Raw genomic sequence first — 72,089 nt, forward strand, 5'->3', positions numbered from 1 at the left:
TGTACATAATATGTTATACCTGGATGACTAGTCTCTTAATAGATCACTTTAATTTGTTTTGTATGCATTTTTAACTAGACTCTCTCTTGTGGTTAGTTAGGACTGGGCAGAAAAACAAAAACAAAACTTATGAAGTTGTTTTTGTTTTTTAAATATTTAGATGGAATTGTTCTGACCAGCTATAGTAATGGTTAAAAGTCAGCATCAATCCAATAAGTAAAAACTCCCAAAATAAATGCTGTGAGCTCGATTATGCTCTGATACATCAGAGTAAAGCCAGTGTAATGCTGTTACAGACTGTTGACTTCAATGTACTTATGTGGATTTACACCTGGGTAACAGAGCAAAATCTGGCTTCATTGTATTGATCAATTTATACTAATAATCTCTGTAAATACTCTGCAATAACTCTGTTGATCTCTCTTCTACTATTTATTGAAGTTCCCTTAACAGTATCGCTTTCATCAACATCAAAGCTATTGGGGACAATGTACATTTTAAAAGAGTATATTGTTTGTTAGAGGCAACTTGTATTGCACAGTGCAGAATAACAAAGCCTGGAAGTAGAGCTGACTGAAAACTTTTCTATAGATTGTTTTTCCATTGGAAAATGCTGTATTGTTGAAACTGAATTTATTCATGGAAATGTGTCAATTTCAATGAAATTTCACTTTGGAAAAAAAATGAAAAAAGCATTTTGATAACATCTTAATGTTTTCATTTGACATTTTTAGAATGGAACATTTTGATTTTTTTGTTTCAAAATAAATTTTTAGTTTTGAATGACCCAAAATATTTTCTGAAAAAAATTTCATTTTGTGGGAATTTTCCAAATTCTTTCTAGTTGTCCCAATTCAGAACAAAAACAAATGTTGAAATCACTGAATATCCTGAAAAAATGGAAATTCCAGTTCCTGTCCAGCTCTATTTTGGAGCCACTTAGCCACACCAACCCTGTTAACAACAACAGTTTTAACATTTTTTTGCCACCGTATAGCTTAACTTTAGTTTCAGACACTGCCTAGTCACTTTAATGTGGCAAGCTGACACGAAAGCCTGATAGTGCAGCATTTTTATGGACATATCCCTTTTAAAATAACATGACTGTACAATGCCAAATTCACTAGGTATATAAAGAGAGGTATCAATAACAGTTATAGATAGCCCACAAAGATTGATCATATGACTGGTTTTATACGGCAGCTGTATTTATCTGTCAGTTTTCAAGCAGGCTAAACCAAATACCTTGGACAAGCAGTATTTCACCAAGCTGCTCCACTGCCCGGAAAGTAGGAAAGAGAACAGGCTTTTATATTGACACCACTTCCAGAAAGGTGAGGTAGTGTTTGTGAAGAACTGTTTGAGCAAAATATTGTAATTACTACTACAATTTGTATTATGTAAAGTACCTACGGGGCCATTAGAAATCAGGGACTCACTGTGCTTGGTGCTGTACAAACACTGAGAGAGACAGTCCCTGACCTAATGAATTTACAATCTAAACACACAAAAACTTGGAGGGGAAACCAAGGCACAGAGCAGTAAAGTGAATTGCCCAAGATCACACAAGCAAGTCAGTGGCAGAGCCAGAAATAAAACACATCTCCTGTCTCCTAGTCTCAAACTCTATCCACCAGACCACAGGTGGGCAACCTTTTGGCCTGAGGGCCACATCGGGGTATGGAAATTGTATGGTGAGCCAGGAATGCTCAGGAAATTGGGGGTAGGAGTGCAGGAGGGGGTGAGGGCTCTCACTTGGGGTGTGGGCTCTGGGGTGGGGCCAGAAATGAGGAGTTCAAGGTGCAGGAGGGGGCTCCAGGTTGGGGTGCAGGGGGTGAAGGCTCTGGGGTGGGGCTGGGGATGAGGGGTTTGGGGTGCAGTAGTGGGTTCCAGGCTGGGGCCAAGAGATTCAGAGGATTGGAGGGGGAAAACACGGCTGGGGCAGGGGGTTGGGTCATGGGGAGGGGTGAGGGCTCTGGCTGGGGGTGTGGGCTCTGGGGTGAGACTGAGGATGAGGGGCTTGGGGTACAGAGGGGACTCTGGACTGGGACTGAGGAGTTTGGAGGGCAGGAGGGGGATCAGGACTGTGACAGGAGATTGGGGCACTGGGAGGCTCATGGTGCAGGCTCTGGGCAGCACCTACCACAAGCAGCTCCCAGAAGCATGTCCCCTTTCCAGCTCTGAGGTGCAGCCAGGCGCCAATCCTGAAGTTCCCATTGGCTGTGAACCACGGCCAATGGGAGCTGTGGGGTGCACCTGCGGACAGGGCAGTGCACAGAGCCGCCTGGCCAAGCCTCCATGTACTACGAAGGAGCCGGGGTGGGGAAGGGTGTCAAGCTGGGGACAGAATGCCAAATGCTTGACTTCCAGTGTGTTTAATCTCCTGAGGTATGATATGTCCACCTACTTGAAAAATGTAATGACACAGAAAGTTTGTGGCCATTATTTAATGTCTATACTTTTAAGATAGAAATAGAGACAATCATAGTGGCTGTTAGACCCAAAGAATTAGTATTTTCCTAGCATTTTTCATCCGCCAATCTCATGGATATTATATGTATGTTCCTGTGAGATAGACAAAGGATACATACAAATAATGATCACTTCACCCTGCACTAAAATATATCCACCCTGAAGTGGAGCCTTTTAGCTGTTTAACATCAACACAAGGAAAAGGTTTAAACAGGAAACAAAGAAAACAATATCCATTTGAAACAGCAAGGGGAATTTAGGTTGGTAAGATGTAATAATACCAGAAGCAGAATTTAACAGAGGCCTGGTCTACACTACGATTTTAGGTCGAATTTAGCAGTGTTACCTCGATTTAAGCCTGGACCCATCCACACGACAAAGCCCTTTTTTTCGATTTAAAGGGTTCTTCAAATTGATTTCTTTACTCCACTTCTAACGAAGGGATTAGTGCCGAAATCGGCTTCCCTGGGTTAAATTTGGGGTAGCGTGGATGCAATTCGACAGTATTGGCCTCCGGGAGCTATCCCAGAGTGCTCCATTGTGACTGCTCTGGACAGCGCTCTCAACTCAGATGCACTGGCCAGGTAGACAGGAAAAGGCCCGCGAAATTTTGAAACTCATTTCTTGTTTAGCCAGCATGGAAAGGTGCAGGTGAGTGCAGATCTCATCAACAGAGGTGACCATGATGGAGTCCCAGGATCTCAAAAGAGCTCCAGCATGGACTGAACGGGAAGTATGGGATCTGCTCACCATATGGGGAGACGAATCCATGCTAGCTGAACTCCATTGCAGTAGACGAAATGCCAAAACATTAGAAAAAGTCTCAAGGGGCATGAAGGACAGAGGCCATAACAGGGACGCACAGCAGTGCCGCGTGAAAATTAAGGACCTAAGGCAAGCCTACCACAAAACCAGAGAGGCAAACGGAAATCCACGGCAGAGCCACAGACATGCTGCTTCTACGCTGAGCTGCATGCCATGCTAGGGGGTGCAGCCACCACTATCCCAACTCTGTGCTTTGACTCCGTCAATGGAGAATCACGTAACAAGGAAGCGGATTTTGGGGATGATGAAGAGATTGAAGATAGCTCACAGCAAGGAAGCAGAGAAACCGGTTTCCCCAACAGCCAAGATATGTTTTTCACCCTGGACCTGGAACCAGTACCCACCGAACCCACTCAAGGCATGCTCATGGACCCTGTAGGCAGAGAAGGGACCTCTAGTGAGTGTACCTTTGTAAATATTACACAAGGTTTAAAAGCAAGCATGTTTAATGATTAATCTGACCTGGCCTCCGGCCACCCAGCCCCTCCACCTCAGAGGATTGCCCAAGGTGCAGAAGGCTGGCCTTCAATAAAGTTTTTAAGTTTAAGTTTTAAAGTGGTGCGGTGTGGCCTTGTCCTTCCCTCTGCCCTGACCCCTGCCAGGCTACCTTGGCAGTTATCCCCCTATTTGTGTGATTAATTAATAAAGAATGCATAAATGTGAAGCAACAATGACTTTATTGCCTCTGCAAGCGGTGATCGAAGGGGGGAGGGGAGGGAAGTAGAGTGAACCGGGGGGGAGGGTCATCAAGGACAAACAAACAGAACTTTCATACCATAGCCTGGCCAGTCATGAAACTGGTTTTCAAAGCTTTTCTGATGCACAGCGCGCCGTGCTGTGCTCTTCTAACCGCCCTGGTGTCTGGCTGTGCGTAATCAGTGGCCAGGTGATTTGCCTCAACCTCCCCACCCCGCCATAAATGTCTCCTCCTTACTCTCACAGATATTGTGGAGCACACAGCAAGCAGTAATAACAATGGGAATATTGCTTTCGCTGAGGTCTATCCAAGTCAGTAAACTGCGTCAGCGTGCTTTTAAATGTCCAAAGGCACATTCTACCACCATTCTGCACTTGCTCAGCCTATAGTTGAACAGCTCTTGACTACTGTCCAGGCTGCCTCCGTATGGCTTCATGAGCCATGGCATTAAGGGGTAGGCTGAGTCCCCAAGGATAACTATAGGCATTTCAACATCCCCAATGGTTATTTTCTGGTCTGGGAAGAAAGTCCCTTCATGCAGCTTTTGAAACAGACCAGAGTTCCTGAAGACACAAGCGTCATATAACTTTCCCGGCCATCCCACATTGATGTTTCAAGTTCAGCAGCTGCATATCACCAGAGCACCAAGCCAGCGAGTACATAAACTGAAAGGGGTACTTTTCAATGCTGCAGATGATGCATTACGATTGGTAGCCATCATCGTCATATTCCTGGGTGCTCTTTTAACCGACCTCGGTGAGAACGGTCAGGGGCACCTGGGCAGACATGGGAGTGACTCAGCCAGGTCATTCCCATCTTCTGCCAAGCACCCAGGAGACGATGACAGCTAGCAGTTATAATGCAGCATCTTCTGCCAAGCACTCAGGAGTTGACGAAACTAGCAGTCAAAAGTACACCGTCTGCTACCACCTTAAAGATGTAAAAGATAGATGGAGTGGATCAAAATAAGAAATAGACTCGATTTATTTTGTATTCATTTGCTTCCTCCCTCCGTGAAATCAACGGCCTACTAAACCCAGGGTTTTGAGTTCGATCCTTGAGGGGGCCATTCTGTGTGTGACAGGTTTCTCATTGATGCAAAGCCACCCCCTTTGTGGACCGTAATTCCCTGTAAGCCATGTCGTCAGTCGCCCCTCCCTCCGTCACAGCAGACAATTGTTTCACACCTTTTTTCAGCCCAGACGCCATAGCACTGGGATCATGGAGCCCACTCAGATCACTGCAGCAATTATGAGCACTGTAAACACCATGCACAGTATCTTGGAGTATATGCAGAACCAGAACCTGCCAAAGCAAAACCAGGCGAGGAGGCGACGGCAGCACAGTGACAAGAGTGATGAGGACATAGACATGGACATAGACTTCTCGCAAAGTACAGGCCCTGACAATGTGCACATCATGGTGTTAATGGGGCAGGTTCATGCTGTGGAATGCTGATTCTTGGCCCAGGAAACAAACACAGACTGGTGGGACCGCATAGTGTTGCAGGTCTGGGACAATTCCCAGTGGCTGTGAAACTTTGGCATGCGTAAGGGAACTTTCATGGAACTTTGTGACTTGTTTTCCCCTGCCCTGAAGCACCAGGATACCAACATAAGGGCAGCACTCACAGTTGAGAAGCGAGTGGTGACAGCCCTGTGGCAGTTTGCAACACCAGACAGCTACCCATCTGTCGGGCATCAATTTGGAGTGGGCAAATCTACTGTGGGGGCTGCTGTGATCCAAGTAGCCCACGCAATAAAAGGTCTGCTGGTATCAAGAGTAGTGACTCTGGGAAATGGGCAGGTCATAGTGGATGGCTTTGCTGCAATGGGATTCCCTAACTGTGGTGGAGCGATAGATGGAACCCATGTCCCTATCTTGGCACAAGAGCACTGATATGCAACTGATATGCAAATTAGATACAATTAATTTAGGTTTGAACAAAGACTGGGAATGGTTGGTCCATTACGCTAATTGAATCTATTTTCCCATGTTAAGTATCCTCACACCTTCTACTGGTCATCTCAATTATCACTTCAAAAGTCTTTTTTTCTCCTTCTGATGATAGCTCATCTCAATTTATTGGCCTCTTACAGTTGGTATGGCTACTTTCACTTTTTCATGTTCTCTGTATGTATAAACATCTTCTTGCTGTATGTTCCAGTCTATGCATCCGATGAAGTGGGCTGTAGCCCACAAAAGCTTATGCTCAAATAAATTTGTTAGTCTCTAAGGTGCCACAAGTACTCCTGTTCTTTTTACATATAAAAATGAAATCCACCACAATATAACCTTGCTGGCAGGCTCTGCGAAGACATCAAAGCCCAAAGAGGCCTTAGAAACTGAACTACCCTCTCGACCCCAGAGGTCATTCCTATGGGTCAGAACTGAGGTACATTTTTGGGGGCAGTATGAAAGATCCTAAGGCTTCTCTCTCACACACGCACAAATATAGATATACAATTAAAGAGCTCTGTTATTCTAGATTCTTTGGGATGACAAGCACCATAATACACATACATTACGGTCCAGATTCTAACCAAGCCTGCCTCGTCATATCACCTTTGCAGTCAGTGGAGCTATGCCAATGTATGCCAGATTAAAAATGAAAAACGAAGTATTTTAAATCAATAAACCGTGTCTGTGTGTAATCTGCTAATCGAGATCCTTGCATCTCCCTCCAGAGGGCGCTGTGTCCTGATCCTCTCCCACCCCAGAGATGACTTTCTCCTTGATCGCAGCTTGCAATCTGACCATGCCCAGCCACTGCAGCAAATCCTGAGCAGGAGCAAAGCCGGCTCCTCCTCCAAACATGGTGCTTCCCTGCTCAGCCTCACCCTGCCCGCGAGAACGGCCAGACCGTGCCAGGAGCTGATGACTTCCGTCGCTCGTCAATTTCCTGAAAGGCTGGCATTTAAACCCCAGCTGCGGTACCAGGGGAGGATGCTGTTGTGATTCAGCCACCTCTTCTCCAGAGCTGCAGCATGCACCCTCCGGGAGCAAATCAGCGCCTTAGTCCCACCTCTACGATCTGAAAGGAGAGAGTGAATGAAGTTTAGCTTTTAACTGTCTCGCAAACCGGGCTGGGGGTGGGGGGCTTTTTCATTTTGCATTATAATTGCAATTCAAGATGAGTTTTTATGCAAATGCTTAAAAAAGCCTACCTATTGCAGATTTAAAACAACAAAACAATCAAAACTCCAGTTGTGGATAACAAGAGATCCTGGAGGAAATCAAGGGGAGTCATCTCATCTTCCGTTGATGCAAGAAAAAGGACGTTGTTTTGCAGCCACTACGGGTATTTCATCCCCCCTCTCCGCTGCATCCTGCCCTAGTGTCTTGCTTTGCATTACAGAGAATGCTCTTTCCTAGAGGATAACCAGTAACCTCTGGAGATAAACAGAAATTTGCTGCTTTAACATAAACAAATATACAGAGACTAAATTTATCAATTGCTGCCTGGAACCCTCCCCAGACAGAGCTCCGGCTGAGCTATCTACCTCTTCTGCTCTGTGCTTTGAAGACCAAGCTTCACTGAAAAGGGGAGAGCACTGAAAGGAGTCCCCTCTCCAGCCATTCCATCATGTTCAGCTGGTTGAGTACCGATGACAGGAGGAGGAAAGACCCTGAAGTGTTCCAGACGGTGAGTGAGGGTCTCAAAAAGCTCTACAAAACCAAGCTGCTCCCTTTGGAAGACTATTACAAATTCCATGAATTTCATTCGCCAGCCCTGGAAGATGCTGACTTTGATAATAAGCCAATGGTGCTGCTGGTGGGGCAGTATTCCACTGGGAAGACCACCTTTATAAGGTAATAACTTGGCCTATTTATTTGAGGGGTGGAAAGTTTTGCTGGGCTGGAAGAAGCCAGTTTTGCTGTCTGATACAAACATACAATTCCCATCACGGTCAATGGGGCTGGTACGTGTCTCTCCCAGGGCAGGTTTTGGCCAATTGTATTCTTTTGCTTATGTTTGAGGGAGAGGGCAGCCCTGGTTCTCTTTCATTCATCTCCTGTGGTGCCAGCCACCAATGACTTACAAAAAGGCTGCTTCACAGGAAATTATCAGAGCTGTTTCTTTAAAATAATGGGTAAGTCAAATTCTAACATGGCAGGAATGTACAATACTCAGATCAGGACCAAATGACCCACAGCAAAAGTGCTGGAGAGTTAGGGCATCACCCACAAGAAATAAGTTACACTGACACCTTTTTATTAGGTATGCGAAACATTTACGCTTTGGTGCATGGTAAGCGTGACCCCTAATGTGGCCTTTCTATTGAATATCCCCCTGGCTTTTGGAAGGTGGTGGAATGGTGGACATTTCTCTCTCAAGGAATTCATTGATTTCCCAACAGACAAGTCCTGAATAAAATTTATTGTGGGTTCTTTGGGATTTATACTTTTTTAAGTTAGTTTACGATTGTTTTTTCTTCTTATAGTGCCCTGGGGTGCCCCTATGAAGAAGGGTGGATGTGAAAAAGGAGGGTTAAACTTCAAGGCTCTAAAAGCAGCCCCTCCTACTTGTTTCAGATCCATCTAGCACCTATGTACTGACTGTGCTGCTGCAGGTGTCAGGTACATCCTAAAGGTGAACTGATTTCAGTGGAAGGTTAATGGCAGATAGCAGCTCTGGTGGAAGACCAGCAGGGGGTGGGTTAAACATATTCACAATCTCAGGATGAGCTGGTCTTGAGTGCAGGTCAATTCAGATGCACCACTTATATACCTCAGCAGTGATACTAACCCCAGGTCAGCTCCAGTATCCTCTCTCCTCAGATCATACTTGGGCTGCACCTTCTCCATTTCCTCTCTGGATTCACAAGATGAATATCTTGGGTCAGATTCACCACTGAGTATCTCTGGTGTGATGCTGGGGTAACTGCATTGAAATCAAAGGAGTAACACGGGCATAAAACCACAGTAAGCCAGAGGTGAGGCCAGCCCTTTATCTACCTGGGAGGAAGCTCTACTTTGTACCAACATTTGAACAGGAGTGTGGGGAGAATAGGAGAGGCCCAGTGAAACTGGCTGTGCCTGAACAACCTTGTGGGATGCTGGCATTTTTACCTGTTCTAATATTCCTGCAATCTAATGCAGTAACCAAGAGCGAGACACAGAATGAATTTGCAATGCCCAGCCAGCCACCTGGCTGGTGCATGGCCCCTGTGTGCTAGAAAGCAGACAGTGCAGGGGTCTTGCTTGGTCTCGTGAAGTTATTTTTAAAGGTGGTTTGGGTGTGGGGAGGGAATTGCCCTGCATAAAGTGAAGCCGGACTGGCGGAGCTGCCCTCCTCTCCTCCACACACCTGACCTGAATCTTTGTTCTTAAACTCTGCTTTGGACTTCTTGGAAGACTTGAAAGGTGTGGTGGGGGTCACATGCTGGATCCCTCCTCATTTTCATCCTCAGCCACACTTCAAAGCGTAGCTGACTCCAGATTTGGGGAGGTCATTAATTCTTCCCTTCTAAGCTCGCTGCCTGCACATCCACTCCCTCTTTGCCTCTCAGCCCCCATATACACCCAGTGCTTCCTCCCTGGTCTCTGCAGCCTCCACTGGCTTCCCTCCACACTCTTCCCTATTTCCATCACTAGCCCCAGCAGCACAAGACTCACCACCACCTACCTGCCTTCCCTCCTAGATCCCCTCTCCCACTCAATCCCTCTCTTCTCTCCAGGCCTGAGAGCTGGGCTGCTCACTAGGTGAGTACACCCAGGTGACACAAGTGAGACTCCACAACCGCTATGGTGTAATTAGTTGCCTGGGGAGGTAGCATCCCCTCACCTTTTGGACTGATGCACTTGTTTGGTGAGTCAGCTTTCTCTCCTGAAGCAGCAAGTTCTCATTAGTTACCCCAGGCCTGGCTAGTCTGCTTTCCACTCCTGTTGTGGACACAGATGTGATGAACATACTTGGAAATCCTGGGCAGAGCAGAAGAGGCCAGTCTGTTTCTTCCCGGCAGCAGCTCCACCAGGATGGATGAGTGGGCCTTTCGAAGTGTGTCTGTCCCTCTGCATGTGCCAATGGGTGGTGGGTGTAATTCGGGGGATCAGAGCCGGCTTTAGGAAGTACGGGGCCAAATTCGAACAGTTTCGACGGGGCCCCGGCAGGGATGACTTTAAAAAAAACACATGTAAAAAAACACGTGGGGCTTGTACTCACTGGGCAGCGCTCCAAGTCTTCGGCGGCACTTCGGCAGCGGGTCCTTCACTCGCTCCAGGTCTTCTGCTGCACTGAAAGACCCACCGCCGAAGTGCTGCCAAAGACCCAAAGCGCCACCAGGTGAGTAAAAATTAAAAAGGCGCCTCTAGCCAGGGAAGGGATTCTCACTGGGCGCGGGGCCCTCTTAGGCGTGGGGCCCTATTTGGGAGAATTGGTGGAATAGGCCTAAAGCTGGTCCTGCGGGGGATGTAGGGGTGCTGGGACTGGATACAAAAACATAAAATAACGTAAGAGGCTGGTCTCCAGGTAGTTCCAGTCTGTTGGATGCAGGAAATGCCAGGAAGCTTTTGAGAGGTTTCCAGCCCAAGCTTGCAGACCCCGTGGGTCCAGATAGTCTGGATAAAAGCATCAGAAGCTAACCACAACAGCAGAGAAGTAAGAGACTCCTCCTCTGCCTCACCATTAGGATGAAGCTAGCAATGGCTCTGACCCATCCTGGGGACATTCCCCTCCAGATTTTTGAGCGCGACTCTGGAACAGTGAAAGGACAGGCTGCCCCCAGAGAATCCTTCTTATCTTTACATTGAGCTCTGTGTGCTTCAGGGCAGGGCTTGGAGAGATTACTCAGTCCTGTTGTGCTGTGCAAATATGATCAATAAAACTCAGATACCTGACCATTAAGTCTCAGAGCACTGATTTAAGGAGCTCCCAGCGACACACAGGACCTAAGCTACAAAATTTGGGTTTGGACCCCAAGCCTCCTCCCTGAAAGCTGAAGGGGGCCATCTATAGCCCAGGTTTAGATCCAGATGAAATGTTAAGGGGGGTATCTCTCTCTCGAGGGCTAAGCGGCAGCATCTTGTGATCAGACTCCTGCTGTATCTGGAGGTGGGGGTAGAAACAAGCCAATCAAGGTCACCTGTGAAATATTTCCAGCGGCCCGGCAGGGGGGAGGCTTGCTGCATGTTTGGAAGTCGGTGAAGTGAGACTGAAATGCTCCCTTTGGTTTTGGTGGAACCAGACTGTTCTCTTGTCTGCCTTTGGAGACGCAGGGGACTGAGCCTTGTTTTGCTAGGTGAAAGATGTACTGTCCTGAATTTCAGCTTGTACATTTCAACCCTCCCATCACTCACTCCTCCCATTCCCTCCCAAGGTTGCCTTGGCAGATTTCCAGATCCACAGAAAGGGCATACGTGCCCGAAGAGACGCCGTGAGCTGGCACTTTTACCTGGGAAGTTAAAAATGCTTCCTTTAACCACTAGCAGCCCAGTCTGATGTTAGCAGTGAGGGCAGGATCCCATCAGAGTCTGGCTCTGCAACATTATTACCTTTTATGTTTCCTGCTTGGGGAAGGGACGGCAGGACAGGATGTTACTATTTTAATTAATTAGTGAGCTGTAGTCTCTGCTAAAAATAGCTCTGGCCTGGGTCCAGCCTCCCTGTTAATAAAATAAACAAGGGGCTAGAGCCCTGCTGTCGGTCAGCACAGGTTGTCTTTGGTGCAGCCATCTCCTCACTCCAAACAAAGATTCTCATGCTCTGCTCCCCAGGCCAGTTCCAAGCTGCCCCTCCAGCCACTGCTCCCTGCCTCCCCTCTACAACCACTACATCATCTCTGCCTTTCCACAGCATCCTGCCTGACTCATCGCTAAAGCAACCCTCCCCTCCCCATACACATCCTGCAGCATCCTTGCATAGAGTGACCAGATGTCCCAATTTTACAGGGACAGTCCCAATTTTTGGGTCTTTTTCTTATATAGGTTCCTATTACCCCCCACTCCCTGTCCCAATTTTTCACACTTGCTGTCTGGTCACCCTATCCTTGCATGAAGATCAGCATTTCTGTCCTTTCTAGCAGGAGGCAGCAGTGTCTTGGGGTTAGAACAGAGGAGCCTGCAAGCATGCCTTGGAGAGACTGCCAAGACAGTCTGGACCTGATAGACCACTGGGCAGTGGAGATTTGTCTTCCCTTTTGTCCCTAGCAGGGGCCTCACAGCTGAGGGTTAAGGCACAGTGGCTGCTGGTTGAAGCTTGCACTGCAGCTGTCTAGTCTCAAGGGGTAGAGAACACTGGTGCTGTCACTCAGCACCTTTTACAAGCCATTACATTCACTGTGCCTGTGTATTTATAAGATTCCCACCACCACCCCCACAAGCGTGCTTTGGTTTTCTTCTTTCAGCGCAGGCCGCTTGCTTCACTGACCATCAGACGAGCGTACGCAGCACTTCAATAGATCACCTTGTGTTTGCCTACAGCATAGAAGAACCCTTGTTCAGTAGTTGTCCTGCTGTATAATGCGCCCAGATCTCCCGGAGAGTTCTCCCTGTGCAGTGTAAATTCTTAAGTATCTTAGACTCCACTTCATCAGTTTGATTTCGTACCACTTGTTGCACATCAATTAGCTTTAACTTGTAACTTCTTTTGTATCTGTTTGAGTTCTTGGGGGTTTTTTTTAAGTGTTTTATATAATAAACAAAAACAGTTGGGGGGGATTACTAGATGAGTGGGGATGTGATAAAATTCATCCATTCCAGGTGACTAGAAGAGGATCATTATTTGCTTCTTCTTTCTTAGAGGCCTTGTCTATAACAAAGGTGAAACCACAGGCTTTTTTAAAGTCTGTATTCACACAATAGTTGCATGTTGTCATGGTGCTTGTGCATCACAGAAAGAAGTGTAAAAATGCTTTTATTACAAAGTTAAAGGTCAGAGTGGAGGTCTTCAAAAGGCGCCTAACTCTTCTTTATGCCTTTATCTCTTCAGACTATAATATCTATTTTCCTATCGCATTTTAAAGTAGGAATTCTAAGATATCTAACTCTGTGGATTCAATCTAAGTCTGTGTGGGGAGAACTTCTGTGTATATTGGCTCAGATAAAAAACATTGTAAAAAGATCAGAGGAAAGCCAATAGAAACAAAAATATCTTAAGGCTATGCTATTGGTCTAGGGCAGGGGTCGGCAACCTTTCAGAAGTGGTGTGCCGAGTATTCATTTGTTCACTCTAATTTAAGGTTTCACATCCCAGTAATACATTTTAACATTTTTAGAAGGTCTCTTTCTATAAGTCTATACTATACATACAACAAGAGTTTAGTTATAAAGTAAATAAGGTTTTTTAAATGTTTAAGAAGCTTCATTTAAAATTAAATTAAAATGCAGAGCCCTGCGGACTGGCGGCCAGGACGTGGGCAGTGTGAGTGCCACTGAAAATCAGCTTGCCTGCCGCCTTTGGCACATGTGCCATAGGTTGCCTACATCTGGTCTAGGGGCTAGAGTTCTGCACTGCCACACAGGAAGTCTATGTTCAGTTTCTAGAATCCATCAGTACAGCTTCCAAAAATGAGCTTTCCAGGAAGTGAGCTAGCCCTTCCTAACGCAGAAAGATAGGCCCAAGGAATTGAATCCAGGTCCATGAGGCACTTGGGGTAGAAAGTTGGCTGGTCATCTAGTGCTGCTAAATCCCAGTAGAGACAGTAAAACATACATCCATGTTTTCCTAATATGCTTGTACGTAAAGAGCTGCTGTAACTGCCACAGAACCTCTGTGATCATGATCAGGAAGGGAGGTAGCTTATACAATCATGAATGAGAGGGGAGCTGAGCCCATGAGATAATCTCTCTGTTAAGATGTGGCCCATCTACAGTAGAACCTCAGAGTTACGACTTGACCGGTCAACCACACACCTTATTTGGAACTGGAAGTATGCAATCAGGCAGCAGCGGAGATCAAAAAACAAAAGGCAAATACAAGTACATTGTGTTAAGTAAATTGCTAAAAAATAAAGGGAAAGTTTCATTATTTTTGACAAGATAAGGAAACTTTCTGTGCTTGTTTCATTTAAATTGGTTAAAAGCAGCATTTTTCTTCTGCAGAGTAAAGTTTCAAAGCTGTATTAAGGCAACGTTCAGTTGTAAACTTTTGAAAGAGCAACCTTAACATTTTGTTCAGAGTTATGAACAACCTCCATTCCCAAGGTGTTCATAACTCTGAGGTTCTACTGTTCTAGAGAAGTTTGAGAACCTCTACAATAGTCAACTGCTCAGGAATTTCAGGTAGCCTCGTCTAGGAGCTATTGGGCTGTTGTATTTTCTTCTCTTTCTGTCCTAAATTATTTAGTGTTGCTGGGAACTGTTAAGCAGTTTCTACATTTCACCCCAAAGCTCCTTATATTTCAGTGGTAGGTGAATCTTTCTAGTCCATACAGAGCTTTGAAAGCACTGGGATGAAAGGCATGCAAGACAAAATGATTGTGACAGGAGAAGCAGGGCAAGACCTGCTCCTTCTGGAAACTGGAGGCTCACCGCTAGAATTAATGCTGCTGTAGCTGCACTGTTTGTTAATTAATCCCTTACAGGATCAATAGCCATCAATCTTGCATGCTTCCTTGCCACATGGCCTTTCAATTGGTTTTTAAATCTTATATTCGTCTGTAGCATTGTTCCTCCTTGGCTCAGCGAGAGTGGAGAATGCAGCTCCAGCCCAGGTCCCAGGAGTACAGTGTATCCGGATGAGCATAAAGGTTGCCATTCTTAATATGTCTCTATGATTTTGCTGGATGAGATGACATTCATTAAGGTGATGAGAAGATCAGAATTCACCCAAACGATTGGCCCATAGACCCTCACATGGAGGATGGATTATGGTGGCATGCCCAGTATCACCCTCCTTCATAAAACTCATCCCATATTAAAACAACATAGCTGTGAAAAGCTATAACCTCCCCCTCCTTGTCTCTCCACTAGCTGTTAAAGACTAATCTCAAAATGCAGCCTATTTTTTCCCTGTATTGACTTGCAAAGTCCAAACAACATGTATTTTGCCTACCTCATGGCAAGGTTCAATGGTGTGCTTTAAGCAATGGGGAAAAACAAAGTACCAGCTACCCGGCTTTGATGATCAATACAATATTAAACTAAACGTGCACAGTCCAGCACTCTATCTCCTGTAGCAATCCAGTACTCACAAACTAGGCAATGCCAAGTCAGTATGTGCAGCCCTGTATTCACCAGCAGCCTTATAATCAATCAGTGCCCCATATACTGTGACAAACTTGCCCTAATTTTTGCAGCATTCCAGCTTTGTCTATGTTAAAAAAAAACCTGAGAGTTTTATTGAGGAATGTTCTGTAGCACAGAATTGGTAAGTAAACTGACTTACCTCCCCTCTACATAGGTTTTGTAACAGTACCCCCTATCCTTTTAATGTTCGGTGTGCTATTGTAACAAGAACTGTATTGTAGAAGCTGTCATGGAGGAAGGGAAGAGAGATTTTGACAGCAAAGTATGGGATAGTTGTGGCTTTCAGCATCTGAGAAGCAGTTCTGGATTGTGGGCTGAGCCCATTAGCTGAACACTTCTGCTAAAATGATTAGCAGTGAAGTAATGTTAATATTGAATGTTAGGTTTCGGAGTTAACAGCCCCACTTGCAATGAATGGGGGCAGTTTGCGCTTTTCTTGGATAAAGAAACAGATCGGTTCTAAACTTCTAAGGGGTTGTGACACAGACTTACAGAATGACTAATAATGATGAGAATCTGTTCACAGTATCTGACATTCGCTCAGTTTCTTCATCTGATTATGCTGAGGCAGCTGTAGCTCTGAGATCCCAAGTGAAAACTTACCATTGCATTTTCAGATTTCCAGTGCTAAAACTAGTCTCAAGAGGCTGCACTGTGCACCTCAGCAGCAGCTCTGATAGGAATTCAACAGCTCAGATCTCACGCATCATTATGCTCTGTTTTCTCTCTCAAGATACCTGCTGGAACAGGATTTCCCAGGGATGAGAATTGGACCAGAGCCTACGACTGACTCCTTCATCGCAGTGATGCAGGGGGACGTGGAGGGGATCATTCCTGGTAATGCACTGGTGGTGGATCCAAAAAAACCCTTCAGGAAACTCAATGCTTTTGGCAATGCTTTTTTGAACAGGTCAGTGTATTGCTCTTGTACATCAAGGTAGAGCTGCTCTGCAGTGTCATAATGAGTCCCCGGCGAACAGTACGATGAGTGTCATGGGGGTAAGACATCACCCAAGCTTCTCCCCACATTGCATTGGTGTGAAGCCACCCCAGTCAGACTGGGCAGCACTCCTGCCCTACAATTCCTTGTCATGGGCCAGACCAACAAGCATAATGGCCTGGGCTGAGCTGTTTTGTAACACAGACAAGCATTCACTAGAGAGACCTGAGGACACCAAACTTGCTGTGTGTCATATACTGCCTTGAAACTAACAGGGTTGAAGGATCACTACATACCACTCTGCTCTCCCCTGATTTTATATTCCTAGATTTCTCTACTATGCAATCACTTCAGTTCCTTGGCCAAATTAGACTCTGGTGTAACTCCACTGAAGCCAGCGGAAAAATATCAGAAGTGAAAGATGATAAAGTCATTGCAGAGAAACTAAATGAATTCTTTGCTTCAGTCTTAATGGCTGAGGATGTTAGGGAGATTCCCAAATCTTAGCTGGCTTTTGTAGGTGACAAGTCTGAGGAATTGTCACAAATTGAGGTGTCATGAGAGGTGGTTTTGGAATTAATTGATAAACTTAACAGTAACAAGTCACTGGGACCAGATGGCATTCACCCAAGAGTTCTGAAGAAACTCAAATGTGAAATTGCAGAACTACTAACTACGGTTTGTAACCTGTCCTTTAAATCAGCTTCTGTACCCAATGACTGGAAGATAGCTAATGTAACGCCAATATTTAAAAATGGCTCTAAAGGTGATCCCGGCAATTACAGACAGGTAAGTCTAATGTCAATACCGGGCAAATTAGTTGAAACAATCATAAAGAACAAAATTGTCAGACACATAGGAGAAAACTTGTTGGGCAAAAGTCAACATGGTTTCTGTAAAGGGAAATCATGTCTTATTCATCTATTAGAGTTCTTTGAAAGGGTCAAACATGTGGACAAGGGGGATCCTGTGGACATAGTTTACTTAGATTTCCAGAATGCCTTTGACAAGGTCCCTCTTCAAAGGCTCTTACATAAATTAAATTGTCATGGGATAAGACTGAGGGAAGATCTTTTCATGGATTGAGAACTGGTTAAAAGGGAACAAAGGGTAGGAATAAATGGTAAACTTTCAGAATGGAGAGGGGTAACTAGTGCTGTTCCCCAAGGGTCAGTCCTAGGACTAATCCTATTCACCTTATTCATAAATGATCCGGAGAAAGGGGTAAAAAGTGAGGTGACAAAGTTTACAGATGATACTAAACTGCTCAAGATAGTTAAGACCAAAGGAGACTGTGAAGAACTTCAAAAAGATCTCACAAAACTACATGATTGGGCAACAAAATGGCAAATGAAATTTAATGTGGATAAATGTAAAGTAATGCACATTGAGAAGAACAACCCCAACTATACATACAATATGATGGGGACTAATTTAGCTACAACTAATCAGGAAAAATATCTTGGAGTCATCGTGGATAGTTCTCTGAAGACGTCCATGCAGTGTGCAATGGCAGTGAAAAAAGATGTTCGGAATCGTTAAAAAGGGGATAGAGAATAAGATGGAGAATATCTTATTGCCCTTATATAAATCCATGGTACGCCCACATCTTGAATACTGAGTACAGATGTGGTCTCCTCATCAAAAAAAAAAAATACTGGAATTAGAAAAGGTTCACAGAAGGGCAACTAAAATGATTAGGGGTTTGGAATGGGTCCCATATGAGGAGAGATTAAAGAGGCTAGGACTTTTCAGCTTGGAAAAGAGGAGACTAAGGGGGAATATGATAGAGTTATATAAAATCATGAGTGACGTGGAAAAAGTGAATAAGGAAAAGTTATTTACTTGTTCCCATAATATAAGAACAATGGGCCACCAGATGAAATTAATAGGCAGTAGGTTTAAAACAAATAAAAGGAAGTTCTTCTTCATGCGATGCACAGTCAACTTGTGGAACTCCTTGCCTGAGGAGATTGTGAAGGCTAGGGCTATAATAGGGTTTAAAAGAGAACTGGATAAATTCATGGAAGTCAAGTCCATTAATGCCTATTAGCCAGGATGGGTAAGGAATGGTGTCCCTAGCCTCTGTTTGTCAGAGGGTGGTGATGGACAAGCAAGAGAGAGATCACTTGATCATTACCTATTAGGTTCACTCCCTCTGGGGCACCTGGCATTGGCCACTGTCGGTAGACAGGATACTGGGCTGGATGGACCTTTGGTCTTACCCAGTATGGCCATTCTTATGAAACTGGCCCAATGTGTTCATGTTTCATCTCTGGATTTCAGCATTGCTTGAGCATGACTTGAAACAGTATATGGATCTCTCCCTTCTGTTGCACTGGTTACAAATACAAACTGATTAGGGTTCCAACTTCCCCCAGGACATCCTCTGCAAGGCGGGATCTTTGCTGTGTCACAGCTAGACAGGGGCCCTAAGCTGTGCTGTTCAGATCTTAACTTCTCCAAAATTCAAGGTCGTTGGTTTGGGCTCATTTCTCCAGGCCCAAGACAGCCAGCGTGAGCATTAGGTCTAGGCAGCCACACAGACCTTCCACACCCCAGGGGCTCAGCAACACACAAACCCGAATCCAGACAGAGCACAGTCCCAGCCTTTCCTATGGCCTTGACTGACTCCAGTGCTAGCATTAGCAGCAGAAACTGAGTTTTCTAACTGCCCTTCCTCACTTTCCCTGATGGTTCCTGGTACGCAGACACTCTGCCACATGTTCTGCAGCATTGCACTTTGGCTCCACTCCTGGCTCCCAGGCTGTGAAGGTAATCAAAAAGCAGCAGTGTTGCCACTAGGAGAGAAACATGGGGGTATTGCTATAGCCGGGCAGGAGATAGTGTGGGCATACAGGGCAGGGGGGAGAGGTGTCCTGTGACACAGAGAGTTAGATGGATTCCTATAGGTGTCAGTTTGCAAAGAGCCTCGCTGTGCCTTTGGTTGACTGTGAAAGTGACATTTGATCACAGCACTCTGACAATGCCAATGTGATGTGGCACTTGTTCCAGAGAGATTTCCAGCTATTTTCAGTGTCCCACAGGGCCCAGAACATCTGCATACAGCCAATGACCAGGACTTATATCAACCCACACTTTCCTCCAGGATAGGGGGTGGTTTGCACTGTGGAAATAACAGATCCCCTGCTTAGGGCTCAGAGGCATTGGATCAAAAAAGCACCATTAAGAGCAGCTCAGAAAGGAGTTGCAGAAGTTTCCTCACCACAGAAAGACAACGCAGGAGAGCCCTTGCTGCCAGAAACATCAGGGTAGAGGACAGGAGCAGTAATAAGGAGGCTACACAAAGTATGAAATACAAATGGCACCTTACTTTGGCTGCTTGACTTATGCTGATGATCTAGTACAAACCATGAATCTTCATATTGTTGCTAAGCTTCCAGTGGACTAGCTAATCTCATTACACTGTGCTCTGTTCTCTATCATCCTTCTGTGCTGAAGGAGCTGGATGGGTGCATTTGTCTGTATTAGTGATTCAGTGGCAATAGGAGAAGCACAGGTCCTCCTGTTATTTCAGGGAGTAGCCAAGAAATCTGATTAACCCCTCTTTGCCAACACCATGCAATAAATAGAAAGGGACAGTGTTTTCTGAACTGCTGGCTGTAGAGACTTGAAAGAGGGAAGCCTGGTACAGTGCACATGGCAGAGTTGGAGGTGCATTTTGCCTAGTGCATACAACTACATAAAGTAACAGCCAACTGCTTCAGAAGATAAGTACGTACCCAAAAGAATTGTCCTGTTGCTTTATCCACAAGAAGCCGTGGGCCAGATCCTCAGTGAAGTGAACAGTTATACCAATATACACCAGCTGAGGATCTGGCCCACAGGCCAGAGGGAGGCAGGGTCCCCAAAAGAAGTAGGAAGCTAATTTTCCAAGTGCGGCAAGTGCTACAGTTGGGGAATATCCAGCTCTTGGTACATATCTCTCTGACAGTGAACACCTGCAGGATCTGCATATGCAGGGGAGATGGGGCTGTCATCATCCAGGGAGGCATTGGCTGCGCCATCCCTTTGCACTGTGTTTCATGGGTCTTTCCAGAGAATGAACCTGCTGCTCAGTTCATTAGCCTTTCAGGATTTCAGTAAACACACTTCTGGAAAGAACATACCTTACATTCTGACAATCAGGCCATGAATAGTGAAAGCCAGGGAACAGAGAGCCAAATAACACCCTGCTTGGCTAATTCTGCCAACCTAGTAACACCAAGGTGAATTTGGCTCAGTATGTTCAATCTGAGGAGAATGGTATGCAGATACAGAGCTTCTTGGAGTTCAAATCCAACCCAGGCAAGTAGTGGCTACCATCGGCTGGCTGAGATTGTTTAGCCATCATATTGCAGCGGCACCCAAAAGTCCCAGTCAAGATTGGGAAAGATTATATTCTGTCCTGTATGTATTTCTATTGTTGAACCAAATTTCATAGTGCATCCCTGGCAATTCCCTGTATTTGTAGTGAACTGGGGCTGGTTATTTTAAGCCATCATTCTAGCACACATGATCAGTTGCCTGTAGAACTCTTGCCCAGTGATACTATTTTTTTCCCCTTTTTCCCATGGTAACATTCCTTAAGCAAATTAAGAAAATCAACCTATGTGTGAAGTGGGTGGAATTTCTAACTAAGACAACAATTTCACCAGCCTGTTAAAGAAGGTAGCAAATATAACTTGGTCTAGTGAATGAGTCATCTGAGTAATCAATCATAATTGTCAGCCAATCACCATGAAGATCAGACTACCTCTCCTTTGCCCTTGCATTTCAGGGCTATAGCTGCGTAATGTGCTTGGAATTTTTCCTGGATGAAGATCCTGGTGCCATTTCATTTCACCTTATAGTGAAGTTCGATTCTGAAAAGCGGTATCAGCATGACAGCATAGGGCAGAGGTCCCCAAGCTGTGGGAAGCACAGAGAAATGCTTTGGGGGGGGGGCCCATAGCTGGCCAGGCCAGCCCCCAAAAGGAAGTGTCCAGGCCAAATTCAGCCCCCTTACCACATCCGTTTCCCCCCTTCCCCTAAGCCAGAGCCATGACAGGGGCAAGGGGGTACATAAGGTAAAAAGTTTGGGGACCACTGTCATAAGAGTTCATTTTTATTGTTGTATTGGGCCAGGTTTCTGCTGCATTGAGCTCCCACAGCAGAGATGCTCTCAGTTTCTACAGAGCACCAGCTGCAGAACTCTCCACCAACTGGGAATCACTGAGGCAACATCATGCTCTGGCCCCTCCTTGAGGATGACATGCCATAGGGGCTGAAGTGAGGGACAGACACACATGCACTTTGTATCAGCTAGGGCTCCCAGACTCTTGGAAGTATCCCCAGCAGAGAAGGTATAGGCAGTGCCCACACCTAGAGCACTTGAATGGCACAAAGTGCATGGAGCAGGACCAAAAATCTGGCCTATCGCTTTCACACGATTGGCCAAACAGGGTCTCCTTGTTTGTGTATTGTCAGCAGTAAGAGAGACTCTGGAAGCTTGTCTGCCCCCTACTTATGATACAGTTATGCAATCCCTACCATCTTCACCTGGGTTTGGCCCTGCAGCTGGAATTTAGCTAACAATGCCTGGGCCAGAAGAGAATCCAGCCCTCCCTTTCTTCCTCCACTATCAGAGGGGTGTTCTTACTCTCTGAATAGAGAGGGGGTGGCAGACAGAGTCACAGTCACACCCCCTGAAAGGCAGATCAAAACCCAGCAGAGAAACAGCAAGGAACCAAAAGAAACATTGCAGACTCAGTCCTGAGAAAACAGCCCAGCCCAGGCATGGTTCCTCCTAACCTTAGGTCCCAAGGCATGAGCTAATTGCAGGACAGCTGCCTTCCACCTCACCACTGTGTCCAAACAAAACAGAAATAGTCTTGCCATGATAATCTGAGCCTCCTGGATCCTAGCAGGCCTTAACTTCCACAGTTACTCTCCCCTCAGCCTAGGACTATGACAGCCACTGCCTGAGAAGAAACTCTTTTCTCCTCCTCACACCCCACTGCTTCCCTTTTATGGGCTGCTTCACACCCACCCTAGCACAGCTGTCAGTTGCTCCTCTTGGTCTCAAAGTCTGACAAGCCACACCTGCCAGCCCTTTCCCCGCCAGATCTAGCAACCCTTCTTACCCAGAGAAAGTGTTTAACCCCATCCTGGTTTCCACAGTGATGGGTATTAGATTGTATACTCTGGGGGACTGGGGCTATGTCTCATTAAGCATGTGAAGTGCTTAGCACAACTAATCAAGCATAATCTGTGGAGTAAGAAGGTGTCACTTGTATGTAGTTCCTTTCTCTGGTATAACCACATTTTAAACTCTAGTTTCATTTATCACTTTAGCAGTGGAATCATAGCAACTACACTGGGGAAAATACATTGCGTCTGCCTCCAAGTGATGCAGAAAACCCATAATATTTAACAGACAGGCCTGCTTTTTTTTTTTTTTTTGAGAAAGCGGTACCTGAGGTGAGTGTGCTAGTAAGTAAAATTCAGCTCAACCCCTCCCTCCCAGCTACATAACTACTGAGACACAACCATCTCTGCAGTGGAACATATTGCTGGCACAGAACAACTGCCCACACAACGTTTTAGTGAGGCATAACTTACTCCACTGGACACAACGACAGGATTGCAAGAGCAGCCAGGGTGCAATTACATGTACTGGCATTCTATTAAATCCCCTTCTTCTGGCCTCAGATCCGATCTCCTCTGTGGAATAGCTTCCCCAAGGAAAGTGCTGAAAGTCCCATTACATGGGTCTTTTAAAACTAACCCTGACAGAGTTCTCGGACATATACTACAGGGAACAATCCTGTCTTGGCAGGGGATGGGCTACATGTCCTAATGGGTCTTTCTAGCTCTGACTGCACAGTTGATATGTAAGCTATGCAGTGAGAAAGCCATGCCAGAAATGCTGCTGAATACTCCGGTTTTGTTAGCTAACAATCATGCAGTGAGAAATGCCCACTTGCCAAGATGGGGTAATGTTTGAACTGAAATCCCTAACCGTGTGGGGCAGAAGTTTGTGGGACTCCCATTGCCAGATGACTAAGCTCATTCCTATAAAAAACAGCTGTGTCACACTTCAGAGTGAAAAGGTATTTAAGAAACAACCGATAGCAGTGGCACTAGTTTGTCCAGATGCCACGGTGACTTCAGCAGTACTGTTGGACAGTGTTCCCCCCATCCTGACGGCACCCAGCCGTCTGGTGTGCCAAATTTACTTCTGGGTTGGGTCAAAAGTTCTCCTGGTGCTGCTGCTTCCTCCCATGACAATGCATGGCTGTTACTTTTCAGGTCAACTTCCACTGCCTTCCACCTTGCCCCACACACAACTCCCCTCTCTTGTGATATGATTGCAAAAGGGGCACCCATGCAATGCTACCATGGACCAACAAGATAAATAACAGTGTATGCATTTGGTCTTCTTTTGGCTTTCTCATCAGTGAGGTCAGAATGGTGAGTTTTGGTTTCCATTTATAGCCAGCTTTGCATTTGGGTTTCCTGGCATTAGCACTACGCTGTCGCTTTTTCAGATATGTTGCTGTTTCAGCTCAGTTGAGTCCAGAACCCTGCAGGGGAATGTTTACAGGAAGAAAAACAAAAATCCTTTCTCACTGCAAGCTAAACAACAAAAGAAAATAGTTTTCTCCATGCTGGGATTCGCACATTGTTTTTCTTTAGCAACCTACATTTGGGGCCCACATGGAAAAAGTGCCGCATGCCAACAGAGTGAACATAAAAATATTTTCCAGAAGCTCCAAATAAGCATAGAAGGGACTAGATTCTGGCTTCATTTCTACCTGTGTAAATCCAGAGGAACTCCATTGATGTCAACAGAGTTCTGGATTTACCGCAGTGTAAATGAGACCAGGAGCTGAATTATACATACATCCTGAGGTATCAGTTTATCACTAGATTTTTTCCCCTTCTTTTTACACAGATTTGTATGTGCCCAGCTGCCCAACCCAGTTCTAGAAAGCATCAGTGTGATTGATACTCCGGGGATCCTTTCAGGAGAGAAGCAAAGAATTAGCCGAGGTAAGGGCTAGGCCATCTTCTGGCTTGGAGACACAAATAGAGTATTCAAAGTTTCTTTTCAAACTAAACTATTAAAACTGAAGAGGTAGGTAACCATAACGAGAGTCTTCAGAGTCACCTTATGGTCGTATTGATCTAATATTGGATTTAGTGTGCAGTATCCTATATGGCACCGGAAATGGTCCCAGAATGGGCTGCCAACAGAGACTGAATTAATTGCATCTCACCCAAGCAGAGATGGGAGAACCTATACAAATGGAATAAGCATTGACCTGGAACCTAAGCTGAACTCTTCTGAGGCTTGAGAAGGTCTGGTCGCCTGGTAATTTCCTTACCATTTATTTATTTATTTTATTTTATTTTCTGCACTACATGTTCTGGGTGGGCATTCAGCAGGAGTGTGGGCTGTAACTGACAGGTGTCTGACCTGACTCAAAGCAGAGAGTGGCAAGAGAGCAATGCGGTTCAGTGGTATTCAGGACTTCTTTGTGCTAACCCCAGCTCTGCCCCTATACCCCTTGCTATGTGCCCTTGGGGGAATTGTTTAGGACAGAAATGTCAAAAGTGTCTACTCATTTTGGGTGTCTCCATTTTTGGGAGCCCAGCTTGAGACATGCAGATGCCTCATCTTAGGCACCCAAAAAGAGTGGATAGCCTTCAGTGTTTCGGCCATAACATCTCGGAATCTGTTTCTTCATCTGTCAAGTGGGATTGGTGACACTTGCATTTCCTGAGATTGTGGTGATACAGCAGTTCATGTCTGCAGAGTGTCTTGATCATAGAAAGCGCTATGCAGGCACTAGGATGAATAACCTAGTAAGCAATACGACAACCCCAAACACAGTTCTGAAAAAATAAATGTTTGTGAAAGTCATGTTTTAATGCTTGCTAATTAAATCACAATGCAGGTCTTGCTAATCCCTCTCCCTCATCTTAATGCATGCCCTTCCCCTAATGTTTCTGATGCCCTGGATGCCTTTTCTAGTATTACACTCATCTCCATTCTATAAATAGGTTTTTTCTTGTGCATTTCACTTTCTCTTGTCATTGAGTAACCAATTCTGCAATGAACATGGTTTAATGCTTTTTGCTGACACCCAGTAGCAAGTTCTCAGTTGAAAAACCAACAGAGGTATAAGATACACACACAATATCCTGTAGCAAAATGGACCAGTGTTTTCTGCAATCTCTGCTGTAAATTTCTCCACTGCTTTTCTACGTGCCTCTGAGGATGCGTCTACACTGCAATCAGAGATGTGACTGCAGTATTGTGGATATTTCCAAGCTAGGTTGGATCTATCTAGCTTGAATAATGACAGCAGTAAAACCATGACAGTGCAGGCTGTAGAACCCCACCCAAGAGCCTGTGTATGTATTTGATTAACTAGCCCATGCTGCCCAGGGTTATCGGCGCTAGCTAGGGCACAGCTAGCGTGGGTTACTCTGATAGCAGTGTAGACATACCCTGTGTCCTATTCCCCCGTCTTAGCTATGGCAGGCAGTATAATGGGAGCATTGTGTGAGTTGTTCATACACTACCCGTTTGCAGATTGCAGGCTGGAGGACTGCTTCAGCACATGGGACCCAGTTCTTCTTTTAACTCTACTGACTCTAATGCAGTCAGGTGGTGATGGATTGGGCCTGTGACTTGAAGTAAAAAATCAAGGGTACTGCTCCAGTTGCATCTTGGATCACCAACAACTGCCTGCCACACAGTTTGTGTAAGGAAGAACGTGGTCATCTGCTGCTGTCTGAGCAGCTAATTGTCCCACACACCAAAGCCCTTTCTACACTAAAATCATAACCAAATCAAGGGAAGCAGTGACAGCGTGGTTGTCCCCTGACCACCACCTAATCAAAGGGTATGGTGTAGAAGAGACCTAATGTCCCCATAACTGAATTAAAATCCAGGACCATCTGAGGCTTTAGCCAAATTATGGGTATGTGGCTGGGCTGTGTCTACATTCATCTTGTAGCACGTTGTACAATGACCTGGTTAGGGTTGTAGGACCAGATCCTCCTCTAGTGTAAATACGTGTAGCTCTGTTGAAATCAATGCCATTATGGTGACTTGCACCCCTGAAGGATCTGCTTTACAGCACAGAAAGAGTCTAAAGGGTGTGACGCATGAGGGAAGAGGCTGCCCACAGGAAAAACTTTTTCACTAAGAGGGCACTGGAATGAGTTACCTAGGGAGGTGGTGGAATCTCCGTCCTTAGAATTTTTAAGGTCCGGCTTGACAAAGCCCTGGCTGGGATGATTTAGTTGGGGATTAGTCCTGCTTTGAGCAGGGGGTTGGACTAGATTACCTCCTGAGGTCCCTTCCAACGCTGATATTCTCTGATTCTGTGATGCACAGCTCTTCTCAAGGAAGCCATTCTTGAAAAGGGGAATTTTAACTCCCAAGTATGATGGAGAAGAAACAAGAAGAGGTGGGGAGGCTGGCCAAACCCACCTGGCTAGCCAGTTGCTCTCATTGGCAAGCTGGTGTCAGAGGTGGGTGGAGCAGCAGTGTGGTTTCTGGAAAGAGAATGGGAAAGTGCCAGGAATTGCTGACATAGCAAAATGCTTCCCCCGCCCTCCCCACACACACACACACCTTGCCAGCTCACTGAGATTTCACTTAGGTGCCTAATTGAGACAAATGTCTGGCAGATGTTTCCCAGTGGAGACCTTGAAGTGTCTTAGCTGGGACCTCAAAATAGCTAGGAGCGGGGAAGGAATGGCTTTCGTTCGGGGAGCTCACTTGTAACGACTATGAAGCCTTGCTTTCCTCACCCCAGCGTACCTGTGGTGTCAGGTCCTGAAGGGGCAGCTTCCATGGATCCCAATATTTGAAAATTATTTGAAGGGGGAAATAAGGCTGATAATAGAGGTGGTGAAATACGTAGAATGTAGCTGATTTATTTCTCCCCTTGAATGAACTAAACCAGCATTTTATTTTATTTTTTAAACCCTTTAAGCTAAGGGCTCTCCTTCCAGCTAGTAACGTCTAGCTGGCATCTATAGATCTCCTTCTCCCACTGATGTGGAGAGGGCATTATGGGAAAACGGAGAACTGAACTACACTAGGAGACTCCTACATGCTATGTTGAAGGGGTTTTTAACCCACAGGAGCCTGGCGTGTTTCCACTAGTCCTCAGAAAAGAAGCATAGAAATAATCCCTGTCCCAGTGGTTCAGGGAGTCTTGGGTGCTGCCGGGACACACTGGTTCAAGGCAGAATCAGTACACGTTGGAGTCTACATGGCTCAGGGGACTGAGGGTGAGGTATGGAGCCTCTCACTAATGTGAACCCAGCGAAGGGTCATGTTGACCAAAACTCACTGCGGTCTTCTAGGCTACTGAACAGCCACTGTCAAATGTGGTGGGGGGGTGTCAGAGTCCATTTCCAGTAGGCAGGTGACCCCTCAGAACACCAGCACACATTAGCACTAACTGCCCCCTTGCTGACAGTCTCAGTAGAGAGAGCCTGGAGGTTAGGCACCTCACCCACTCCTAGGGGTGGTCCCTCCCAAGCAGGGATGAGGCACACAGGAGTGCAGTATCACAGCCCATGCTGCAGCTGTGCTATGGGTAAACAGAAAGGAAGAGCATTGGCTTGGAGCTAGGTCCTAACGTTACCAGTGGTCACCCTACCAAAAGAAAGTCCTGAGGGTCCTTGAGATTCTGGGTGTAGGAACAGTCAGGCGCAGGACGCTGAGGAGCTGAAAGCCCATACTGTCTGTCAGTGCAAAGGTCCAGGGCGTCTAAGTGTGCAGTGAGAACTCCCATCGCTCGTGCTGCCAGAGTCAGAAGGCTGAGTGCCAGAGGGAAATTACACAGTGGGAGGTAGATGGCTGTGAAATGAGGAAAGGTATGGAACTTTGCCGATGAGCTGCCCATAGCAATCTGCCCTGTTCCACTCCTGGAGCATAGCACACTCCTTGCCCTGGGATCACTAGAGTCAATGCTGCTGTGCTTCAGCAGTGGAGCTACCTCACTGGGAGGTAAAAGGTGGCTTGATTTAAAGTACCTGAGGGAAGTGTTGCCTGGAAGCCACAGCACAGGGCATCCCTTCACTGCTCTGGACTCTCCTGGGCATGAGAAGAGTGGTCATTTGTTCTCTCCTTCCCTTGCTGAGATGGCTGTCGGTGTCCATGTTTAAAGCATTTGTCATTATCTAGCTCTGTCTCACTCCATTTCCTTTCCCGTTCTTTTATTTCCTCCAGCTCAAGAGGAGGGCTATAGCAGTCTACGTAGATGCCTGTATGGAGGTATTCGTACCAAAGCAGTGATTGCTTTGTAGTCTTGGCCGCTTTGATCGTTTGATAATAATACTGAATATTTTATCTCTTCAGAGCATTGTTCAGATATTGCATAACTAATCCTCACCATGCTCCTGGGAGGGGAGTTTTATGTGCACCTGTAAAATGTGAATAACTGTGACACAAGGGGGGAGGTGCAACTTGTGCCATGTCACACAATGACTCGGTAACAGAGTAGGGACCAGGAGTCAGAGGTTTCTGCCTCCTTGCCCCTATGTGCAAATCACTAGGCCATGCTGCCTCTGTTTATTTTGCAGCAATGCCCTGCATGAAGCAGTAAACTGCACCACACCCCTAAATAAGCCAATAATCCTTTGATAACAATTACTCATCCTCTGCTATAGCAGTGCAGCACTGAAGGGCTAAGCATTGCACACTTTGCTAACCAATTATTGACAGCTTCACGCTGGCCTAAAGATAGCCCTTGGCTAAGCAAATGGAATTTCACTGAATGCAGTGGTGTTCTGGCTGGGCTATATTGGGCTCCTGGTTGAGGTAAGGTTTGAATAGACATCCAGAAATCTGAGTGCTTGTTTAAACTAAATCTTCTCCTAGTGAAAATCCTTTAAGCCAGTCTGCTTTTCTTCACCCACTAGCGGCTGAGTGTGAGGCCTGTTCTCCACTTGGGTGGGGAAGGGGGGAGAGGGTGCGATCGATCTAAGTTATCCAACTTCAGCTATGTGAATAACGTAGCTGAAGTTGATGTACTTGGATCTACTCACCTCAGTGTCACTGCGGTGAGTCGACGGCTGACACTCCCCTGTCAACTCCGCCTGCGCCTCTCACTCTGATGGAGTACCCCAGAGTCAATGGGAGAGCGCTCTGCAGTCGATTTATCACATCTAAACTAGAGGTGATAAATCGCCCCCCCGCTGTATCGATCGCTGCCCATCCATCCTGTGAGTAATGTAGACAAGCCCTGAGAGCCTAGCCTGGAAATAAAAGATGAGACCTGGTAAATTGCCTTTAGGTTTCATTTCCAACACATGCATTTAGCCGCATCCATTTTTGCTGGCTCAAGTCCAGCCCAGGGATCTGCACAGCCAAGGAAATGTATATTCTAGCCCAGATGTCTCTCTTATGAAGAATAAGCATCAGTGATGAGAAATTCAGGGCAAAGTCATTCTTTTTAGAAGCAAATCTGTTCAGGAGAGTCATGCATTTTCATGATACAGTGTAAAGTTGAAATCAATAGCAATCTTATGTTACTACAGAACCCACCAATAGGTTCTGCCTGTAATGACTGTGCTTGGAGCAGAAAGGAGAGAAGTCAGAGGGCTTTTCACCTCCTATCCTGCATGAAAAATTAAGTTAAATGGACACTATCAACATGGAACTAATTTTACAAGAAGTTTCTTTACCAATATGATACAAAACTATTCAAGATAGTTAAGACCCAGGCGGACTTCAAAAAGCTACAAAAGGATCTCACAAAACTGAGTGATTGGGCAACAAAATGGCAGATTAAATTTAATGTTGATAAATGCAAAGTAATGCACATTGGAAAGCATAATCCCAACTATACATATAAAATGATGGGGTCTAAATTAGCTGTTACCACTCAAGAATGAGATCTTGGAGTCATTGTGGATAGTTCTCTGAAAACATCCACTCAACGTGCAGCAGCAGTCAAAAAAGCAAACAGAATGTTGGGAATCATTAGGAAAGGGATAGCTAATAAGACAGAAAATATCATATTGCCTCTATATAAATCCATGGTATGCCCACATCTTGAATACTGTGTGCAGATGTGGTCACCCCATCTCAAAAGAGATATATTGGAATTGGAAAAGGTTCAGAAAAGGGCAACAAAAATGATTAAGGGTATGGAACAGCTTCCACATGAGGAGAGATTAATAAGACTGGGACTTTTCAGCTTGGAAAAGAGACTACTAAGGGAGGATATGATAGAGGTCTATAAAATCATGAGTGGTGTGGAGAAAGTAGATAAGGACGTGTTGTTTACACTTTCTCATAACACAAGAACTAGGGGTCACCGAATGAAATTAATAGGCAGCAGTTTTAAAACAAATAAAAAGAAATATTTCTTCACACAACGCACAGTCAACCTGTGGAACTCCTTGCCAGAGGATGTTGTGAAGGCCATAACAGGGTTCAGCAAAGAACTAGGTAAGTTCATGGGGGGATGTTTGCCAGAAGCTGTTTGCCAGAAGCTGGGAATGAGTGACAGAGTATGGCTCACTTGATGGTTACCTGTTCTGTTCATTCCCTCTAGGGCACCTGGCATTGGCCACTGTCGGAAGACAGGATACTGGGCTAGATGGACCCTTGTTCTGACCCAGTAGGGCTGTTCTTATGTAATATCAAGAACAGTGTGATAACCAACATTAAAAAGGGAAGAATTTTGAACCTATGCCTAGTCTTCACCACACATGCTGTTTGCTTACATTTTGCATTTCACTCAACTCCCAGGATGAAATTATATTGGTCAGTTTCAACTTCCTCATTCTCATCCATTAGCACAATGCTGTTACAGTATTGCCAGCTCTTGTAATATTATCACAATATTTGGTGTTTTACCAAATGCCTTTGCTCCGGGAGTCATATGATTACATGAAACTCAGGTTTCTTTTTAAAAAAGCAAGTTGTAACCATCCTGGTTGCTGAGAAATGCTTGAAAATGTGACACTAAAGGTTCAGAAACCAGAACAAATAAAAAGAACCCAAGATTTATTTTTAATGTCTCATAATTTTTAAGCCAGTCTCATGATTTTTTTCACGGCCTTACTCATAAATTTTGAATGCTCAGTGATGGAAATGCTGCAGTTGTGTTTCCACCAACAGCAGAGAGGCAAATGTTGCATTTTTGAAATAAAACAACATTTTAATTCCTAATAGGTTTCTGTAAGATATTTTATTTTTATAACCATAGTGACTTAGAAAACATCTATAAGTGTCTCATTTATTAATCAGGGAATGTTCTACTAAGTTATGAAGCAGATTTTAAATCAATTTACAGTATGTAAGCAGATCACTTTTCTTTCAATGCACTGAATAATGATTGATGGTAAAGGTATTTTGAAGTTGGCAGTAGCTGTGGCTAGATGAGTGAAGGTTCCTACTGCAGATGGTCATTAAGGGCTAGATTTTTCCAAGGCCTCAGCACGCTCAGTTGGGGCCAGATTTTCAGAAGTCAATATTCGTAAATGGGATCAGATTTTCAAAAGACACCTGGCCATAAGTGTCACAATAGGAGCTGCTGGATGCTGAGTGCTTTTGAAAATCTGGACCTTATTTATGTGCCTAAATGGGAAATTTGCTCTTCTGAAAATTTGGTCCCAGTTCTGGGGGCTGAGCACTAAAAATCTCACTTTGAACTCTTTTCAAAATGTGGTTCCAAGTACCAAGAAATGCTTAGTCTGGCTGGTACAAACGATGAGATATAACACTTAAAGAAAGTAGCCATTATATTTTGTGTAAAAATAAACAGCCTGTTGCCAGGAATGTGGGTTCGGTTTAGAAACATGAGAACTGGCTCATCTCCCCTAAGTTTTACACCCATCTGACTCAAATGCTGTTGTTGAAATTATTCTTGATTTACCCTGTGAGAACAGAATCAGACCCCTGGTCTGTCAGGCTCTGGCTACACTTGAAGTGTGAGTGTGGTCGCAGCGCCAGCGCTGGGAGAGAGGTCTCCCAGCGCTGCACGTACTCCACATCCTCTACGGGTGTAGCTTGCAGCGCTGGGAGCCCTGATTACACTGAGGCTTTACAATGCTGTATCTTGCAGCGCTCAGAGGGGTGTTTTTTTCACACCCCTGAGCACAAAAGTTGCAGCGTTGTAAAGCGCCAGTGTAGCCAAGGCCTGTAGCCTGAAACCACTACAATAAACACCACAAAAACAGAGATTGCTCTGTTCCATTCCAAATACTTGTTAATGTAAATGTTAGTGTTATAAAGTTCACATTAACATTGCACTGCAGTGTGGTCACTTGTACCTTTGCTTTGGCAACATTTACATATCCAAGATGTGTGAGAGGTTTCCACTACCCAGTTTTTTCTTCTTCTTCTCTCTCTCTCTCTCTCTCTAACACACACACATCCACCCACCCACCATTTTTCATGCACTATTAGTGCTTTAAATTGCTAGCTCTGTGTTGGATTATTTCCTTAAACACAGGCAATGGCGGAAGTATCATGATGAGCCCTGCTCTGAGAATGATGACATGTTACAGTCATATAAGCTTTTTCATCCTAAAGAGTTCCTATGCACTTTACAAGTACATCTAGAAAGGGAGAGAGAAATATCTTTAGCCATCACTGAAATGCAGCCACCTCTGTGGAGGAACAGGGCAGCTGTTTAAAACAATAGGTTAGAACAAGATATGAAGCAGAATATAGGATCCATCATGTCTCCTTCTGTTTTCATCTTCCCTTTTGCCCTCCTGTTGCTGCTGCTCCCCCCAGCTCTAACTATACTCCTCACCCTATCTTCTCCCCATAAATCCACTTATCCTCATCTCGAGAGGCATCTGCCCAAGCGTTGGCCCTCCTGCCCTCCTTTGCACCTTTGTCTCCTCCCTTTCAGACTTCACCCCCATGCCTCCATCCTTTGTTCCAGCTGGAACAGCCACTCCACCTCAAAGACGATCACCACCCTCCATGACCCCCTCAGCTCTCCCTCCCTCCTTCTCCTGGCTCTGGCTGAAACCTAGATCCCCATGTCCCTGCAGCCACTGTCTCCACAGCATTTTTGTACCCTCCCTACCTTGTTTCATGACAAAGAGCCATGGCAAGGGCACCGGGTTCCTCCTGTTTCCACCTCTAGGCCCTTCCTCTTCCCCCTTCTCACTCCTTCTCTAAAGAATGCTCCATCGAACTCTTCTCCATTTGCCCCTCCATGTAGCTGTCACTTATACCCACCTGACTCCCTGCCCGCTTCTCCAACACAGCCTCTTGCCTCTCCTTCCACTGCCCAGTTTCCTGCTCTCAACCCTGGTGGTTTCGGCTCCCAGGTTGACATCCTATCTGATCCATTAGAGCCTGCCTCCTCAGGGATCATCTCTCTGACCAAAGTGGCTACTCACTCAATTGTCTCACTAAACTCTGATCACTTAGTGTGGCTGCTCTCTCTCCTGACTATCATCTCCGCTCCTTCAACATTGTTCATATGCCCCTCTCTGACTCTGCAACTGACTAACTATGCAGCCTTGGGCAAGTCACTTAACCTTTCTGTCCCTCAGTGTTCACATCTGTAAACTGGGCATGATAAAACGTCTCTCCCTCCCTGGGGTGTTATCAGACTCAGTTCATTAATTTTTGGAAACGCATTGAGGTCCTTGCTTTAGAGGTGCCAAGTATTATTATTATTTAGGACTGATCCCTCCTACCTGGTGACATCTGATAAGATCATAGGCTGAAGATGATGCAATGAAGGGATTACTCCAAAGTAGGCTGATGGAAACAGGTTTATGTTGCCTGGTGGGAACTCATTTGGCGTTAGCATGGGCAGTGCCAGTACAGAATGCAAAAGGGCCTAGAATAGTGCTGAAGACTGACCTACAGAGCAATCCCAGGTGTTCCCCAGAGCTGATATACTGTCACAGCAGTTGAGCCTATTAGTATTCAAGTCATGAAACTCCCCACGGGTTTGTAGCCCAGTGTAGGATGCCCTTAGGTATCCAGGAGGAGCTTTTTTGACTCAGAACCAATCTCTCCGTGGATGGAAGATGCAATCTCACTTCCTTAGGGTTTTCGTTCGTATAACTTCAATGGCCAGATTCAAATTTGCAGGCAACACCAAAATCTGAGGTGTGCAGGGGTAGAAGTCACCAAAACACTGGTGGACGGAGCCAAACGGCTCAGGAAGCTGTGCCGTTTAGCACAGTGGAGGCTGCTGGCTACGAAAGGCAATTGGGGTGAATAAATGGCTTGTCTATTTTATCCCCTCTTAGAGCTTAGTTACATGGGGAAATAAGATCAAGTGCCACAGAGCGTGCATGGAGCTGGGGCTCGCTACAGAGGTGTTCACAACAGGACCTATATCTCTTTAAATTTAGTCCACCCTATGAAAAATCCTCCCCATCACACTTGCCGATTTGAAATGCTTGTCAGTCCTGGAGCTGGGATAAATCCGTTGATTGCCTCTCAAGCTGGCAGAAGGAAACCTGTCCCATGAAGAAACATCTGATGGAAGCAAATAGTTTTCCTGTTTATCTTGTCTGCTTCCCCTTCCACTGTCGGGACTCATTTTCCATTCATGCTTGAGTCTTACGTAGCGGCAAGGGAATGTGATTTCAGCGCTAGAGTAAATGCCTGGAGCAGGGCATCTGCTTATATCTCTTGCTACATTTTGCCAGTGAAGTTCCAGCAATCAGCACCATGAGACTCACTAACTCAAGCAGGCCATGCAAAGCCCAAAGGAATTACATTCTACTCAGCTGTGTTGCATTGCATTTGACACTCAAGGGAATTTATGAGCACAGCTCCTATTTGTGCCAAGCAGAGTGATAAATAGCCCTCTAGCATGCACCAATGCTGCATTCCAGTCCTCCCTGTAGTCATGTGCACTGACAGGCACAGCTAGACTCAGAAGGAAAACACGCGCAGGTGGGGGGAGCTTTTTAAAAAAATGACAAAAGAGTTTAGAGAGGAGGAAAAGAGAGGGGTGGGAAATTCTGCACTCTACAGCACAAGACAATCTTTGAAAAGGAAAAGGGGAGACGGGTATGTAATCAAGGCTGGCTGCGGAAATGACTGAGTTGATGCTATAGCTGCTCCTTTCATTTGGGTCCTGACAAGGTCATTAAATGTCAGTAAACGTCGTACACGCACAAACAGTTGAAAAATATTTCCACTGATAATCGACATTTACAGATAGGCAACATAAGAGAAATGCTATTTGAGAACTTTAAATTAGAGTTTGATTTAAAGATATTTATATATTTGTATATTTTGACATGTGATGTTGGCAGTTTTTGTTTTACTAGTTAGAAAGCTTTAACTTTTTGAATCTCAGCATCTGCTATCATTAAACAATTATTGTCTGATACCCTCCTATAATTTCCTGCAACTGTGAACATGGATAAAAATCTAAAAAAAATGTTTAAAAGTAAACATCCATATTATCCCTCAAAATTATATATATATATAAAAAATACAAATTGAATTTTGCCCCGGCTAAGTATTGTTAATATGGAGAAAGAAATACACCTCAGAGCAGGCAGGGTACAGGTTATAATTATCCAGAATCCTGCAGCCTTCGTGGGTTACCTTGATGAAAAGTAATTAAAAGGCTAGACTTTCCTGTCATGTGACTGGATATACCAGTTTGCATTCTGAACATGGCAGTTTCTTGTATGTGTGACTTTTAAGACTTGTCTGAGTGCTCCCCTATAGCTAGTCCAGAGGAGAGGACTATTGTCTATAAAAGAAACTGTGCATGTCTTAGGTGAACTAGTGTTGGTCAGAATGAGGTGCAGGAAGAACACATGTTGGAGTCAGGGATATGGTGGAGGGGAGAGTGATGTCTCCAGTGCCTTTTTTATCTGGCTCCCACAGAGCTCTGCACAACCTGCAGCATGTTGCCTATTCTTTCTCAGCCTGTCAATGAATACGGCACCGCATTGCCTCTCTCGTCTCCCATGTGTGTCTCTCTGCTCTTCCTCCTCCCCCATTAGGTTATGACTTTGCAGCCGTGTTGGAGTGGTTTGCAGAGCGGGTCGACCGCATCATTCTCCTCTTCGATGCCCACAAGCTGGACATCTCAGATGAGTTCTCTGACGTCATCAAGGCGCTGAAGAACCACGAGGACAAGATGAGGGTGGTGCTCAACAAGGCTGACCAAATTGAGACCCAGCAGCTGATGCGCGTATACGGCGCCCTCATGTGGTCCCTGGGGAAGATCGTCAACACGCCCGAGGTGATCAGGGTCTATATCGGCTCTTTCTGGTCCCATCCGCTGCTGATCCCTGACAACCGCAAGCTGTTTGAGGCCGAGGAACAGGACCTGTTCAGAGATATTCAAAGCCTGCCCCGCAATGCAGCCCTGCGGAAGCTGAACGATCTCATCAAGCGGGCACGGCTGGCCAAGGTGGGTCTTGCCAGAGAAACTCAGCCTTGTAGAGTTTACAGTGAGGAGGATGGAGGAGAGATCTTGGCTATTTCAGCTCACTGGGTCATAGCCATTGTCCATCATGTTGCACTGGGGTGGGAGGGGAGGGGCACTGTGTATATGAAAAACAGATGTCCTAGCAGCGACTAGCCCTTGTTGCTGTACCCAGAGGTGCTGTTATAATAATGTGTGTGGGAGTAGGGTGAAGCAAAAGCAATCATATCAGGGAGACTGTCAGCACAGGAAGTGGCAGGCGATGGACACCATCTCTTACAGTCTCTTTGCTTTAAAGTAGCAACTTTAAAATTCACCCCAGATCACCAGACTTAACAACACACACCAGTGCTTGAGCACCTCTGGGCCTTTGGCTTCCAATTCTGAATAGTCTTAACAGAGCAAATCTGGCTCAGAGGAAACCCACGGGAACAATGCACACCGGAGAAGGAGATACAGTGCAATTCACTGAAACTGCTAGATCATACTCTGAGCTTAGTAGCACCCTGTGGAAGTGTCGCTCAAAGTAAGTGGTGGAAACCTCCTCACTGGAACTATTTGAACTGGGCCAAATGTTACTCTTGAAAATATATGGTAGGTCACAGTCCTGCTCTGGCTGAAAAGAGGGACCAGGTGATACTTCAGGCTTTTGTATCCTATCTGGACCAGCATAACACACGATACTATTAGGGGAGGAAATAGAAGGATGGCCTCACCCAATACTGTAGGTCAGGTTAGCAATGGAGGCACTGGGACAGATTCTGCCCTTAGTCACATTGATATAAGTTGACATCAGTGGAATTAGTTCCTCTGGATCAGCAGAATCCTTGCACATAAGATATTCATTTTATGTATTCATATTAAAGTCGGCCACAGAGAAAATATGAACCTTAAGATTAAACTCGAACTAGATCGAAAGTGCATGGTGTCTGCTAACCCAATTGGCATCGCTAGCTGGAAGGATGCTTTGTCCTGAAGGGAGGTGTAAAATGAAACAAAACAATTCCCTGTGACAGGTGACTTTCAAACATCTCCCAGCATGCACAGTGTTCTTGTGTCAGACCAATCAGGACGCACAATTCAGAACGGTATGTGTTCCGCAGTAGTGATAACCAGCAAGAGCAGGCAGAGAGGAAGAGCTCAGTGAAGGGGAAGAGAGAGAGGATAGGGTTTACTCCAAAGCTTGGATGCATGAGTACCATCTGCTGAAGATAATGCTCAGATGTACCCATTAATGCTCTCCTTGGTCTTCTTTCCCATCTCTTTCTTATGCCCGTCAGGTCCACGCCTATATCATTAGCTCCCTGAAGAAGGAAATGCCATCAGTGTTTGGTAAAGACAATAAGAAGAAGGAGCTTGTGAACAATTTGGGGGAGATTTATAGCCGCATCGAACGGGAGCATCAGATCTCACCAGGAGACTTCCCGAATCTCAGAAAGATGCAGGTAAGCACTGGAATAACAAGGCCGGATAATTGACGAAGGCAAGAGCATTATAGCAGCTGTAGGGAGTCGGTCAGAAGCAATGCTGAACTGATGCTGTTACAAGTGTGTCAGGACTTTTGTAAGGCAGAAAGGAAACCTGTGTTATATCCAGGCTATATTTAGACAGAGATATTTCAACAATGGCAGGTTAAAACCCTCACCAGAGGGAAGACTCCTTCACTCGAGTCTATGGCACAAACAGTTCTTACAGTGAGTTACTTAGCTCCTTCTGTCTTATTTCAGACCTCAGGTTTACAGCTTTCAGGACCAGCCTGGCCTCACAAATGCTACTGATGTAATATTTATAATATTCTGTATTCAAATAGGGGCTATTTTTTTTGCTCTCTGCTTCCTTGCTTGTTTATTTCTGGCAAAGAAAGACTCCTGTAGAGAAAGTGGATGTGACAATCAAAGTATCCCTCTCTGTTTTTAAAAGGACAAGCAGGTTTTCTGTGCTACACATTTGGGGATTGTGCCAACAGCCATGTAAGTCAATGGGAGCCTTTCCACTGACTTCAGTGAGTGCCGGATCAGGACCTCATATAGTGTACGCTAACCATGTTGGAGATGTTCAAACCACTGACTGGCTTTAATCCAGGCTGCAGCCTATCTCCAGCGGTTGCATAGTGAAGATTACCACCACATCTTTATGGAGCAGATGGAATCTGCTGTTCATTTAAAGAGAAGGAAAATACCCTTAAGTCCTTGAGACCCAGCTGGAGGATCTAGTTCATTAGGTGCTAAGATGTGAATTTTATACCACTGTTAGGAGTAAATGGATGCTATTTAAGAAGGAAGTGGAGGTTGAAGGATAAAGATGTATGTCACTTAGCTTCTCTCAGTAGAGGATGAACCAGTAACACTTGCTCTAAGCTCTTTTACTGGGCTGTGAAAGTCAGGCCAGTGAGTTTGTCACATCAGATAAGTTCCAGGCCAGAAAGCAGGAGTAGAGAGTGACTGGTATCTGATGTTTCAGAGGAAAACAAGTATACACTCAGCCATTTGTACAATGCTGCGCTTAAGGGGACCCTCCCCCCCTTATTCTCACGGGCAATCAGTTTATTCCCTGAAGTACAAGGGGTAGAATGAAATTATAGCTCAGGCCAGCCATGCCCTCAGTTTGCTCCATAAGATAACGGAGAGGGGCACTAGTGCATTTTTAAAGGAAGGATTACTCCTGAAATGTTACAGTTGCTTCTAAAACTATTTGGATGTAGACTGAACCGTGCCTCTCTTTATTGTAATATGAGATAGTACATTCCCCTGCAATACTACAGTTGTATGTTCCCACACAGTGACATGGAGTAGTAATTCCGTAGTACACGCCATAAAGTACTGGCCTCTTTTTCATGTCTTGAAATTGTGGTTCATCGTGGCAAAAATCAAAGCCGTATAAATAAACAATTCTTATGGCCCAGCGGTGGCCTCCCTCCTCTGTGGAGCATGGGTGTGGGAGCTCTGCCATGCAGAGCATCAGAGAGACAAGCTGGGGTGTAGCAAGCCATGCAGAAGTGCTCTGAGACACAGAGGCAGATGTGGGCTGAATGGGTCAAGCAGTCTTGGCTTGTGGGGAGGGTGTTCTGCATAGTATTACTTGTGCCTGCTTTTGGCAAGAAGGTTCTATTCCTGGTCCTTACGTAAGTCTCTGATCCTCTCTGCATCTTGTCTCTCCCCATCTATAAAACGGGGATAATAATCTTTACCATGGGTTAAAGTTGAATGAAGCAGAAGTGAGAGCTTTTGCCACATCAGCCAGGAAGGAAGGGGTCTGTCTACCTACTGCATTAGCAGTACCAGCCAAGGGGACAAGAGAGCTCTCCCTTTGCTTTTGGCAAAGGAGGGTAGGGGGACCAGACAGCAAGTGTGAAAAATCGGGATGGGGATGGGGGATAATAGGAGCCTAAATAAGAAAAAGACCCAAAAATTGGGACTGTCCCTATAAAATCAGGACATCTGGTCATTGCAGAGGAGGGGGACCAGTGCTCTCCCCTGGTCCCCCTTACTCAAGTCCCTGATCTTTACACACACCCCTTTATGAAAGTGCTTTGGGATCTGTGGCAGAAAAGAGACGTACTGAGCGCTGCTGTTGTGTCACCTCCTGCCCAGCAGCCCGGCTAAGTCTCACTAATGCTTGCTGCTTACCCTCTCTTTCTTGTTGTCCTGCTTTAAGGATCAGCTGCAGGGTCAAGATTTCAGCAAATTCCAGCCACTGAAGAGTAAACTCCTGGAGACAGTGGAAGACATGCTGGCCAATGACATTGCACAGCTCATGGTGCTGGTACGCCAGGAAGAGTCCCAAAGACCCATGCAGATGGTGAAGGGAGGTGCCTTTGAGGGCACCCTGCATGGCCCATTCGGACATGGCTATGGCGAAGGAGCGGGAGAAGGAATCGATGATGCAGAGTGGGTGGTGGCCAGAGACAAGCCCATGTATGATGAGATCTTTTACACACTGTCGCCCGTCGATGGTAAAATAACTGGGGCCAATGCCAAGAGGGAGATGGTGAGATCCAAGTTGCCCAACACCGTACTGGGCAAGATATGGAAACTGGCTGACATCGACAAGGACGGGATGCTGGATGATGAGGAATTTGCCTTGGCTAATCATCTCATTAAGGTCAAGTTAGAAGGTCACGAGCTCCCAAATGAACTTCCTTCCCATCTCCTCCCTCCAACCAAGAGGAAACTGACAGAGTGAAAAGAAGGTCACCAGAGAGAGACACAAGGGAGGAGGGGGAAAGAGAGACAACCCAGAGATATGTTTACTTAAATTATACCTTTAGATGTGAGGTCACCTTTGGATTTATAACAATTTTAATGTACAAAGGAAAACCTAAAGCAAAACAAAAAAGCCCAGCCCTTTCTCATCATAACATGCAACTAACTCTTCCTATATAATGCCCTTGCTTCCTAATGTGTAGTCTGTAAAGATGAAGGGAAAAGGAAAGGCTTAGAGACAGTGGCAGAAGCTGACAGAAGGGGGTGGAGGAAAGTATCAAGTGGGCTGTGTCTTCTGGGGTTGGATTAGGCACAAGTTATCTGAGGATAATCTCCAGAATCATTCCTGAACTTCATCCACGCTATTTAGTTGGGTTCAGATGCAGCCTGAGATTTGTGAAATTCCTGGTGGGAAAGGAGAAACGACATAAAAGTCCCTGAGCTGCAGATTAAAGTAAAAGAGCACATCACTGTTAGTGATGAGCCCCCACAGAAACCCCAGATAAAAGCCCTCATGGACAGGGTCTATAGAGGTGGCTGCAATCTGGATCCAGATCTAGTTCTGAATTTTCCAAGTGGCCCCTGTCATCAGGGCGGGCTCAGCCAAAACAGCACATCTGAATACACTCAAACTTCAGTGCTTTTGAAATCTGGATCTGAATTTGGCAGCTTGAATTCCTCTAACCAGAGTGGGTCAGATCGACCAAGCTACTGAGCACCTTTATCTCCCATTGACACCAGTGGGAGATTCCGACTCAGGGCATGGCCAAGCAGATGATAATACAACCCACAGGAAAACAACAAGAAGGAGGGGACAAAGGCATGGAAATAGTTGAATGTTTAGAGGCAGAGATCAGATGGTTTAGAGGGGAGGAATTTTCCCTGCTTCATCATCCTCGAATAATCCGCTGAATGTGTCGTATGGAACTGTTCAGTGTTTTCCCTTCTGAAAGCTTTCTGGACAATGGATGGTATTTATCCTTCCTAGAAAGTGATATGTTTACCTGTTATCACAGAAGTGTGTACAGTGAAAACCGCAAGCTCATGTTATCTTATACAAAAATCCAGCACTGTCAGATGAATCATCTATCATGAGTACAGAGGCACCATGTAGCAGTAGGAAGGGCTTGCTGTATTTTCTGTGTCCTTGTGAACAATAGCCTGGATACCGGTAATGAGCCCTTGCTTAGCCCTCAGACAATTACTCTTTATTCCGTCCAGAACTTCCATCCTGAGCCAAGAAATGTTCAACTCTTCCTTTCATTCACTATGACATTTCTGATTTCCTGGGATTTTACTTTGGTAATAATCCCCCCATTTTAGATTTGTTTTTTCCCCTCCCCCTTTTTACTTTTTTCGTTTGGGATGGGATATGGCGTCACTTCTTGTTGTCACTTGATATATGCTGAGCTCCTACTGTGATGAAAAAAACAATACAAGCATAACTTATTTTATATCTGTGTTGATATTATATAGAGAAATATATTCTATGTACGTAGGATGTGCTTACCGCAGTGCATTTATCTTTTAAAAATTAATGCATTAACCTTTTTGTACCCTAGTCCTAAAACATTATTAAAAAAGTTAAAAAAAATCAGGACTGTTTCTTTCTCTATTCCCTTATATAGTGGAATAAAATATCGGTGGTTTCTTAAAGAGACCCCTGTTCCTGCCTAGAGGCTACAATAGAAGCAAACTATCCCAGGTACCATCCGTATTGCCTGTGTATAGAACAACCTTATTGGGCTTGTGTTGGGTCATGATTGGTTAATATCTGCATTAAAATTTCCTGCTACTTTCTGGGAATCTAATTGTAATCACAAGTATAGCATCACTGGAGCCAGTGAAATTGCACCCAGGATTAATTTAGCTCAATATATGGGAAGGGTAGAACCCAGATAAGATCATTTCTGCTCAGCTCAGTTGAAGTTTTGCCACTAGCTTCAGTAGCAGCAGGAATGGCCCCAAGTAATTTCTTTCCTGCCAGTCATGGAAAGAGAAGGTGCCAAAGCTCCACAGCTTCACTGGGACCGGAAATGAACCAAACCACATAGTCCTACAGCCCCTCACATATTCTTCTGAGCTTGCATTAAATCGACCACTGCGAGATGTGATACTTCATTTGAGTGACCTTTATCCCAGGTAATAACACAGTGAGGGCCCATCTGAGTGCTGGTGTAATGCTGGTAACATGTAGAAAGTGGGTGTAAGCAGTAACACAGCACAGATTTAGCATTCAGTGAGTATACCTAATGCTGTCCTGACACCATGAGCTAGGGTAATTCCCAGCGTGTATATGTATAGTCGCACTAGCTCGATGAGGGCTAGCATGAGTATAAATAGCAGTGTAGCCACGGGAGTGCAGGCAGCTGCAGCATGTCTTAGCCAAGCCATGTACAAACCCGCCTGAACCCTGTCTGTATGTACATGGCCCAGCAAGGCCGTGCCTCTGCTACCGTCACTGCTATTTGTACACCAGCTAGCTCTCAGCGAGCGCACGCGAGTACATATGCACAAGCTGGGGATCACAGTAGATATAGCCTTTGGCGGTAGTGTAAACAGAACAGCAATTAACACAAGGTTATATGCTAAAGTAGGCTGTGTCTGCTTTCCCACTCCATTATCAGGGTCCACTATTTTGTCAGTAACAACTGTTTTCCAACTGACTTGCACTGCAATTCACGTGTTGGCTGCGTGTTAGTTTCCTCCAAGGAAGCTGCATTCACTTAACTCCAAACCCCGAGTTTCTGTTAGATTTCAACAGGGGCTGGGGCTGGCTGGGAAAGTGAGGGAAGCACCTTGTGTCACTCCTTAATGATATTCCCACCTCCAGGCTGAGTTCAGAGTTCTGGGGACTGGCTCTAGAGGTCTCTAATCTGGAAGGGCTTGTGGTGAAGTTGTGACACATTAGCTTTTTGATGTTGGGGCCTGGGATTTTTGTTGCTAAAAGCAGAGTGTCTATCAACATTTCTTTCAGTATTAAGTTCCACTGGCAGGAGTATTGAGGTTAGCCATAAATTTTACTCTAGTGGGGACTGGAAGGCTCCAGAGATACAAAGCCTTCCATTCTGGATCAACTCAGTCCAGCCTTGTACTGACTGAAATATCATTAGCGGCTTCAGTTGCTGAGCTGTCCATATGAAATAGTCAGTGGTTTCTGTCCACATTACAAAAACCATCACACCATGTTTGGCCACTTGATCTTAGCGGTTTCCGAAAAAGAAGCCAAGGATTGAACAGGCTGGCAGCACAGACAGATTTTGTCCCCAATTGAGGACAAGTCAGCAGAGTGGCATGTGGCATGGCCACTGCCCATCCTGTATCCACTGTCTGGATATACAGAAGACTTCAGTCTCCATGACAGCCAATCTGGTAGCTTTCATCAGCTCTCATTTAAAAATGCTAACAGGAGGGGTGCACAGAAAAGCTCTACCAACTGTTAAAAGTGCCCAAAACACAGAAGATTTGTAGGTTGTAATGTAAAAACCACTTTGCTTGGTTCAAATGTAACTTTTCAGGCCATTTGGAGAAGAAAAACTAAACACGTGAGTTTAGTTGCTTTGAGATCTGATTTATTATGCATTATGGTTTAACAACAAGACAGAAGAGGTGAAGCATCCTCAGCATTCAGTGAAAATGTGATGGTATGAAAGGGCAGGATGCCAAACAGGAAAGTTACAAATAAAAAGAAATCCATGTACAAATAATACTAAATTGCATTTACATGTTACAGTTCATCCTCATGGGTTCCAAAATACCCTGCAAATGATGAGACAGAACAAACCTCTTGGAGGGTAAAAAGATGCTTAAACCCCACACGTCTGCATACATAAAGTACATACAAACTTTTCTGGTAAATAGAGCCAGTCAAAAATAAAGCAAAATTGAAAACTTTTAAAATAAAAAGTGTTGAAATTTTGGCTATTTGAAAAAAAGTCTGGCCAAGCTGTAAATTGGATGAAAAACAGGAAAAAGACTTTTCAGAAAAATTCTTGCAAATGTTCTTCACCAGCTCTACCGCTGAGTAGGTGGAGTGGCCCCTCCAAACCTATGACTGCCTCAAAACCCACTAGGCAGTCTCATGGAGTTCAACACTCATGCTACGCCAAGCCCCAGGTCTCCTTGGCAGTTCTCCAGCCTGAGCCATCTGCCATTGCCTCCCTATCTGTATCTGTCTCCACTTGCTCTTTCCAGGAGATGTTTGCCAGAGTGGGGCAAGAAGTCCCCAAGAATTTCTGTGGAGGGCTCAGCATTCATTTGTTCATTCTGGTTTGTTGGAAGATGATGCCAAGCAGAGGAATGCTTCTACCACCATAGTCAGCCACTCTCCTCTTTGCTCCAGTCATGCCCTCCTAAATCTGAGGAGCCCCAAGCAGACAGAGGAATGTTCCACAGACTCAGAAGGAGGGGATGATAAGATGCTATTTGGCTCAGCTCCTATTGCTCCCATTTTTAGCCATTGTAATGGGTTTTCCCTCTACTTCCATTCCTCCCTGGACATCTCTCAGAGGGGACTATCTGGCCCTATGGATGATAGCTGCATTTTAGGGTTGCTGGATGTATATCTAGGGTAAGACAGCCACTTCGTACCGACACCACTACACAAGTTGTTCCAGGAGAAGAAAATGTAAATACTGGAATAAATTGTTCCATTAAAACTTTAGGGTGCATTTAGGTTGGCAGAATGCAGTTAATTAGCCAACCTGGTGCTTTGTCAGGACAGTGAGGTCAACATTCCTACTCTGCAGTGGATCTTTAATCAAACAAACACAACTTGTTTTACATCACATTAACTAACTGGCATAAGCTGCACACAACCAAGAAATTCAGCATTAAGGCTGAAAACTGCCCTCTGGTAACTCCCGTTCTTATGCCTAAACATTTTGCCTTTGCACAGAGCTGTGGGTGACCTGACTTTACATAGACCACAATCTGCACCACCCACAATACAGCACTGGAGGAATACCGGACGGAGTGTCTGCAAAACTCATCTAGGCGAGTGCTACACATTCTGCTGCTTTTCCAGTTGTCTCCTCCACTATTATTTCATGGTTTCCCTTACTATGGGGCTAGCTGTGGGAAGGGAGATTGTGTGGCTATTTATCTGGGCTTTGGCAGGTCAAGAGAACATTGCAGACTCAGTGAAATCTTTCCCCAGCCTTAGGATTGCTAAGTTTGGAGAGCGTGTGCTAGGAAAGAATTGTGGTGACGAGGAGGATACTCAATTGTTACACAGGAATAGCCGGACAGTAACCTTGCGGGTTATTTTTTATGATGCTTTCATAATACAGCATGCATCTGTTATTTTTGGTCTTTCCCTTTCCTTCCTTGTGCTTCCAAGTCTCTCCCTCCCTCTTTCCCTTCCCAAGGCTGGACTGGGGGATGTTCAGACCAGAGTTTAGTTTGAGAACTCTGCACACAGAGAAAGTTCAAGGCTAATGTAGGCAATTCACTCAGCATGTCATTTTCCTATTCCTGCAGGCAGGTCAAATGGAACAATGAATCTGCTATTTCAAGGGAGATGCAGTGTACCTAAAACATCTAATCTCTGCCTAGGGAGAAGGAAATCCCCTGTGAATGTGACCTGCCTGCTCTGGGCTTTATTATATTGTACTGGTCCCTTGGATGGCATGGGCCTAAGAACGCTGCAAAATTTCCAGGGTTTTAGATCAGGCCTGTTTCCACTTAACAATATGTCATGTAAAGAAATTAGAATAAAAGGCTCCAGTAGCATATTTTAAATGCTCTTATTGGCACAAACCACAGGAGGTATTTTAAGGAATAATCCTGGGTGGTTGGGTGTGGGTGTGTGTGTGTGGTTTCTGTCGGTCTCTTTCCCCCGTTGTAGTGAATGCTGCAATAAATCAGCTGTAGGATCTGAGTGTAAAATTCCTCTCCTCAGCCTTAGCCCTAAATTGATTGCAACACTAATGCTAAGTGGAGATTTTCTATCTATAGCTTTGTACACACTACTTGGCCTATGAAACTATGTCCTTACCAGTAAGATGAGAATGAAATAGGCGCCTACAAATATAGCACATGTAGGGAAAGAAATTGCAGTCACTCGGAGGGATAGGATTAAGCTACCTAACTAGCTTTCCACTGACTTGGACACTTTATTATTTCTGAAGTCAAGAATTTTAAACTCTTTGGAAATAAAGTTACAAAGCAGGAATAAAAGATCTATCTGCATCTGTGTTATTTAAAAGATTCACACATACAGCGGAGGGAATTGTTCAGATACAAACACCCTCAAAGTTTACATCTCAGGCTTGTAGCTTGGGCCCATCTCTAATCTATACCCTAACTATGTCAGTGGACTCTCAAATTCCAGATATGTAAGACCACAGGGGCTGGAACTAGGGGTGCTGCTGCACCCCCTGGCTTGAAGTGGTTCCATCATATATAGGGTTTACAGTTTGGTTCAATGGCTCTTCCACCCGCTTCTCATTATGTTAATTGTTCCAGTCTCACTGTGTAAGACTCTCAAGAGCTTGAATGTAACTAACCCAAAATTTTGACGGAAGGCACATATAGCCAGGTACAGATTTCCTCAGTCTGCAAGTTAATTTTTCTCTTCCTGGTAGGACATTCTGTTTCTCTGTACGCCCTGAAACGCTACGGAAATGTTACATCCAATGCACATTTAATCATCCATCTAAACCTAGCATAACAAAAGTATCTGTAAAGTCAGCAAACAAAAGGACAGTGGTGACAATTCTCTGGCAGTCACAGTGTGTAAATTCAGCCATAAAAATTATCTAACTCACCCAAGCTCTCTTATTAGCAGGTGCCAGGATCTGCTAGCTGTGAGCATTCATTGACCCTTTCCTCTTCTTTAAAGTCATATATATGATCTTTTCTTTTTAACACACAACAACTCAGTGTCTAATGCTTTAAGGAAAATCTCCTGGATCCCAAGCAGTGTTAATTTTGATCCTTGAGTCTCAGTCTATGGCTTCTGAGCTGTAAGTGTCTGCTTCTGGGTTGGAGTAAAATGTCCTAATTCTGATGCTAACAGAGCACCTGCTACGGAGGATCGCTAGTAATTTAAAATGAAATCTCAGAGACTCACTAATACACATGTGAGTGGAAAGGAGTATCTATAGAACTAGACTTCTTGAAATTGGTGGATTGTTACCACCAGATGTCACAGTGAGCCCTAAATAAAATATTGACATAATGCGCCAAACCCTCTTGAGCCTTATGCCCTCTACGCTAGCAAAATTAGCAATACTCCTTGAGTATTTGCTTGAACGGGCACTCTTTGTGCTGTGTGATTGGACATCAGTCACAGGATAATGTTTCTGCTCCCTATTGGATGATTCCCAAACCCACAAAACACTTCCAAGATAGCTGCCAGACCCATATGGTGCAAGTACATTTGCATGAGCTCTCAGGATGGGTGCCAGCTGCTGCTTTGTTTCTGTGAATATTCTTGTGAACAAAAATGTAGTGACATGAACATTTGTAGAAAGGGACTAAAGGGGTTGCCGACACCCTTGGTCACCCACAGCCCTGACTGAGCACCCCTTGGCTGGATACTCACCTGCCTGCTGTGTTTGGGCCTCACACAGGGCCCGTATGCTCTTAAGCATCTCTTGATGCTTATTGCCTTATATATTAAAAATGTACACACTTGGACTGAGGTGGAGATGGACATAGAAGACAGAAGTGTTGAGAGTCTCTGGGTTAGGATAAAAGGGGTAAAAAAACAAAGGTGATGTCGTGCTAGGAGTCTACTACAGGCCACCTAACCAGGTGGAAGAGGTGGATGAGGCTTTTTTTAAATAACTAACAAAATCATCCAAAGCCCAAGATTTGCAGATGATGGGGGACTTCAACTATCCAGATATATGTTGGGAAAATAACACCGCGGGGCACAGACTATCCAATAAGTTCCTGGACTGCATTGCAGACAACTTTTTATTTCAGAAGGTTGAAAAAGCTACTAGGGGGGAAGCTGTTCTAGACTTGATTTTAACAAATAGGGAGGAACTCGTTGAGAATTTGAAAGTAGAAGGAAGCTTGGGTGAAAGTGATCATGAAATCATAGAGTTTGCAATTCTAAGGAAGGGTAGAAGGGAGTACAGCAAAATAGAGACAATGGATTTCAGGAAGGCGGATTTTGGTAAGCTCAGAGAGCTGATAGGTAAGGTCCCATGGGAATCAAGACTGAGGGGAAAAACAACTGAGGAGAGTTGGCAGTTTTTCAAAGGGACACTATTAAGGGCCCAAAAGCAAGCTATTCCGATGGGTAGGAAAGATAGAAAATGTGGCAAAAGACCACCTTGGCTTAACCACGAGATCTTGCATGACCTACAAAATAAAAAGGAGTCATATAAAAAATGGAAACTAGGTCAGATTACAAAGGATGAATATAGGCAAATAACACAGGAATGCAGGGGCAAGATTAGAAAGGCAAAGGCACAAAATGAGCTCAAACTAGCTATGGGAATAAAGGGAAACAAGAAGACTTTTTATCAATACATTAGAAGCAAGAGGAAGACCAAGGACAGGGTAGGCCCACTGCTCAGTGAGGAGGGAGAAACAGTAACAGGAAACTTGGAAATGGCAGAGATTCTTAATGACTTTGTCTCGGTCTTCACTGAGAAGTCTGAAGGAATGTCTAACATAGTGAATGCTTATGGGAAGGGGGTAGGTTTAGAAGATAAAATAAAAAAAGAGCAAGTTAAAAATCACTTAGAAAAGTTAGATGCCTGCAAGTCACCAGGGCCTGATGAAATGCATCCTAGAATACTCAAGGAGTTAATAGAGGAGGTATCTGAGCCTCTAGCTATTATCTTTGGAAAGTCATGGGAGACGGGAGAGATTCCAGAAGACTGGAAAAGGGCAAATATAGTGCCCATCTATAAAAAGGGAAATAAAAACAACCCAGGAAACTACAGACCAGTTAGTTTAACTTCTGTGCCAGGGAAGATAATGGAGCAAGTAATTAAAGAAATCATCTGCAAACACTTGGAAGGTGGTAAGGTGATAGGGAATAGCCAGCATGGATTTGTAAAGAACAAATCGTGTCAAACCAATCTGATAGCTTTCTTTGATAGGATAACGAGTCTTGTGGATAAGGGAGAAGCGGTGGATGTGGTATACCTAGACTTTAGTAAGGCATTTGATACGGTCTCGCATGATATCCTTATCGATAAACTAGGCAAATACAATTTAGATGGGGCTACTATAAGGTGGGTGCATAACTGGCTGGATAACCGTACTCAGAGAGTAGTTATTAATGGCTCCCAATCCTGCTGGAAAGGTATAACAAGTGGGGTTCCACAGGGGTCTGTTTTGGGACCGGCTCTGTTCAATATCTTCATCAATGATTTAGATGTTGGCATAGAAAGTACGCTTATTAAGTTTGCGGACGATACCAAACTGGGAGGGATTGCAACTGCTTTGGAGGACAGGGTCAAAATTCAAAATGATCTGGACAAATTGGAGAAATGGTCTGAGGTAAACCGGATGAAGTTCAATAAAGACAAATGCAAAGTGCTCCACTTAGGAAGGAACAATCAGTTTCACACATACAGAATGGGAAGAGACTGTCTAGGAAGGAGTATGGCAGAAAGAGATCTAGGGGTCATAGTGGACCACAAGCTAAATATGAGTCAACAGTGTGATACTGTTGCAAAAAAAGCAAACGTGATTCTGGGATGCATTAACAGGTGTGTTGTAAACAAGACATGAGAAGTCATTCTTCCGCTCTACTCTGCGCTGGTTAGGCCTCAACTGGAGTATTGTGTCCAGTTCTGGGCACCGCATTTCAAGAAAGATGTGGAGAAATTGGAGAGGGTCCAGAGAAGAGCAACAAGAATGATTAAAGGTCTTGAGAACATGACCTATGAAGGAAGGCTGAAAGAATTGGGTTTATTTAGTTTGGAAAAGAGAAGACTGAGAGGGGACATGATAGCAGTTTTCAGGTATCTAAAAGGGTGTCATCAGGAGGAGGGAGAAAACTTGTTCACTTTAGCCTCTAATGATAGAACAAGAAGCAATGGGCTAAAACTGCAGCAAGGGAGATTTAGGTTGGACATTAGGAAAAAGTTCCTAACTGTCAGGGTAGTTAAACACTGGAATAAATTGCCTAGGGAGGTTGTGGAATCTCCATGTCTGGAGATATTTAAGGGTAGGTTAGATAAATGTCTATCAGGAATGGTCTAGACAGTATTTGGTCCTGCCATGAGGGCAGGGGACTGGACTCGATGACCTCTTGAGGTACCTTCCAGTCCTAGAGTCTATGAATCTACGATCTGAGTAGGTGACAGTGTTGTCTCTCCCCTTGGCCTCTGTGGTACACTTCCCCAGGCACAGGCTCTCCATTACCCCTTCACAGAAACCAGGCCCTATAAACCAACTACCCTCGGTCTCCAGGACCAATGCTGCCCCCACACAAAAAGATAAACAAAAAAAAAAAAAAAAGCGTTCCAGGAGCTTGGGAGTACAGCCTTTCCCAGAACTCTAACCTTGTGGGTACTCTGGATTTACAGTTCACCTCTTCAGGGATATTAAGGACATTCAGGGCATTGGACTAGATGACCCTTGTGGTCCCTTCTAACCTTATGATTCTGTGACAGGGGTCGGCAACCTTTCAGAGGTGGTGTGCCAAGTCTTCATTTATTCACTCTAATTTAAGGTTTCGCATGCCGGTAATACATTTTAATGTTTTTTAGAAGGTGTCTCTCTCTCTACAGGTCTATATATTATATAACTAAACAAGTATTGTATTGTAAAATAAACAAGGTTTTCAAAATATTTAAGAAGCTTCATTTAAATTAAAATGTTGATCTTACGCCACCAGCCTGCTCAGCCCGCTGCTGGTCTGGGGTTCTCTTCACCTAGGCAGCAGTGGGCTGAATGGGACCTGCAACCGGGACCCCAGCTGGGAAGGGTCTGGCAGCCAGAACCCCAGACCGGCAGCAGGCTATGTGGGGCTGGTGGCCAGGACCCCAGACCGGTAGTGGGCTCAGCCTGCTGCCGGTCTGGGGTCCCAGTCCTCCCCACATACCGTGGGTACCTACGTTCTCCCTCGTTCTGGCCCATTCTCTTCCTCTCTCTTCACTGAGCTGAGGGTGGGAGTGGACCGAGCACAGGGCTGGAGGTAGAGGGTCTGGCCAGGAGCTAGAATGAGGGAGGGGGCTCAGGGTTGGGGCAGGAGGTTTGGGTGTGGTGGCACTTACCTGGTCAGCTCCCATTTGGCGTAAGGGGTGCAGGTGGGAATGTAAGTGGGGGTGCAGGAGCTCCCGTTTGGTGCTCAGGGTGGGGGTGGGGATCTGCAGGGTGCATGGGATGTGGGGGGGCTAGGGATGCGCAGGGTGCAAGAGTCAGGGCTGGGGGCATGTGAGGGGGGTGCAGGTATCAGGATACAGGGGCTGGGTATGTGTGAGGGTGCCAGAGTAAGGGCTGGGGTCATGGGGGGGGAGGGGTGGAGTCAGAGGGCTGGGTGGTACAGGGCTAAGGGCAGAGGGCTGGGTGTGTGTGGGGGGGAGGGGATTAGGGCTCAGGGCAGAGGGCTGGGTGAATGCTCCCCCCAGAACCACCCCACTCCTTGTCTGACTACCCCCTCCTGGGACCCCCACCCCCAATCTAAGCCTCCCTGCCCCTTGTCCCCTGACTGCTCCAACCCTTATCCACACCCCCACCCCCAGACAGACCCCCTGGACTCCCATTCCTATCTAACCGCTCCCTGCCCCCTGACAGGACCCCCAGAACTCTGGACCCATACAACCCCCCCCACTCCCTGCCTGCCCCAACCCCTCTCCACACCCTACCTCCTGACAGCCCCCCCCCAAGAACTCCCAACTCATCCAACCCCCCACAGCTCCTTGTCCCCTGACCACCCCCTCCAGAGACCCTCCCACCCTAACTGCCCCCCCAGGATCCTCTTTGCTCCCTGTCCCCTGACTGCCCTGATCCCATATCCACCCCTCACCCCTAACAGACCTCGGACTTCATGCCCCATGCACCCCCGCTGCTCCCTGACTGCCCCCTCCAGAGACCCGCCCCCGCCCCTACCACCCCCGGGCTTCCCCCCCCAATCCAACCTACCCTGCTCCCTGTCCCCTGACTACTCCCACTCCTTATCCAACCCCCCCCAGCCCCGGACCCCTTACCACGAGGCTCCCCGCTCATCCGGAGTTTTGTCGCTCCCGTGCGCGCGCAGCCCCGCCCCTCAGAGCGCTGTGCGCGCTGCGGCCTTGGTCCGGATGAGTGGGGAGCGCGCGTGGCGGCAGAGCTGCAGGGGAAGGAGGGGGAGGGGCCGGCGGCTAGCTGCGCTCTGGCCGCACTCCGGCCAGGCAGCGCGGACCCTGCAGCTTGCCGCGTCAGCAGGATTGTTAATGGCACAGCAGAGTCCCGGCAGACTCCAGCGTGCCATTAAAAATCAGCTCGCGTGCCATGGGTTGCCGACCCCTGTTCTATGACGTGATCATTGAAGCGAATAGACCCAATGGTTTTGCAAAGGTTTCTAAACACAATCAGTCTTTACCTTACATAACACAAAATTTATACAGAGCCAGACAAAAATAACACACACACCTACAGACATTTCCCTACTTCAGTTTCCTCACCACTCTGGAGCATTATCTGGGCTTAGATCAGAGTCCTCTAGATTGTTCAAGATCCTTGCCCAGCAGTTCATGACTTCTCCTCTGAATCATGGAGTCTCTTTCTCTCCCTCCTCCAGATTAGCTTCCTTTGGTCTTGGCTAGTTCCTCCATCAAAACCAGTCTCCCAGGATACAAAAGCATGCCCTGTTTTGTTCCTATCTTGTGTCAAAGGCTTCCTCTCTCCCTTGCCCTGTGAGTCGCTGGAGTTTGTAAGTCCTGTCACTAATACCTGGTTCCTTTGTCCGCTGCTGGGAAATTCCATTGCTCTGTCCAAACCCCCTGCAGGGAAATTTGAGAAAAACTTGACTTACCCCAGACTTCATCCTTCCTATTGTTCTCTGTGGACAGATCAGTTCACTAGCTGATAGCCCTGAACCACTCTCCCTTTCAAAGACAGATTTGTAGGAAGCATTCCCCTGTTCTTTAGCACAAGGGACATGAGGCAGTACACAGTAAAAGGTTCTTGTAAGATATATGAATACAGACACTCCATAAAATCAAACTGAAATTCATAAGTGAAACAGAGATTCTCCAAATTGTCACACCATTGACATGAATCTGAGGTTTTTATTTGAATAAACGTTTGAATTTTTTTGGGGTGGGGAGGCATTTCTAATCAAGACTACCACTGAAATGCTGCCACCTTTTGGGAAAGCACTCTGCCACTTGCAGACCCCCCAAAAAATTTCAAATGGAGGTGCAGACTCCTTTAGAAATCTTAGACAGAGTCTGCAGACCCCCAGGAATCCACAGACCACAGGTTGAAAACCACTGCTCTAGTTCTTTATCTGCAGCTGCTTCCTTGGCACTGCCACTGGTGTCAGCCTCCAGCACAGCTATACAAAGAAATTTCTGCTTGGGGGTAGTAGGGGAAGGCTGTTGGAGTGGAGGCAGAGCACCCTGATGGGATGGAGGCACCTCAAATGTGACCATGGACACCTTTTTAAAAAAAATCTTCCCTATATATCCCAGGTTAAACACCTTTCTGGTCTCTTTTTACTTCTTTCTATGATAGAAGTGTAGTGACACAAACATACCCCGCCGGCAGATGTGGTGAGACAAGAGGGGTGCGCATCCTGTCCCACAGGAGACCCCTTAGGCTTGGCAGAAGCAGTGGTCCTCACCAAGTGGCTCCTTAGAGTGCCCACCTGTGGGAAAGCAGCCAACTGGCATGCCCAGAAGGGCAGAGGTGACTTCTCAGACCAAAACTCAGAGAGGTCCACTAGAGATGTCAAAGGCAGCTAGTGGAGAATGGAGGAGTGGCTTGTGAACCTGTGAAAGTTGGCTGAGACACAGTTCATCAGTGAACCGCTCACACAGACTCGCGTTTCACACAGCTCTAAAGAGTCTCTGCCAGGACCAGGCCTTTCTGAGTGGCTGCGTCCTGTCACGAGAAAAGGGTCAGCCCTCCTTACAGGAGAGGAAGTAGTCGGGTTTGGAGTGTGAGAAGAAAAGCACCCAACATGACAATGAGGATTCTTTGCCAGGGTTCTTATCCAACTTGGGTGTTCCTGCCTTAACCCTGTAGCTCTTTTAATAGCATATATATTTCTAGCTGCATTTCTACAATTCTTACAGCTAGATTAAAAAGAGGCAGTATTTTTTCATTGCCTCCTTTTAATGCATGGTTAGGAACAAAACCTGGGATATTATTCCCTTCCAGGTTTAGATTGTTTTAGCATATCCCACAGGTGAAGGAAGCAAGCACTCTCCATGCAGTCTGCAAAAAGCCCTGAGATCCCATGCAGCAGAAATGTAGTTTATTAGATTCTCACTAGAGACAAGCATCAACCTCAGAGTTCAGATCTGCAGCCAGTGCTCCAGAAAGTCAGAGCATTCAGGGCTCATGTGTTTGGTTTCATTCATTATAGAATTGGGGATGAAGTCGGCACAGGGACATTCAGATCTGGAATTCCCTCAAGTATGGGTCTATTCAGACTGGTCTTTCATGTTCACGGTCAATTCTTACTTATTTAATGATTTATGTGATTGTTACTACTCTGCAATGACAGAGTGCCCTTCCAGTGATCAGAGCACCCCGGACAGTCTTCTAAAAATTCACAAATAATCAGACGTGTCATTTATCCCAGATAAATTCAAAACAAATAACCCAGCCCCAGCACAAACATAACCTCCATGCACAACTAGCTGCAAACTACAGCTTCATCCGAAAATGAACCTATCCAGCAGGAAAAAGATCGGTGACATTAGAGGTCAAACAGTTACAAAATGGTAACGCATCTGGTCTTGACAATATTTCATCAGACCTGCCGAAACATGGAAGCCTGGACTTAGTTCACTGGCTTCATAGCATTATCTTAGAAGACTGGAAAGGGGGCTGCATCATCCCTTCTTTCCCCAAAAAAGGTGCACACTCAACTTACTCAAGTTATAGGGGAATTACACTACTGTCAGTCCCAAGGAAGGTGTTGATGATCATACTTCTGAACCAACTGAAATACTGTCTCAACCCTAAAATGAGATAACCAGTGTGGTTTCTGTACAGGTTGTTCTACAATCCATGCTATATATGCTCTGTGGAATGTTACTGAAAAACAACTGGAGCAACAAAAGGAAGGTAACACTGCACTTATAGACTCTGCAGCCACTTTTAACTCAGTACATTGATCAGCACAGTGGATACTGCTATTCCAGTACAGGGTGCCTGACGACTGAGTACACCTAGTGGAAGAATTGTGTTGTGGTAAATTTAGTCGTGTGAAGAACAATGGTTGCTTGCAGACTGACTTTCAGTAGAATCAAAGGTATGCCAGAGATGTATACTCTGATCTATGTTATTTAGCATTCTACTATACTAGCTGACGACAAAGGCGAAGGATGCCAAAGAAAGTAGGAGGTGTGAAATTTAAGAATCATCTTTACAGGATCTTAAGTATGAGGATGATATTGACTTACTTGGAGAGACTACTGACCAACTACAGCTAATGCTGGAATAGCTGCAAAAGAGAGAATCTATGGACGTTAAGGTCAGTAGTGACAAAAGCAAAGCTACGCATGCCTCCTGTAAAATGGAAATGAATGACCTGCTGATGCTGCATGTAGATGGCAATGACATTGAATGGGGTGAATAGTTTTATCTATCTGGGTAGCTGGTTGACAGCAGGCGGTTCTATAATTGCAGAACTTACACGTTAATTCAGTCTTGCTTCAATGGCATTTCAGAGTCTTCAAAGGCCTCTTTTTGGGCAGCAGGATGTCTATGTGACAACTAGGATACAACTGTTCAGCGTGATAGTGATGACAACCCTGTTACATGGAGCAGAAGTATGGCTGTTAAAAAACAACGGAGGAGAGAAAACTAAACCGTTTTCAGTGTCAAAAGTTACACTGTATTCTTAGCATGTCGGTTTGATTTGTCACAAACAAGGAGATACGCAGAAGATCCTGGCAAGTTGCAGTCTAGCACCAGCACAGAATAGCACAGCTGCAATGGCAAAGTCATGTCCCACATGCAGAAGAAGGTATGCTTTTATAGAAGGTGTATAGAGCGGAGGTTGAAGGAAGCAGAGCAGGAGGATGATCATGAACGAGGTTAGAAGATGCAATTCTGAAGGATTTAAGGAGCCTAAACCCTCCTATATTGTCAAAGGAAAAAGTCTTGCAAGGAACCATTCAACTTAAAAGTCCTTTCTATGCACCACCACAGCAATATCATAGCCATCTGAATCTGCTGCCACACAAAATCTCTACCCAGCCCAACCCAACATCCTTACCCTCAAGGGCAGAGGAGAAGAGTTGGATCCAGTCATGCACCCTGAGGATTAATATACTCAAGCTATTATGCACAAGGGGAAGTGAGCTCTGGAGGTCTGAAGCCTTTGTAGAGAATGGCCTGCAAGCCAACCCTCTCTCATACCAATAAAGCTCCAGCTTAGACACCAATGCTGACCACAACTGTGGTGGTATGTCATTGCGAGAGAGACCATTTCCCACATAGATAGGTCATTACAACCTGTTGTTTTGCATGTTCATACCTGGAGTGCTGCTACTTGAGAAGTTACACCCTTTGAATCATTCTTATTCAATTGTTTACCCAGAAAAGCAGCACTTGATACCTGACAGAGGAAAAAGCCCTGAGGCACAGGGAGAGGAAGAGTGATTTTACAGCCCCAGAAAAAAGCTATTTACTTCCTAGATAAGTGCAACTGGAGACATCTTATCTAATCCAAGGACAAAAAAAAGCCATTAGCTATGTTTACGAAGCCTGAGATATGTTTCTTCAAAAAGCCTAGTATAGAGGTAAGCAGATAAAAGACAAAGAGATGCACATACAACGAGAAGTTTTATGCTACACATCTTTTTGTATCAACAACAACTTCTTTAAAAACACATAAGCCAAGATTCTGAACAACCCAAAGTTTAGACTATAATTAGGCTCCGAAATCCATATTTAGGCACCTATATAGGTGGCCTGCATTCAAAAGTGAAGAATCCCCACAGATGATATTCAAACACCAATGAGGTGGTCTGTACAATTTACAGTGAAAGAGGAGGTGTTCACAAGACACTCTCTGTATTAGGATGTGTTCCAAAGTTTGCGAACTCCTGTACTAAATTTCTGCTCAGTAATTTTTCTCCAAGTAAATTGTGTACTATTGGGTTAGGAGGTAGTAAGTTTTACTACTCGTCTGGGGAACTCAGCTAGAAAGGTCCCCAGTTAAGATGGTGACAGAGACCAACTCCAAAAGATTCATGTGAGAATCATCAGAACATTGGACATGAGACATGCAGTGGAAGAGAAATAATGTCCCCTGATGGGATTACTGTATTTGAAGGCAAAAAGAACGAGGAGTACTTGTGGCACCTTAGAGACTAATATATGTGTTTGACCATAAGCTTCCATGGGCTAAAACCCACTTCGTCGGATGCATGCAGTGGAAAATACAGCAGGAAGATTTTATACATACACACACATACACACACAGGACATGAAAAAATGGGTGTTGTCATACTAAAAATAACGAGAGTAATTATTTAAGCTGGGCTATTATCAGCGGGGGAAAAAAGTTTGTAGTGATAATCAGGATGGTCCATTTCCAACAGTTGACAAGAAGGTATGAGTAACAGTAGGGGAAAAAATTAGCATGAGGAAATAGGTTTTACTTTGTGTAATGACCCATCCACTCCTAGTTTTTAGTCAAGCCTAATTTAATGGTGTCAAGTTTGCAAATTAATTTCAATTCTGCAGTTTCTCATTGGAGTCTGTTTTTGAAGTTTTGTTATTGCAACTTTGAGGTCTGTAACTGAATGACCAGGGAGGTTGAAGTTTTTTCCGACTGGTTTTTGAATGTTATAATTCTTGACCTCTGATTTGTGTCCATTTATTCTTTTGTGTAGAGACTGTCCGGTTTGGATGGCAGAGGGGCATTGCTGGCACATGATGGCATATATCATATTGATAGATGTGCAGGTGAATGAGACTACCATAGGATATAATCACATCAGCCATACTATCAGAGGCTCGTTCACCTGCACATATACCAATGGGGGAAGAGATAGTTCAGTGGTTGGAGCATCAGCCTGCTAAACCCAGGGTTGTGAGTTCAGACCTTGAGGGGACCACTTAGGGATCTGGGGCAAAAATCAGTAGTTCATCCTGCAAGTGAAAGCAGGGGGCTGGGCTTGATGACCTTTCAAGGTCCCTTCCAGTTCTAGGAGATAGGTTTTACTTTGCGTAATGAGCCATCCACTCCTAGTCTTTATTCAAGCTTAATTTAATGGTGTAAAGTTGGGGGGGGGGCAGCATTGTTGGCACACATCATCACTTTTTTTTTAAATAATTGGAGATATACCTATTTTCTCATGCCAATTTTTCCCCCCTACTGTTACTCACACCTTCTTGTCAACTGTTGGAAATAGGCCAACCTGATTATCACTACAAAAGTTTTTTTTTCCCTCCTGCTAATAGCCCACCTTAGCTGATTACTCATTATAGTTAGTGTGGCAACACTCATTTTTTCATGTCCTCTGTGTGTGTGTGTATATATTACACACACACACACACACACACACACACCCCTACCTTCCTACTGTATTTTCCACTGCATGCATCCAGTGAAGTGAGCTGTAGCCCACGAAAGCTTATGCTCAACTCAATTTGTTAGTCTCTAAGGTGCCACAAGGACTCCTTGTACTTTTTGCTAATACAGACTAACACAGCTACCACTCTGAAACCTGTATTTGAAGTGTCATGGTTGGAAGTGGCTACTTAAAGTGAGTGGGATAAAGCCTCAGCTGCATTGAGTTCATGTGGAGCTGGGAAGGGGAAGGTGGCTCTGAATATTCACTTTCTGAAAGTGCTGAAATATGGGGAATTGGATCTGGAATACTACTTTGGGCCCATATGAATAAAAAAACCCTAAAAAACCCAAATCACTTAACCAACTTTAAAACCTCAACAAAAAGAGTCAGCTCATATTTTTAACACAAACAGATTTCCCAGGTTTAATGATGATATAAGATGAACACACAATGTACAGACACTTTGCTCGCCACTCAGAGCTTTGAAAGTGGTAACTGAGCAACTGGATGCTATTAATAGGTTCTCTTCTTTTCATTACACATGCACAACACAGTTTGCAAATAATTCCATTGTAAAGATATTCATAATAGGCTTGGCCACAGTGATGAGAACAATCCAAAAATACTCAAATATAACAAGAGGGATCTAATATTGCATAGTGAGCCAGTGCTGCCTGTTCAGCAAAAATTGTTAGGTACACTCCAAACCCAAAGAATATATTGCACTCAGCCTCTAAAAGTCAGGCCCCTTTAAGCAGTCTCATTTTGGACATTTCAAAATTGAGGTGCCCAAAAGTACTTGTCAGTCCTTTATGAAAATCTTAGCCATTATATATTTTGATATACACATATATATTTATACATACACACAGTATATATACACATACTTTGGGTTTGGAGCACATGGACAGACACATTATTTTATATGCTAAGAGTTTAGCAGATGCTCTTCCAGAGAATTTTATATCTCCTGCATCGCTCCAGATCCCACATTCTATACATACCGATTTCTATTGAATAATAACATACAAAAAGGCTAAGAGTGTGTATTTTTTAAAAAGACGCAGGTTCCCTGCTTCCTGTATCTGAATATGGAACAAAAACAGGATCGTAATTTACCATAAAGGACAATGAAAACATTATCAATGTGAATGTACATTGTAAGATAATACAAGCTATTTCCCTTGCCATTTCCCCCTTCCTCCACTCCTCTGCCACTACCCCTCCCAGGCAAAGGGCCACTCCTCCTGTTCATGGAAGGCTTGATGCCTATCTCAGACCATAAATTACTTACAAACAGCTCCTTAAAGTAGCAATGACCCTAAAGTAACACATCCACAAAGCAATAGAACTTCCTGCTGAGCTGATAAGAGTTTCCTGTTTTGAGGTTTTTTAAAATAATTGACTCTCTCAGATTTCTGAGAGAGGACAGCAAGAGTCACCATTAGGTATTTTTCTCCCCCACATTCCTTTCATGCCACATGTACTAATTTGAGTTTGTTAAGTCTCAGTTAAGAATTGAGTCTAAGTACACAGACCACCAGGACAATTCAGGGAAGAGGTAAGAAGTTCTCGATCCAGGTCAATCATACATTCCAGTGAATGGATTTAGAATGCGGATGGCGTGTAGATCCTACAGTTATCACCTACTGATTTCTATTTCCTTAAGAGCCCAATTTTTTATTTCACAGAATCATAGAAATGTAGGCTGGGAAGGGACTTGGAGAGGTCATCTAGTGAGTCCATCCCCTGCACTCAGGCAGGAACTCCTAGGGTGAGGTTAAGTCCGCCACTACGGTAACTGAAGAGGTGACTGATACTGTGATAGTATTAGTTATCTGTGCTATGCAGGGCACAGTGACAGGGTGTTCACCCTACATCAGCTCTGAAGGGATTAAGGTGGCCCAAAAGAGGCCAATTAACCTTCACAGCTGCACTTGAGGGGAGGCCCAGGAATTTACAAATACTCATTGTTGAGGAAGCCCAGCTGGGGAAGGAATATAAACAGGAGGAGCTGCAGGGGGAGAGTCCCCTCTCTCTCGCTGAGAGCAGAGAAGGGGGGAGGGGAAAACCCAGGCAGGGGGAGAATAAGCCCTGGGATCCTAGCCATGGAAAAAGGGTCAATCCCAGATAAGTTGTGGAGAATGAAAGCCTGAGGAGGCAGGGTTGGAAGATGCCAGGAAACAGCAGTAAGGAAGGAGATTGTGTAGCCTTTGCCTGCTGATTACAGGGTCCCTGGACTGGAACCTAGTGTAGTGGGGAGGCCTGAGTTCCCCAGCCAGCCACTGGGAAGTGGCATAGGACAGCCTGAGGCACCATCCAAACAGCTGGTCCAGCCAGACTTTGAAACCCCAGAAGTGGGGACCATGTAGCAAGTTAGTAGGAGGGCTGAGTCACGAAGAGGCAGCACTGTGAATTACAGGAAGAGAGGCCATTTACAGTGATGAAGCGAGCATCAGCAGGGGGAGCTGTATGGGAATTATCCACTCTGCCACACTTGGCCAAGAGGAGACTTCTTGCAGTGAGTGGACCCTGCTACAGGCACTCTCACAGCTAAGGATAGTAATGGTAATTTAGGCCACATGGTCACTACTTGGTACCAAAAATAACTTGGATGCCAAGAAAGTCAGTGAGGAAACCATCTGTATCATAGAGGTCAACACTGGAATCATGGGCACCAAGGGCACTGGGGTGCACAAATGTTGGTAACAAGAAGTCAGTACCAGTTGAAGTGTGGATCTTGGCCTGTGACAGTACCATATGTGCTCTGACACCTTGTCAAAACCTGGTCTCTGAGGGACCTGATTTGGGCCACTACCCTTTGGCTGAGTAGCTTGAAGACATCTATGCTTTCTTTAACTAAGTCCTGAGGAGGGTGACCTAGGCCTGTGCGTACTGTGGGAATGATGTTCCTCCCCACTCCTTTCAGATAACTGGGTGGAGGATGACATAGCTGCTCTGCCAGTCTCTGTGGATGAAGGTGCTTTTGAAGAGCAGGCCTGAGAGCTGGGTGGTAGCTCACAGGAACACTGACAGATGAAGCCTGTTCAGGCCCGGTAGGTGCCTTCCTCTGATTCTGAGGGGGCTCTCATTGAGTGGTCCAGAGAAAAAAGTTTAGGATTGGCATCTCTTGTCTTCTGTGTCCTCGTAGAGAAAAAGTGACTGACAGATTGAGCATCTACCAGGGATAGGCCCTTCTCCCAGAGAAAGAGGCACTTCAAGTGCCCTTCCTTCAAGAGAATAGGTACATCTCAGGAAGTGCATGTACTAAACCCTGGCGACTTTGTTTCAGCCACAGCTTTGTACATTTGACAGTGGATCCATCTCCCCAAGGGGCAGTAGCTAGGTTGAACAAAAGCTAACACTGTCTACACCAGAGGTTAGGTTGGCTTAACTACATTACTTAGGGGTGTGGATTTTTCATACCCCCCGAGCAACATAGCTGGGTTGATCTAACTTTTTAGTATAGACCTGGCCTCAAATACATCTATGGCCCAGCCTTACCATAGTGTCTGAGCCTCTCACAGTTTTTAAAGCATTTACTTCACAACGTCACTGTGAGGCAGTCTCAAACTCGAGTCTGCTAAGGCCTAGACTAGTACCCTAACCACTGGACCATCCTCCATCTCTTTGAATACATTGTTGTATTTTAGTTATTTAAATCAAAATAAATACTGGTGCAATCAGACTAAACCATTACATTTTCCAGATAAACTCATAAAACTGTTATACGTTAAAAGGGACAAAGTCAGTCTGAAATATAGTCCAGTGCTGGAAATGAGGTAAGAGCAGTTTCAGGTACTACACCTGTCCCTGAGTCGCCCAGCCAAGTTTTGTGGGGTTTATGTATCTATTTTCCTCTGTGTTTTTCTCTCCCCAGATGCTATATGAAAGACCCATAAAAGCAAAAAGAGAAGCAGTTCTTTTGGCTATACAGGGGAAACAGTGACTCTGCCAACAAAGTGCAGTTAAATTCACAAAAGTAAACAAAATGAATTAAAAAGAAATGAAAATATCTGATTTTAAGTTTATTTATAACCACAGAAGATTTAAAATATTTCAGCGAGAAGCCTGATTTTTAAGTTGCCTGTGTCCCCCAAGGAAGTCTTAACACCCTTTTGACTAGTGCTTCTTTAAATCAGAAGGTATTGGACTTTGTTCTATTCCTCCTTTAAAATAAATTGTGAATTTTTGTGTAGTGCACGACTAAGCAAGCAACTACTCACATGCTGTAGCTGGATGATTTTCATTCATCTGGTAGCAGGCTTTAATTCTTCTCCATCCATGGGCCAGGCGCATGGACTGGGTTTTCCTAGCGTGAGTCAAGTTCTTGCTTGCTCTGGTAACTGAAAGTTTTATATTTATGGTGAAGTCACTTGGCACATACCTAATTCAAAGTATGAGGGGAAAAATATATAAAATGAACAATACCAGTAAGTTGCAAAGTAAGCATCTTAAAAGATCAGATAGTAATAGGGGCCTTTGTATTGTATCATCCACATCATTTGCAGATATAGATTTCCGCTTTCTCCCCTCAAGTGTAGTCAAAGAAACAGCTAGATGATTGGTAATTACAGAATTCAGGCTCTATTCCCACTCAAATCAGAATTCATAATTTCTGTCTCTCTTCCCAAGCCCAGTGCTCTGTGCACTAGTGTCTAACCACAGGGAGATCTCTCTGTGCACCATAGCCACCTAATTGCCAAAACTTTTAATAGATTTTAGTTGACCCAAACCCTCCCCATGTCATTTTCATTTGTTTCTGCATTTGCCTTTTCTAGTTAAGACTGCAAATACTCCAATGCAAGGAGAAAGGCTGCTCTCATGACATTTCTGGTCATCTAGGTCTATGTCCCACTAGAAATCTCACTGCAAAGCATAGGATTTCCAGTCCAATTTAAATTAAGGGAACAAGCTAAGCATCAGCCTGTGCAGGATTGTTCTTAAACACATATGGCAAACAGGTGGAATGAGTGAGCTTCCAGATGAGAAGGTAGAGTCAAGATTTAGTAATGCATTAAAGAACAAAATAGAATGAGCACACTGAGTTTAATAAATTAAAGAATTTGCCCACTTTCTTTTTCTCCCCTGTTAGTACAAAAAACAGTTAGCAGTTTGTTGGTTTGAACTTACATTAAGAAGTTTTTAAGATCATGTGGGGTAAAGATGTCATCAAGCCATTCCAGACAGAAGAGACCTATGATCTGCTTTGGGTTCAACACAACTATGCTATTACATAGACATTCACTTGGGCCTCCAAACTTTTTGGTGCCTGCTGTTTATCAGATCTGAACCTTTTGTGATTTCTTCTCCACCCTGTTCTTCCTGAGTCACTTCTTTGACTCATTACTTTCCTGGTTCTTTTACTGTAACTAATACCTACTTTGTTCTTACACTCACTTTCCTAGAACACCCACCCCCTTCTCTGCTTTAAAACTTTCTTTTAAACTGAGCTGTACTCATCTGTGTGGAAGACTCTTCCCTTACTTCTGCATCCAGTCAGCCAACTGTTCACAGGGTCAGCAGGTTTAAGCCATCTTTCATTCATGACTGAAAATCCTGTTTTACCACAGACAACCCCCACTGAGGCCTTTAAAAACCTTTCTATATTCAAAAGTCATTTTAAAGTGATTCTTTCAGGGATCTCTAAAAAGAGATTATATACAAATGGCATCTTATAAGTCATTCAACAGATTTGCCTCTTGGGTGTAAACAGTCACATCTACTGACTTTAGTGAGTAAGTTTTAGCTGCTTGTTGCTCCTAATAGCTCTGCAGAGCCAGCACAAATGAGAGAGAATGATCTGGGTTCACTTTGTTCTTCTCTCTGATCAACAGAATTGTCTACTAAATACCACTAGTTACACCTGAGCAAACCCACGGGTGCTAATGAAATTGCACAAGTGTCACTGAGGGCTTAATATAGTCTGCAGAACGTTTGCTGCCAGTGATGGTACACAAGAAGGAAAGCCCAGATCTAGAAACTGAGGCATTGCAATGCTGGATATCCCAGCCCCTAACTTTTAAATGCCTAGAAAATCACAGGAATGACAGCGCGCTCCAGAAAGGCAAGTTAGGTGCCTAGGCTCCCTATGCAATGAATGGAGAGAGATACCTGTCCTAGAATGTGGTCCACAAAAGCCAGCATCCTAGGGGGAGAGCACCTACAATAACTATTGCAACACCCCAAGTAGAGGAGTGTGTCCTTAGCCTCACTCCTCTCTCGGACATAGGTGCCTAAGTCCACGCTGTAGGAAGACACCTATTTCTGTTTAGTCATCCATGAATGGGTTCTCTGGCCCACCGACTGTTCCTGTATGGATAAATACATAATCATTGGGTAAGAAAGAGACAAAGAGACTTTGACATTTAAAACACTTTTCATAAAATTAGTACAGCAACCCAGTAAAAACAAGATCAGTTATAAATCCAAAACAATTGCTCATCCCAAACAGTATAAAGTGCCTTTCCAATAGCCTACTGCTGAATAAATTGATCCAAATCACTTATAAGAGTATAATATCTAAACTCCACATGCAGGTGTAAAACCAATAAAAACCTACAAAACTGAAGAACAATGGCAACCTCAGTACCAAATAATTTACATCATCTGCTTTTTAAAATGATTGTCTTTGCTTGCCTCAAATAAAGTTTGGAAGGCATACCACTGATCTATTTGTGAACCTAAACTTAACAGTAAAAATAAACACAGTATGAGAAAAATGAAGGGACAATAACCAGAAAATACCCTGAAATAAATGATGTCTGAAACTTGAAACAAGTAAGAAACATATGAAAAGAAGTCTCCTCCATGTCACAAAAAGGACATGACACTGACACCTCCGGAGTCAGGTGATGCACAAACACATTCGTGGCAATAGCCTCATGAAAAATTCTCCGTTGGAGATCACCCATCCTCTTTGCAATCAGAAGCTTGCACATGTGAGAACATAAGAACAGCCAAAGGTCCATCTAGCCCAGTATTCTGTCTTCCAACAGTGGCCAATGCCAGGTGCCTCAGAAGGAATGAACAGAACAGGTAACCATCAAGTGATCCATCCCCTGTCATCCATTCCCAGCTTCTGGCAAACAGAGGCTAGGGACACCACACAGTTCGCTAGGCTGGATGGCTGGGGCCCATTACCAGAAGCTGTCTCCTCCATATCATATCAGGATAACCAACAAGCATTTGAAAATGATGACTCTTTTACAACAAGCATATACAATGACTTGTGGCTTAAGCTATGAAGAAGACCCATTAAGGGCAAGCAAGCTTCAAGGCTTGTCAACATCCCAATCCTCAGCAGAAACAACAGGCAAGAAGATAGAAACATTAGTATATTCAGGAATGGCTCGCTCGAGGAAGCAACTGGCCAGCCTGGCAATACTGCCCCTAAGAAGGGCTGATTCCGCTTCTGATAAAAACCAAGAAACCCTGCGAATGGAATGAAAACCAAGCTTGACAGCCAAGTTAGCCACTGAGACCTATGTAAAATTAGTAAAATCAATTAAACGAACCAGTTTTGTTACACCTGCTGCCATAAGGGAAGAGACAAGACTCCTGGAATCAAGACTACCAATCCTCACAGCATAGTTATAAACAAGGAGTTGCAGCAAGCCACCTGTCCTGAAGCCTCAACTTTAAAAATCTCCAAACATTAAAAGGAGTTTGATAAAAACTGAGTAATACCTCAAAATGGACGCACCCATGGTCCAACAAAAAAGAGCCCAATCAAACCCCAAATCCCCCATCCGCCGAAGAAAAGCAAAGTCCAGTTGCTTCCAAGGAACAGGCTCATCCACAAACAACAGGTGCTGCAGAGACAGTGACCGAAAAGTAACAACTCTGGTGAAAAGATCAGTGAAACCTTGAGCTCCTTCCACAGTGGGCAGATACAAGATACTTTGCCTCTGCCAACGATGGCCACCCCGGAAAAAATTCACAAGAAACTTCTGAACTTTTTCTAAATTTGTGGAGGGGAATCCAAAACAATACACTGATGCCACGACACAGAGGCAATTCAATTCTTAATGACTAACACCCGCCCTTGGAAGGAGAGTTGAGGCAAATACCACTTCCACTTTTGCAATCTCCCCTCCAACCTTTCCATAACTCCCTCCCAATTCTGACCCAAATATATCAACCAGTCCCAGCATAATTCCCAGTGCCCTAACGTTACACAATAGCCCCTACCCCAGCAAAATCTCTTTTGCACTCAGTAAGCTGGCACTGGGGTACACAGGATTACTCAATTGAACCCGGCCGAATTGGGGTCACCTAGCACAGTGAAATGCTGTGAGGCTGTTTACTGTCTGAATGATTTTGGGGTGTTGGGAAGGGAAATTATCTTCCAGCTTGTCCTGAAGCATCAAAATCCTAGAGACTTTGCACACAACTAATAGCTTGCAACTTTAGACAAGGCCTTAGCCTACCTTTAAAATCACATCCTGGCCTCACTAGAATATCTCCAAGAAGAACCAGTAGTTGCCACCTGCCAACTGACAAATAGTAAGGTAGGGTGGAAGACCATCTTAGAACACAGGCCTGGGTTCTATTACCAGCTTGGCTACTGGCTGTCTGGATGGGCTTAGAAAGTCATCATTGTCTCCACCTACAATGGTAGGATGATGATGATGATGATGATACTTCCCCTCCTCATAGGAGTATGGAGTAGTTTAATTAATTCATGCTTTTAAAGCACTTTGAGAATAGATGCTCAGAGGAAAGGCACTACAGAAAGGTGAAATACGATAGCAGTGTTAATTTACAGTACAATTCTCCTTGTAGTGCAGCACCGGTTGCTCATGGAGGACGACACCAGGAACAAGCAGAATAGTTTAATTTTAGCATAACCCTTACGCGAGCACGTGTGCTTGTGTCTTTCTCCTGTATTTTTAATTCAAACATAAAGTAAAAATAGAATTTCCTGTTGCGCTGATAAGAAAATCCTGTTTTTGCTCTGTCTGGTTGGGGAGCCGGCAGTTGCAGGGTTATTGATGGACTCTCCGAAGGGTGACAGTATTCGGGAGGGGATGGAATCGCATTTGTTACTTGCATTGTTCACGGTCTCCTTAAATATAACAAGCAGTACTACCCCCAAAGTAACTATAATGGGATTACGAATTTCCGGAACAATCTGTGCTTTCAAAAATCTCTCCCCTTAACCCTGATTGGCTGGAGTATTTTTAGTAGCAGGGTTTGTTTTTGCATTCTGCCCAGGTAAGTATTTGTGTGGGGAAAGAGAACATTGTGAGTTCCAAGTGGGCGCATCCTGCTTTTCAATGCCAGTAATTAAATAGGGGGGAAATATAAGCACAGAGGAATATTGTCTTTCTTTCCCTCCCTTTCCTCTCCCCTGCACCATGGCTCCCAGATTCCTCAGTGGATGTGTGAGGCCAGGACAGTCCTACAAGCAGGGTGCTGCCCCTCAGTGCTATTCCATGAGTCCACTGGAGAGCAATAGGTGGCTCCCATTTGTCTCCCACCGTCAGGGCTGAGTGTTTCCCGCTGTGCAGCACTGCCAGGTTTGTCATGATGAGGAGCAGAAGATTGAACTTGGACCCCAAATTCAGATCCAGAATTCAGATCTTAAGTCTGGATCTCGAACTTAGATACCTAAATTTAGGCCACAAGCCTGTGGACACAGGGGCCCAGATCCACAAAGATATTTGGGCTTCTAACGTCAATGGAAATGAATGGTGATAAGGAGCCCTGGCACCTTTGTGGATCTGGGCCTGAGTAATGTCACACATGGGAATGCTAGAGGGGCAAAAAGTTACTCCAGTGTGTTAGCACTGGGATCCTGCTCAATTTAGATTCAGATCTTGAAACTCAGATTTAGCCCCAGAACTCAGATACCAAACTTGGATCCAAAATGTGGATAACACGGGATCCAAAATCTGGATGCAGAAATCTGATACCAAATTAGGATCCTGAACTTGGACACCCTCTCCCCACCCCACCCCACACTCATGGGTATGAATTGTTGTCTAAATTTTGGTCAGGGTTTCAAAAGGAGCTCCATTAGGAAAAAATATCTACTGCATATTGCATTTTAGAATAGTCCACAGATTAATCAGTCATCCCATTCCATATTGCACCTGGCTATTTATGCAGCTAAACTCACAACTGCCTGCATGTATGATTTTATCATTAATCATACAGGTCTCTTTCTGTCTCCTGCATTCTCTCTCTGCCCAGATTGATGAAATTGTGAGAGTCTAGGGCTAAACAGTCTCCTATGCAGCCCTACTGTCTGGAAGCTCCATCCAGCACAGTTCTTACATCTGTTTATTCTAATCTGCTGTTAGTGTTTCTGTGTTATAGCACCATATACAAATCTGAAGGATTTATAAACCAGTGTGATTTATAAATTCGAGAGGGGCACATGCTCTTCAGCCAATTGTGCAGCAGTCTTCACAGGATGGCATTCAGCAGGCTTGAGAAAACCATTTTCATTTTTAACACTGAACCAGGCCATCATGAGGAGCCGGGATTAGATATTTTCTTAAAGGATCAGAGACAATGGAGCTTTCTCTTCTAAATCACCTGTGACTTAGTAGGTAAATAACACAGAGAGAGATGTTTCAGGTGTGGGAAACACCACTTGCCACGCCATTCAAAGATCCCTGGAAAAATACCAGACTCTGCTAGGTATGCAAGTATCTGAGTCTGCCATTTGACATGATGTCCAATGACTGCCATGTTCTAATTCTAGAACATTCCCAGAAGCGTGATGTTCAATTTCCTTAAAGGCACAGTCTCCATTACCACATATGGAAAACAAGGACATAGTAGCTATGGAACTGTGATGCCTTTGCTTTTGATGTACTCTGCCTTTAAACTCTAAGCACTCTGCCTGTACACAGAGAAAGCAGCCATTTTGTCCTCCAGCTCGCAGCAGCCACTTGCAAAGGAAACCCAAAGTCTACACTGTCTCACATGAAGATGTTTTTTAGTGCTCTTGTTTTCCTTAATCTAAAAGAGAGCCATTTGGAGAGAAAGCACATGGCTGCCCTTGCCTAAGGAAGAACATTACAAGAATTTGGGTGATGAGGATGGGGTGTAAAACAAGAATGTGGCTATTGTCTCTCCAAATAGAATGTTTTAAATGCAGGACAGGAAACAAAGATCTCCCAATTTCAAAGCTCCGGTTATCACACAATGTAGGTGGTTAGGCACGGAAAGCTGTTATCTTCTTCAGCAGCTTGGGTGAAATGAGTTAGCTGTTCTCAGTCCAGATCCTTGCTGTAACCATATAGAAAAGCCACTAATAACATCCGAATAACTATATAAGAAAGAAACAATTGCAAGTGATTGTTGCTATCAAGGATCTTTCACTCACCAGCCTCTGCTCACTACTCGGCATTTCTTCTGCTTGAATTTCCCTGCAGTCCCTGTTACCGGTGAAGTAATGGTCATAGTCAGTCCAAGAGCTAAGGAGAGGAACCAGAAAAATACAGAAGTAGGTCATACTTTTCTCAGGCCTCTAACAAGGAAACTTCTCTTAAGCCCTAGTAACCTCCTCACCTGCTCCTGGAGATGAATGGGAAAGGGCTGGTATTTTTGCCTGGGGAAACGGTAGGTATATGTCTGTTTTCAAGCAGAAAAAGTTCTTGGTTCTTATACACTGTAGCTAAATGGTGAATGCTGAAATGCATCATAGGCGGTGATAGCTCAAACCTGCTCTTGCTGAAGTCAATGAGAGGGCCCAATTCTGCTCTTATTGCTCGCATTGGTGATCCCCCAGACACACAAACACTGATTCTCCTCCAGCTTGCACTGGTTTAAATCAGGAGCCTGTGCACTAAAGTCAATAGCACACAGTAGCATCTGTGAGAAGAGAATGAGGTGCTCAGGTGGCTCAGGAATAAACCTGCGCTGAAAGCAGTGTGCTGTAACAATGTCTCCTTAGGACAATGCCAGAAATCTTGTTCCTGCCATTTTGAATGTTGGGAAGAGGGAGAGAGAAGACAGTGATAAGAACAGCCTCTCATTAGCCCACTACCTCTGGGAGAAAATTCTGGGCTTCACAATAGACCGTAGCAAGACAGAAAGACATTTTGTAAAGTTTCACGATGATCCAAACTTACCAATTCTCTGTTAATTGGCCAAACCAGAACAAACTCCAAAGACCCTAAAAGTTTAAGAACGTTTGTAGATAGAACCACTTCCAGGGCTGAGCTTCCTCATGAGGGGCCCATCTTTACTAAATCTATAGCACCTTTGTGTGTGTGTGTGTGGGTGTGGGTGTGATTTTCCAGATCCCCTTTATATGTCAGTAGCACTTGCTACCAAAATTAAAATATTTTATTCTAGCAATGAGACCGAGTAAATGGAAACTCTGAAGCACAAACAGTGATGCGCTGCTATCAAATCTGATAGTAAAAAGATAAGACTTTGATCCTCTGAACATGTCATCACTGCATTTTAATGTCTGATCTCGTTATGCCAGTCACAAAAACTAAGCTGGTTTCTATTATGAGTTTTCTAGGCAGATCCCCTGCAATCCCATAATGCAGTAACAGGTTATGAACTTGTTTTGATAGATCTAGCAAGGACTGACTCACCTACTATGACACCAAAATGGCGCTCAATAAAGGCAGTCTGATAGGGACAGGGAAGAGGGGAGTGCTTGCCCTTTTATTTTCAAACCTAAAAATAGGCTCAGCCTTCAAAATCTGGGGTACA

The 72,089-nt window shown here is 44.8% G+C and overlaps 1 protein-coding gene across 1 annotated transcript; it reads left to right on the top strand.

Moving 5' to 3' along the window:
- Positions 1 to 6,802: 6,802 nt before the first annotated feature.
- EHD3 (EH domain containing 3) lies at positions 6,803 to 42,318 on the top strand. Its single transcript, XM_032798228.2, has 6 exons — positions 6,803 to 7,807; positions 15,915 to 16,091; positions 24,061 to 24,158; positions 36,105 to 36,517; positions 37,813 to 37,977; positions 40,187 to 42,318. The coding sequence occupies exons 1-6, from the start codon at positions 7,581 to 7,583 to the stop codon at positions 40,712 to 40,714; spliced, it is 1,608 nt and encodes a 535-aa protein (XP_032654119.1). The 5' UTR covers positions 6,803 to 7,580; the 3' UTR covers positions 40,715 to 42,318.
- The last annotated feature ends 29,771 nt before the right edge of the window (positions 42,319 to 72,089 follow it).

The sequence above is a fragment of the Chelonoidis abingdonii genome, chromosome 3 (assembly GCF_003597395.2).
Source record: "Chelonoidis abingdonii isolate Lonesome George chromosome 3, CheloAbing_2.0, whole genome shotgun sequence".
Classification (NCBI taxonomy): Eukaryota; Metazoa; Chordata; order Testudines; family Testudinidae; genus Chelonoidis; species Chelonoidis abingdonii.

Coding starts and splice junctions, on each gene's coding strand:
- EHD3 (XM_032798228.2), top strand. CDS start 7,581: ATGTTCAGCTGGTTGAGTACCGATGACAGGAGGAGGAAAGACCCTGAA. Junction 24,159..36,104: donor GAAGCAAAGAATTAGCCGAG/GTAAGGGCTAGG, acceptor CTCCCCCATTAG/GTTATGACTTTGCAGCCGTG. Junction 36,518..37,812: donor AGCGGGCACGGCTGGCCAAG/GTGGGTCTTGCC, acceptor TATGCCCGTCAG/GTCCACGCCTATATCATTAG.